Raw genomic sequence first — 51,943 nt, 5'->3', positions numbered from 1 at the left:
ATCATCAAGTGCAATTGTGTTAGTTACAAATTCATAACGCTCAATCAACATTAATCACAAAACTTTGCGTATGAAATGCCAACAATACTAACCTCAACCAAATTTGCATATACTCACCTTTAGTAATCTTACAAAAATATTCATTACCAAATTCATATTCTTTATAAATTTCAAATCATTCTAGGGGCATGACTTTCAAAACCCATTCAAATAAGTTATGATGAACAAAAATATTATATACCAACCAGTTATCCATTGAAATCTTTGTTACAAATACTATCTTAGGTATCAACTCACAATCCATTTCATATCCATGATAAAGACCTAAAACTACTAAATATACCTAACAATTGATTACAATATTTACTACTAAATATTCCCAATACATCACAATAGTAATTTAAAAAAAAAAAAAAAAAACTTAGCATATTATCACAATATTTATACTAACAACCAAAACAAATATTCTCATATGTTGTAATAACATAATTAATCACAATATTTTGTACTAAATATTCCCAATAATCACAATATTAATTTTTTTTTTAAAAAAACTTAGCAAATAATTTAATCACAATATTTACACTAACAAAAACAAATTCCCAATATGTTGTAATATCACAATATTTAGTTCTAAAAATTCTCCATAATCATCATAATATAATGTGTGTATTAAAGTATATAATGTATTCATGATCTTAAAGTATTCATGATTTTATAAATGTGTGTATAATGTGTCCAAAAAAAACTAGCAAATAACAAAAAAAAAAATTACAATATATTAACAATTTAATCACAATATCACTAACAAATAACAAAAACAAAACTTTTCCTAATATGTTTTAAAATTTTTCTTCAAAAAAAAAAAAACTAGCAAATCACATTACCTGAGATGAAGAGTGTTGTGTGAGCAAGTGAGGGAGAAGAGCTGTGAGATGATGAGTGTTGTTTGTTTTAAGAAGAGCTGAATGTAGTGTTGTGTGAGTGCAAGTGAGGGAGAAGAGCTGTGAGATGATGAGTGTTGTTTGTTTTAAGAAGAGTTGATATGTTCAAAAAGTGCTGAAGGGTGACCCGGGTAAGAAGGAAAAAGGTCCCCAGTTAGGACCCATGGCAACACGTGGAGAAGGTAGGATTATTCTTAGAAATCGAGTCCAGAGGAGACGATTTCACTGTGCACGTGACCTCTGCCATGGATGAGACTGGGATGGGACGTCTGAAAAGGGGGTACAGGATGTACAGAAGTCGACTCCAGAGGAGACGACTTCTATACATAGAAATCGTTTTCTCTGAAGTCGATTTCTGGCCTACGTGTCCACTTTCCTCCACCTCAGCTGCTGACGAAACAGGGAATATGCACAGGAAAATCGACTATGAAGTACTCGAATTGTTAAAAATGAAAATAGTTTGAAAGTTTGCCTAACTAATGATATAGTTTGGGATTGATGGTTAATTTCTTAAAAATCCCCAAGGATAAGAGGGGATCAGTTTCCAAACGCACTTTTGTTTTTTAAACATTTGAGTCTTTGTAATTCCAACTTAGTTGTTGTCTTACCTTCTCAAGAATTAATAAGTTTATGGGTTCCGATTCTTCACCTGTTATTGTTTGTTGATTTCCCAATCTTTAGAGCTAAGCTTCTAGATTTTTAACGGATAGGATTGAATATATTGGATTTGGATCTTTAATCATGGAAGAACTTTGGTAGATGCGCAAGGTAAAAGAAATAACTTGTAGCCAATGAAAAAACAAGGAAGTCATTTAATAGTTCCAAACAAATGAAACCCTTTGCATGCTTTAAATTAAACCATACCAAATTATATGGGAAGGACATCTAAAGGAAAAATATGAAATTTTGAATAGTTTACTTGCTTTCAAGCAGATGAGTTCTTCTACTTTTTAAAACACCAACAAAACTTTTTTTTTTTTTTAATACCCATTATTCATCCTTTCAAGTCAAAGTGAGGTGGAAATTTATGTTTGTGGGTGATGAGGTAAAGGTATTTGAATACATAATTCAACCCTAACTAGAGACGGAACTGTGTGTGGACTAGGGTGAACCTTGTCCCCGTTCCTCCTCACTCCCAATTTAAAAAATATATATATATATATATTATATATATTCACAACNTAAAAAGTATATATATATATATATATTCACTACTTTATATAAATACAAACACAAAAGTTTTGCAATTGAGTAGAAAATTTTATTTTGGACCCCTGCCCCCAAAAAATTTATAAATTGAACTGAGAGTGAGAAACACCAATACAAAATTATGATATCCCTTTTGCTTTCTGGATCTGTGATTTTTGTTTGTTTATTATTATTTTGGTTTGTCTAATGGATTCTCTAATTCTTGGGGCTTTAAACAAACCAAAAGGCCAACATAACAAATCAAAAATCCGGTCTAAACAAAATTGATACCAAGAAAACAATCATAAATCATAAATAATTAAATGTAAAGGGCAATGTGGTTGGGTACTGTAATTGATTAATATTGAAATCATTGATATTTTCATTAAAAACACCAGAAAATACCAATTATTTGAGCTATAAGACCTTGGCTGAGCCTGAGAGGACCTAGACTAGTTACTTTTGAATGCCTTTCCTCTGACTTTGCTGTTTTAGGTTTTTTAACGTGGCACATGGGATGAACTTACGCAAGTAATTTACTCCTCATTAAGAAAAGAAAAGAGAAGAAAGAGTAAAGTTCCTTTTTAAAAACTTTTTATTTCTTTGAGAATAAGTACTTTAGTTAAAGTTTGATGACAATTATACTTTACACATTCAGCGTTGAGGAAAAGAAAATAAAGATTAACTTCTTGATGGCCAGCTATAGGTCCTTTTTTTATTTTTAAATGCATGTTTATATTGCTTTTTGAGAGATTATAAAGTTCTATTTGTATTGCTTTTTTTTTTTTTGTCTATTCAAAATACAGATGTCACCGTGACTATGGTTTTGAAATCCAGACCGAACCGTATGGTCCGATCAGGAAAACCTTGAACCTCTCAGCTTTGCAATTTTTTTAGCTACAAGAACCGCTTATCGGAAAAAAAATAGGGACCTGTGCAAACCGTGGTCGGACCATACGGTTCTGACAACCGTGAACGGTTTCAGCGGTTCTCACGGACCTTAAAAATAAAAAAATAAAAAACTTAAACGGCATCACGATCTATTTTTTTCCCCTATACAACGTCGTTTAGGATGCTCAAAGAGTCAAAATTAGAAACCAAACCAGGTCTCCATCATTCGGTCCTCAAGCTCAAGAAAAATCGCCTCCTTTCGGACCCTCCTCACCTCAGATGGCCTCTCTCCTTCGTCGGCCACCGCACTCCTCAGCTCAGTCAAATCTCTGATAATATCCTCCACAACTCTCTAGATGCCAGCTAATGAGCTAAAGCTTCTGTCCTTGTTGGCGTTGTCGTTTGCTGCTGCCTTCAGTTGATGACCAGCGATCGGATCTCTCTAAACCAGTGAAAGACTCGCTTTTCTCACTGTGTTGCTTTCTCTTTTTTTACTGAGATGATCTCTCTTTTGTTTGAATTTTATTGAAGTCTTTCTCTGCTGCTGTTGGGTAAAGATGTAAAGTAGTATATACTTTGTAAAAAACGCCGGACCTCGTGTATCACCACAAACCACATAAATTGATGTATTTATTATTATTATATTTAGTTTTTTATCTTTGCTAATATTATATAAGTGTATTACAGTACCACACTGCGGCACAGTACTACGGCTTTAAGCTTTTTAAGCTTTCCTATTTTAATAATATTTTAACGTTAGATTTAAATTTGATAGTGGGTTTTTTTATACGAAAACATTGATAGTGGTAGTTTACTGGTTTTTTCTTTTCTTTTTTTTTTTTTTTTTTGAGAAACTGGTAGTTTGCTAGTTGGTTACTACAACAGTGGTGTTATTCTTGTTATATCATCTGCTATAATATGGTTACATACTTATTTGTTTGTTTATTTATTAAGTTTGCTTAAGATTTAATATTTTTTATTGTCTTATGAAAATTATGATATGAAAAATATATTTGAAAGATAAATCTTATATATTATTTGGAGACTATTTTATTTAATTTTTTTTTAATTTTTACAAATTTAATGTATTTATTTATATTTAAAAAAATTATTAAATTAATTATGACGTCATTACAGTTCGACCTCGGTCCGACCTCGGTCTGACCTTAAAAACCTTGAACCTCTCTCTTTTACGGTTCAATGAACGGTCCGGGTTTCAAACCATGACTGTGATGTGTCATGCATAAATGCTTATTAGTTGAATATGCAAACTTTATGAGTAATTCATCTTCTAATTAATTTTGTTTAAGCAGTGTGCAAATTAGCTGAAGAAAGGGTTCAAGCAGTACATAATTACTCAAAAGCAACTTGAAACAACGCGGCATTCTAATATGTTATTTTTCTCTTACAAGACTGGCTATTTATTTTCCCACTAACAATAGAACCCCTTTTTATTTTGAACAAGTTTACTGCCTCAACTCACCCATGTGGCGAGTTGTGATTGGTAGAAGGGTGATAGTGGATCTATGTGAAGACACTCTTTCACCAACCACAACTTGTCATATGGGCGATTCTGACACAAGACTTATTATTTTATTTTCCTTTAAATAGAAGTAGGTGTGCAAGTCACCCATTTTTTTTCTTACAGGAATTGTCTTAGCAAAAGCAAAACAACGACAACAATTATTTTTAAATGGTAACATCTTATAGCCAAGTAATTTACTAAACTTTCTAAAAAAAAAAAAAAGTAATTTACTAAAATATAAAAGAAAAAGAAAAAAGAGAAAGTTCCTGCTAACCGGTATAAAGTTTTTTATTTATTTTTAATTATTATTATTATTATTTTTTGGAGGAAAAGTACTTTGGTGGAAATTAGATGGAAATCAAAATAACACTTGACACATTCTGCGTTCAGGAAAAGAGAAAGAAAGGTTACTTCTTGGCAGTGGCCAGCTGTAAAGTTTCGTTGATATTGCTTTTTGACAGACTTAAAAGTTGTATTCATATCTTATCCAAAAAAAAAAAGTTGTATTCATAATTGGATTAATTTTTATTTTTAAAAAAAAAAAATTTTGAAGATTGAAAAAATGTTGACAATTTTTTAATTGAATTGAACTTATTGTTGCTGAAACTGAAAACTGAAAAACAATATAATAAAATAATTTTTAAATGTGTGAATAGTATCGTGAGACCCATTTTAATATTTTTTATTACGTAAATAGTGTATAAATAGTACGTGAACAATGCTAGCACTGTTTATGCACAATATTTTTTTTCTCTCAGGGAGTCAAATAATGCGGCAAATAAAAAAAAAAAAAAAAACGCGGATTGAGAAAACGTGGATGCGCAACGCGCAATCCAAACGCCCTCAAAAATTTAATGTGTGCCCTTTATGTTTATTCAGAAATCAGAAAAGAGACAAGTCATCGTGATCTGCACGGATATCCACAAAACGCCAAACCCATGTAAATTAATTCTAAAGTTTCTAACATTTTCTTCAGATCATAGCAGGTGGGCTGGATATGTGTCACTGGGTCAACACTGAATAGGCCACCAAAGTGGCACATGGGATGAACTTACGCAAGAAATTTACTCCTCTTTAAGAAATGAAAAGAGAAGAAAGAGTAAGTTCCTTTGTAAAAAACTTTTTATTACTTTGAGGATAAGTACCTTTCTGGAAGTTTGATGACAATTACACACTTAACGCATTCTGCGTTGAGGAAAAGAAAATAAAGATGAACTTCTTGGTAGCCAGCTGTAAGTCTTGTTTATATTATTTTTTTACAAACTATAAATTTTTATACTAATTGCTTTCTTTATGTCTATTCAAAATAGAGATGTCTTCCCATCAAAGAAATAGAATAAAATAAAATAGAGATGTCATCTTAATGTGTCACGCATAAATGCTTATTAGTGGAATCTACAAACTTTATGTGTAATTCATCCTCTAATTAATTTTGTTTAAGCAGTGTGTAAATTAGCTGAAGAAAGGGTACAAGCAGTACATAATTAATTACTCAAAAGCAGCTTGAAATAACGCGGCATTCCAATTTGTTCTTTTTCTCTTACAATAGAACCCTTTATTATTTTCCTTTCAACAGAAGTGGGTGTGCAATTCACCCTTGTCTTCTAGGAATTGTCCTAGCAAAAGCAAAACAACGACAACAATTATTTTAAATGGTAACAATTTTTTTTAATATACATAGAGGAAATTATTTATAACTGAAAAGATAAACCCATCCCCGGTAATTGGTTGATTAAAGGGTTAAGGATTCACGAATCATACCCTCTAACTGTTATAGGTCAAGTCAACAATAAACTTTCCTATTTTGATGTTTACTTGCTTTTAAGCAGATGAATTCTTCTGCATTTAAAAATTTCCAACAAAAAGCTATTCCATTCTAGTCAAATTGCTAGGAGTGTCATTGACAACTCTAATCAAATATATGGTGGGCAATCCATTTATAAATGTACACTGAAGAAACAAAGATAATGCAGTAACCAACAGAACTTGAATTATGAAGAAAGACAATGACAGTGACTTACATGTAATTGCTTAGCTCTATACCACATTCCTTGTACTGACTTGGCTCAGAATATTTACCATGGGCCATAAATTCAGGGTCTCTTCAAAACTCATAAGGAATGATGCTGCTGTTGCTACACTGAACCATAGAACCATTGAAATCTTTAATGTCTTTCTTGTATACCACACGCAGCCCGCATTTCTTCACCAAGCTTGAACCTTCGTTATCAATTTTAACTACAATATTCCGGAATCCTTTTGCATCACATTCCCACAATGATTTTCTGTTGTTTTGTATCCATATCTCGAAGTTTTGAGGAAGAAAATACCACAACCAAATATGATCTGATAAAGCAACATATTATTGGAAACTTCTAGGGTAAAATACATAGGATTTCCATTGGTTATCAAGCGGAAACAAATTGGATAGTCACTTTGAATTTGGTAACGTGGAAGAGAACAAAGTACAAGGCAAACAGCAATCCCAATCCAGTCATTACACAAATGAGAAAAAGGTTCCATTATATTCACTTCATGCCCCATACATTGATGGCTAAACCACTCCGGAATTTCACTTCCAGGAAAAAGCAAACCATATCCCTTATCGCCATAGTTAGGAGAAAGCCCCTGAAATATACAAAACATGATGCTTAGAACTATGAGAGAGAGAGAGAGAGAGAGAGAGAGACCTGAGGGGACTTTTTTATAGTTGCAAAAAACAAGTCAATGAATCCTTGATTGTCACTTAGTTTGCTGCAATTTGAAAGTGCGAGAAATGGCTCAAATGAAGAATTTGGTCTCAACAGATCTGGTAAGGTTTCCAATGAGGAGCAACCAAATCCATCAATATAACCTAGATTTAAAGGAAGCTTTGGAAAGGATTGAAGACTTGTGCAATTATCCACGATCAATTCATTCAGATTAGATAGTTGAGCCATGCTTTCCGGAAGGCAACCAAATTATTTCCACTTAGATCTAAACGTTTTAAAGAGAATAAGCAGCCAATATCATTGAGGATTTCCTTGAGATTGCAATTACTTAAATTCAATTTGACCAAAGAAGACAAACCAAATAGAGAAGACAATAGTAGGCCCATGGATTTGGAACTTGGATAAAAAGGGAGAAGCTGAAATCTACAAAAAGCTATTGTTTAGAAGTTTCAAAAATATCATTAGAAGAAGCTACTTGTCCTTTCAGGTCAACACTTACAGCGCTCCCAAGTTCTTTAGTAGTTTTGAGCATCCGCAAAGATTGAGATTTTTAAGCCATGTCATATTAAAAAATGTGCTAGGAAGAGTCATAAGATTTTTACAATCCCTTACATTCAACAAAGCAAGGCCACTCAAATTCCCAATTGATGTGGGTAGTTTCGTAATAGCAGTGCCATCCAAGTAAAGCTTTGTTACATGTCCCATATTCTCCCCAAATTCTGGAATTGTTTTAATTTTTGAGCAATTGGAAAGAATAAGGATCTTTAAAGACTCTATCTCAAATTTTCTTGGAAGACTTTTGAGATTTTTACAACCTTTTAGATTAAGAACAGTAAGCTTTTCAACATCTCCAAGACTGTAAAAAGCCAAAAAAAAAAAAAAAAAAAAAAAAAGCTTCAAAACCTCATAATTTAATGAAACTATTGAAAGAAAAAGTTGTAGAAGGGTATTTATTACCTTTGTTCTTGCCCAAAGTCGTTCAATGTTGCTAAAACACATATGAAGTTCAATCGACTCATTTGGTTGGAAATTTTTCGGCAAAGATCTTGAAGTGTACCCACTTCAATCAAGAAATCTTAAGTCATTAGGAAGATGTTTGGGATCATGGTTGAGGCGAATATTTCCAATTATGAGGAACTTCAGATGATGCATCTTTGAAAAGGATTCAGGATCCCAATGTGCCACTTTTGGTTCGGGCAAGTTTAAGACTATGCCTTGAATTGTTTCCGTCCCCTAATAATCATAACAAAAGGGATTAGTGAATTGCAAAATGCATAATTACCGAAATTACTTTATGTTAAACTATGTTGAATGATATAATTAATAAGGTATATTCTTGGGTTTATTCAATAACCCTTACCGTATTTTTGTTAACACATTGTCAATATCTTTTACAACCATAATCTACTACGCTTTCCAGGGTCTTTGTGGCACTCTTTACGAACTATATCTCGACCATTTCTTGGAGTAAATCATGCATCCACAATTGATCATCTTTCAATTTGATGAGAGATTTATTAATAAGAACCCTTAATCCAATTTTAGGGTAAAGCTCAAGACGATCTAAGATTGCTGTAATAGTTTCTTGATTTATATAATTCAAGAAAAATGCAATATGCAGGAAAATTTCCTTCTCAGTTTCTTGTAGTTTGTCAAAACTTATTTGAAGCACTTCAAGAATTTTTCTTTTAGGAAATTCTTTAAGCCTATTTAATTCACTTTCCCATTCACGTGTACTTCTATCGTACAAAAACGAACCCAAAACCTCAATGGCTAAAGGAAGACCATTAGCATAATCTACAAAGGCTTGGCAGAGCTCTAGATAATCTTTAGGTGGATGCTCTTCATCAAATGCTTTCGAATTAAAAAGATGAAAGAGCTTCCTCTTTACTTAATCCTTCAGCGTTATATATATCATCTACTTTATATGACATTAGCAAATGTGTTATGATAACTCTACTACCAAGGCCTAACCAATCATGCTTCGCAACTAATTTATTCAACTGGTCTAATTCATTTACATCATCAAGAACAAGAAGAATCTTTTTTGACGTAACCTATTCTTGATCATGAAAACTCCATCATCAACATCTTTACTTTTATGTCTCCAAGAATCAAAAGATCATTCAAAAGTGTTTGTTGTAATTGAAGTATGCCATATTTTTCATAAACTTCCCTGACATTAGAAATAAAACTACATGCTTCAAATTGATTGGAAATCATTTTGTAAACAACTCTTGCTAGAGTTGTTTTACCCATTCCTCCCATCCCCAAATTCCTATAAGGCGAACACCATTTGATTCTATAGCTAAATGTGACATTAATTTCTCAACTCTGGAAGTTATTCCTACTAGTTCCTTGGTATCTATGAAAAGTGTATGCCTTAGTTTATTTAATATCACTTTTACAATGTCTTCAATAACTTCTGCCTCAGGCCTGCAATGAGGAGAGAATAACAAGTAGTGAGTTTGAACCTTCCATGAAGGGATCCAAAGTAGAAAGTTTTATAGATATATAGCATTTTAGTTGATTAAAATCCCAACAAATAAATGTATATACAACCAATAATATAAAATCTGAATTTATCATTTAGTTTTGTTTCATTCCTTAATAAACCTAGGTTTAATTTGAGATATATAAAATATATACTCTATATTAAAAATCTGAATATTAGCTGGATTAAATAAAATTAATCTATTTCATGCTACCTATGTTTCCATGTTCGTTTGGGTTTTGAATATGATAAGTTTTCGACCAGGATAGTATAAGCAAGTAGCAACACCATGATTCTTTCCCCTTCTATTAACAAAAAAATAACGATATTTTGAATGCAAGATTTGCTTTTATAGCACAATATGTTATCTTAAAACAAAAGTTACTTGGAGTTCTACTTAACTTAATTGGTAAAATCTTTATCGTAGAAAAAGAGATTTAAAGCTCGATCTCCATCTACCCCAAAACCAATTTTTTTTAGAAGATACTCTAAAAACCAATTGATGTCTTGGTTTGATGATATTTAAAAAAAAAAAAAAAAAAAAAAATCATTAATAGCAGACGTCATATGTTAAAACTGTATAAAAATAAATAAATAAAAAACAAAGGTCACTTTGTGTCCCATTGCATTTAATTGAGTTAAATATTGTCCATATGGAAATAAGAAATGTCTTATAAAATGATGAGAAGTCAAACCCGCGAATAGTTTAAAGGTTCCTAGTTTAACGTGATTACTTATTTGAATTTTATTGGGATAGAATAAAAGTTTATTATTTGTCAACACGAAAAATTTATGTTTTTCTTTCACCAAAGAATATTCTTTGGTGAAGAAAAACAAAAAATTTGAACCGTATAAAATTTTGAACTGTATAAATTAATAGGTATTAAAGTTTTATATAGCAGCACTGCAAAGATTTTGAACATATAATTTTTGGTGAATTTGAGAGTCAACTGACAAATTTTGTCTAATTTGTCTATTGTGTTATTGTAAGAATACTTTGGCTGAATGATAAATTGTATTGCAGTTGGGAGTGCAGTTATTTTTTCTCATAATTAATGTTTCTGAGTTCTTTTTTGTAAGTAATGTTCATAATATTTTTACAACAATTTAAGTGAGAGATGATTACTAGTTCCAATTTGCTTCATCACTAAAATAAGGCAACCAATTACAACTTGTTACCTAGAATTTATTGTAAAATTGTCGTTGTGGATGTAGATTGTTATTATGGATGTAGCCTTTCTTTCTTTCTTTCTTTATTTATTTATTTATTTATTTATTTATTTATTTATTTTGTTAGTGTTGCCCTTGAATGTAAGCTTAGTTTGTCAAATTATGTTAACATTTGTGTCTAGTATTGCTTTCCTTTTTCTAGAGCGGCCATATGAATTTGTAATTGCTTGAGCTAATGTACATTTCAAATTAATCATGCGATAAAAAATTGTACATGAAGCAAGTATTTTGGTTGATCTTTTCATGGTTAATCTTTTCAGGGCTCCACAAAGTCCAAGTGCATCTCAAACTATTGATGCATAAAAGATGTTCTATTTTATATGTACAGCGTGTATAACACAACTTCTTTTTCTTTTTCTTTTTTAATAAATCTCAGTGGCTATTTTCTTTTTTAAAAGAATTTTATTTGGCTAAATTAAGGCCTCACCACTATGTTTGTAATTTTACATAATTCAGTTTTAAAGCTCTTTTTAAATAGAATTTTATTTTGCCTAATTATAATAACGGTCTTTAATTCTATTGCTACTTTATTTGTAATTGTTAGGTTTTACATTTGTGTGGCTAATTCGTGTGTTAAGTTTAATAAGTGTTAGAGAGGGTTGTATTTAAATAGTTTTCTTAATATCAAGTCAAGGAGTAATATTGAAGAAATCAAGTTTGAGAGACTCGTTTGAGCGAACTCCATACAAAGGTTTACGAACTCTCGCTTGACATTCTATTGACCCAAACTTAAATAAATTTGCTGAATTGTGATGTCAGTAAGAAGTTAACTTTCTTTTCTAGTCTAGCTAACAACTTAAAATTTTCAATGTTACTCCTTGACTTGATACTGGGCAAACTATTTAAAGAGAGCCTTCTTTCATTAATTGAGCCTAAATAAATAAATAAAAAAAAAAAAAATCCTTCCCTATGCTTTTACAATTATCTTGAGCCTAATTTGATTTATTGCAAAACCACAAAAGTTGTTAACCAAACTAGTGTGTTCATTAGTTTTTCCATCAAAGTTCTGATAATTTGAAACAAGTTAAGCTTGTTGAATTGGCTGGTTTTATTTTATTTTATTTTTCCTTTATTTTTTGACCAAATTTGATTTTTAACCGTTTTCATTGCTTTTAGATTTTGGTTATACTTGTAGTGGTTGTACGATATATCAAATTTTAACTCTGGACTTATATGAAATTTCATTACGGTCAACATGTTAATCCATTGTTTACGCTATTGGGTTCTAAATTATATTTTTTTAGCAATTATGTTTGGTATTATTACTGTATTATTCTAAATTTTTAAAAAAATTAAAAAAATAAAACCTCTATATCATTTTATTTTTTCTCCCCTTTCCAAAACTTGAGATTTATTCTAAATCTTCTTATTTAACAATTTTAACCTTATCAAATTTTATACTTCAAATTCTATCATTTTATTTTAAATTATGTAATGAGGTATTTCTTGGTAAAGTAAGGATGAAACTATCGAATCTTACTCTATTTATACTTTATAGTAATAAAATTAACTATCATGTATTGTGAGGGTGGATTTAACACAACATATATTATAGTCAAAATATTGTATTGTTGATGATGTAATTCATGGTATATATAGCAAGAGTCATTTGAACATTAAAATTTTCAAATTCAATTACCTATCTTGTAAATGCATCCAGAGAGGTCGGCCACTTCACTCAATGTAGCCTCCAAGTTTGCACCTTTTCTGTGTTGTGCTTCAAACGTTCTTCATGCTCAGCAAAGCTTGTGCAAAAGCTCCCTTTTATTTGCGTACATCGGATGGGTCCACATCATAAAATATAGGTAGAACTGTCATTCCATCACTTTCATGCACTGAGTAATCTTTGCAAGTTCATCCAAGCACCATGTCGAAGATGCATAGTTTTTTGAGAGAATAACAATAGAAATTCTTGATTCTTCTATTGCTTTTAAGAGCTCCGGTCAAATAGATTTTCCTCTCAAGCCTTTCATTATCTCTAAAGGTGAAAATACCCGAGCGTTGCAAAGCAACATATAGATGATTTGTAAAATTATTGCGTGTGTCAATTAATAATAATTAACAAAATTTTTATTAATTATAATTTAAAAAAAAAAAAAAAAGAAGAAGAAGAAGAAGAAGAAGAATCATGGTTGCTACTATATGAATACAATCTTTCAGACTTGTCATGAGAGTTTAATAATGACCGTAGTTTACTTCCTTCGTATCTTTCACATTCCTAGCCATCCGAAAATAATTAATTATTCATTTGACTTGGTACACTATGTAGAACCATCTTTTATATGTTTAATCTAAGCCACTCGAGCATCGATCCAAGTAATGGTAATGAATTTTGAAGTCCATGTTTTAGACTTTTAGTAGCTATATATAGGTGACTGAGGAAATTTGCAGGTACCAAAAGGGTTAGTGAGCCAGACAGGAGAAGCACTCAACAAATAATAAAAATAAAGGTTTTAAAACTCGAGCCGGACCGTATGGTTTGACCAGAAAAACCTCGAACTCCTTATTTTTGCGATTTTTTTAACTTCAACAACCGCTCATTAGAAGAAAAGTAGAAATTCGTGTGAACCGTACGATTCTGAGAACCGTGAACGGTTTCAGCGGTTCTCACGGACCCTTTAAAAAAAAAAAGGTGGTTCTCACGGACCCTTTAAAAAATAAAATAAAAAAGCCTTAAACGGCATCACTGTCTATTTTTCCCCTATACAGCGTCGTTTAGGATGCTCAAAGAGTCAAAATTAGAAACCAAACCAGGTCTCCATCATTCGGTCCTCAAGCTCAAGAAAAATCGCCTCCCTTCAGACCCTCCCTCGCCTCAAATCGCCTCTCTCCCTCGTCAGCCACCGCACTCCTCAGCTCAGTCAAATCTCTGATAATATCCTCCACAACTCTCCAGATGCCAGCTAAAGCTTTTGCCCTTGTTGGCGCTATCGTTTGCTGCTGCCTCCAGTTGATGACCAGCGATCGGATCTCTCTAAACCAGTGAAAGACTCGCTTTTTCTCACTGTGTTGCTTTCTCTTTTTTTGCTGAGATGATCTCTCTTTTGTTTGAATTTTATTGAAGTCTTTCTCTGTTGCTGTTGGGTAAAGATGTAAAGTAGTATATGCTTTGTAAAAAACGCCGGACCTCGTGTATCACCACAGACCACATAAATGATGTATTTATTAATTATTATATTTAGTTTTTATCTTTGTTGATATTATATTAGTGTATTACAGTACCACCACTGCTACTACAGTATTACGGCTTTAAGCTTTTTAAGCTCTTCTGTTTTAATAATATTTTAATGTTAGATTTAAATTTGATAGTGGGTTTTTTTATACGAAAACATTGATAGTGGTAGTTTACTGGTTTTTTTCTTTTCTTTTTTTTTTTTTTTTTTGAGAAACTGGTAGTTTGCTAGTTGGTTACTACAACAGTGGTGTTATTCTTGTTATATCATCTGCTATAATATGGTTACATACTTATTTGTTTGTTTATTTATTAAGTTTGCTTAAGATTTAATATTTTTTATTTGTCTTATGAAAATTATGATATGAAAAATATATTTGAAAGATAAATCTTATATTTATTTGGAGACTATTTTATTTAATTTTTTTTTAATTTTTACAAATTTAATGTATTTATTTATATTTAAAAAAATTATTAAATTAATTATGACGTCATTACAGTTCGACCTCGGTCCGACCTCGGTCTGACCTTAAAAACCTTGAACCTCTCTCTTTTACGGTTCAATGAACGGTCCGGGTTTCAAAACCATGACTGTGATGTGTCATGCATAAATGCTTATTAGTTGAATATGCAAACTTTATGAGTAATTCATCTTCTAATTAATTTTGTTTAAGCAGTGTGCAAATTAGCTGAAGAAAGGGTTCAAGCAGTACATAATTACTCAAAAGCAACTTGAAACAACGCGGCATTCTAATATGTTATTTTTCTCTTACAAGACTGGCTATTTATTTTCCCACTAACAATAGAACCCCTTTTTATTTTGAACAAGTTTACTGCCTCAACTCACCCATGTGGCGAGTTGTGATTGGTAGAAGGGTGATAGTGGATCTATGTGAAGACACTCTTTCACCAACCACAACTTGTCATATGGGCGAGTTCTGACACAAGACTTATTATTTTATTTTCCTTTAAATAGAAGTAGGTGTGCAAGTCACCCATTTTTTTTCTTACAGGAATTGTCTTAGCAAAAGCAAAACAACGACAACAATTATTTTTAAATGGTAACATCTTATAGCCAAGTAATTTACTAAACTTTCTAAAAAAAAAAAAAAAGTAATTTACTAAAATATAAAAGAAAAAGAAAAAAGAGAAAGTTCCTGCTAACCGGTATAAAGTTTTTATTTATTTTTAATTATTATTATTATTATTTTTTGGAGGAAAAGTACTTTGGTGGAAATTAGATGGAAATCAAAATAACACTTGACACATTCTGCGTTCAGGAAAAGAGAAAGAAAGGTTACTTCTTGGCAGTGGCCAGCTGTAAAGTTTCGTTGATATTGCTTTTTGACAGACTTAAAAGTTGTATTCATATCTTATCCAAAAAAAAAAAGTTGTATTCATAATTGGATTAATTTTTATTTTTAAAAAAAAAAAAATTTTGAAGATTGAAAAAATGTTGACAATTTTTTTAATTGAATTGAACTTATTGTTGCTGAAACTGAAAACTGAAAAACAATATAATAAAATAATTTTTAAATGTGTGAATAGTATCGTGAGACCCATTTTAATATTTTTTTATTACGTAAATAGTGTATAAATAGTACGTGAACAATGCTAGCACTGTTTATGCACAATATTTTTTTTCTCTCAGGGAGTCAAATAATGCGGCAAATAAAAAAAAAAAAAAAAACGCGGATTGAGAAAACGTGGATGCGCAACGCGCAATCCAAACGCCCTCAAAAAATTTAATGTGTGCCCTTTATGTTTATTCAGAAATCAGAAAAGAGACAAGTCATCGTGATCTGCACGGATATCCACAAAACGCCAAACCCATGTAAATTAATTCTAAAGTTTCTAACATTTTCTTCAGATCATAGCAGGTGGGCTGGATATGTGTCACTGGGTCAACACTGAATAGGCCCACCAAAGTGGCACATGGGATGAACTTACGCAAGAAATTTACTCCTCTTTAAGAAATGAAAAGAGAAGAAAGAGTAAGTTCCTTTGTAAAAAACTTTTTATTACTTTGAGGATAAGTACCTTTCTGGAAGTTTGATGACAATTACACACTTAACGCATTCTGCGTTGAGGAAAAGAAAATAAAGATGAACTTCTTGGTAGCCAGCTGTAAGTCTTGTTTATATTATTTTTTTACAAACTATAAATTTTTATACTAATTGCTTTCTTTATGTCTATTCAAAATAGAGATGTCTTCCCATCAAAGAAATAGAATAAAATAAAATAGAGATGTCATCTTAATGTGTCACGCATAAATGCTTATTAGTGGAATCTACAAACTTTATGTGTAATTCATCCTCTAATTAATTTTGTTTAAGCAGTGTGTAAATTAGCTGAAGAAAGGGTACAAGCAGTACATAATTAATTACTCAAAAGCAGCTTGAAATAACGCGGCATTCCAATTTGTTCTTTTTCTCTTACAATAGAACCCTTTATTATTTTCCTTTCAACAGAAGTGGGTGTGCAATTCACCCTTGTCTTCTAGGAATTGTCCTAGCAAAAGCAAAACAACGACAACAATTATTTTAAATGGTAACAATTTTTTTTAATATACATAGAGGAAATTATTTATAACTGAAAAGATAAACCCATCCCCGGGTAATTGGTTGATTAAAGGGTTAAGGATTCACGAATCATACCCTCTAACTGTTATAGGTCAAGTCAACAATAAACTTTCCTATTTTGATGTTTACTTGCTTTTAAGCAGATGAATTCTTCTGCATTTAAAAATTTCCAACAAAAAGCTATTCCATTCTAGTCAAATTGCTAGGAGTGTCATTGACAACTCTAATCAAATATATGGTGGGCAATCCATTTATAAATGTACACTGAAGAAACAAAGATAATGCAGTAACCAACAGAACTTGAATTATGAAGAAAGACAATGACAGTGACTTACATGTAATTGCTTAGCTCTATACCACATTCCTTGTACTAACTTGGCTCAGAATATTTACCATGGGCCATAAATTCAGGGTCTCTTTCAAAACTCATAAGGAATGATGCTGCTGTTGCTACACTGAACCATAGAACCATTGAAATCTTCAATGTCTTTCTTGTATACCACACGCAGCCCGCATTTCTTCACCAAGCTTGAACCTTCGTTATCAATTTTAACTACAATATTCCGGAATCCTTTTGCATCACATTCCCACAATGATTTTCTGTTGTTTTGTATCCATATCTCGAAGTTTTGAGGAAGAAAATACCACAACCAAATATGATCTGATAAAGCAACCATATTATTGGAAACTTCTAGGGTAAAATACATAGGATTTCCATTGGTTATCAAGCGGAAACAAATTGGATAGTCACTTTGAATTTGGTAACGTGGAAGAGAACAAAGTACAAGGCAAACAGCAATCCCAATCCAGTCATTACACAAATGAGAAAAAGGTTCCATTATATTCACTTCATGCCCCATACATTGATGGCTAAACCACTCCGGAATTTCACTTCCAGGAAAAAGCAAACCATATCCCTTATCGCCATAGTTAGGAGAAAGCCCCTGAAATATACAAAACATGATGCTTAGAACTATGAGAGAGAGAGAGAGAGAGAGAGAGAGACCTGAGGGGACTTTTTTATAGTTGCAAAAAACAAGTCAATGAATCCTTGATTGTCACTTAGTTTGCTGCAATTTGAAAGTGCGAGAAATGGCTCAAATGAAGAATTTGGTCTCAACAGATCTGGTAAGGTTTCCAATGAGGAGCAACCAAATCCATCAATATAACCTAGATTTAAAGGAAGCTTTGGAAAGGATTGAAGACTTGTGCAATTATCCACGATCAATTCATTCAGATTAGATAGTTGAGCCATGCTTTCCGGAAGGCAACCAAAATTATTTCCACTTAGATCTAAACGTTTTAAAGAGAATAAGCAGCCAATATCATTGAGGATTTCCTTGAGATTGCAATTACTTAAATTCAATTTGACCAAAGAAGACAAACCAAATAGAGAAGACAATAGTAGGCCCATGGATTTGGAACTTGGATAAAAAGGGAGAAGCTGAAATCTACAAAAAGCTATTGTTTTAGAAGTTTCAAAAATATCATTAGAAGAAGCTACTTGTCCTTTCAGGTCAACACTTACAGCGCTCCCCAAGTTCTTTAGTAGTTTTGAGCATCCGCAAAGATTGAGATTTTTAAGCCATGTCATATTAAAAAATGTGCTAGGAAGAGTCATAAGATTTTTACAATCCCTTACATTCAACAAAGCAAGGCCACTCAAATTCCCAATTGATGTGGGTAGTTTCGTAATAGCAGTGCCATCCAAGTAAAGCTTTGTTACATGTCCCATATTCTCCCCAAATTCTGGAATTGTTTTAATTTTTGAGCAATTGGAAAGAATAAGGATCTTTAAAGACTCTATCTCAAATTTTCTTGGAAGACTTTTGAGATTTTTACAACCTTTTAGATTAAGAACAGTAAGCTTTTTCAACATCTCCCAAGACTGTAAAAAGCCAAAAAAAAAAAAAAAAAAAAAAAAAAGCTTCAAAAACCTCATAATTTAATGAAACTATTGAAAGAAAAAGTTGTAGAAGGGTATTTATTACCTTTGTTCTTGCCCAAAGTCGTTCAATGTTGCTAAAACACATATGAAGTTCAATCGACTCATTTGGTTGGAAATTTTTCGGCAAAGATCTTGAAGTGTACCCACTTCAATCAAGAAATCTTAAGTCATTAGGAAGATGTTTGGGATCATGGTTGAGGCGAATATTTCCAATTATGAGGAACTTCAGATGATGCATCTTTGAAAAGGATTCAGGATCCCAATGTGCCACTTTTGGTTCGGGCAAGTTTAAGACTATGCCTTGAATTGTTTCCGTCCCCTAATAATCATAACAAAAGGGATTAGTGAATTGCAAAATGCATAATTACCGAAATTACTTTATGTTAAACTATGTTGAATGATATAATTAATAAGGTATATTCTTGGGTTTATTCAATAACCCCTTACCGTATTTTTTGTTAACACATTGTCAATATCTTTATACAACCATAATCTACTACGCTTTCCAGGGTCTTTGTGGCACTCTTTACGAACTATATCTCGACCCATTTCTTGGAGTAAATCATGCATCCACAATTGATCATCTTTCAATTTGATGAGAGATTTATTAATAAGAACCCTTAATCCAATTTTAGGGTAAAGCTCAAGACGATCTAAGATTGCTGTAATAGTTTCTTGATTTATATAATTCAAGAAAAATGCAATATGCAGGAAAATTTCCTTCTCAGTTTCTTGTAGTTTGTCAAAACTTATTTGAAGCACTTCAAGAATTTTTCTTTTAGGAAATTCTTTAAGCCTATTTAATTCACTTTCCCATTCACGTGTACTTCTATCGTACAAAAACGAACCCAAAACCTCAATGGCTAAAGGAAGACCATTAGCATAATCTACAAAGGCTTGGCAGAGCTCTAGATAATCTTTAGGTGGATGCTCTTCATCAAATGCTTTCGAATTAAAAAGATGAAGAGCTTCCTCTTTACTTAATCCTTCAGCGTTATATATATCATCTACTTTATATGACATTAGCAAATGTGTTATGATAACTCTACTACCAAGGCCTAACCAATCATGCTTCGCAACTAATTTATTCAACTGGTCTAATTCATTTACATCATCAAGAACAAGAAGAATCTTTTTTTGACGTAACCTATTCTTGATCATGAAAACTCCATCATCAACATCTTTTACTTTTATGTCTCCAAGAATCAAAAGATCATTCAAAAGTGTTTGTTGTAATTGAAGTATGCCATATTTTTCATAAACTTCCCTGACATTAGAAATAAAACTACATGCTTCAAATTGATTGGAAATCATTTTGTAAACAACTCTTGCTAGAGTTGTTTTACCCATTCCTCCCATCCCCCAAATTCCTATAAGGCGAACACCATTTGATTCTATAGCTAAATGTGACATTAATTTCTCAACTCTGGAAGTTATTCCTACTAGTTCCTTGGTATCTATGAAAAGTGTATGCCTTAGTTTATTTAATATCACTTTTACAATGTCTTCAATAACTTCTGCCTCAGGCCTGCAATGAGGAGAGAATAACAAGTAGTGAGTTTGAACCTTCCATGAAGGGATCCAAAGTAGAAAGTTTTATAGATATATAGCATTTTAGTTGATTAAAATCCCAACAAATAAATGTATATACAACCAATAATATAAAATCTGAATTTATCATTTAGTTTTGTTTCATTCCTTAATAAACCTAGGTTTAATTTGAGATATATAAAATATATACTCTATATTAAAATCTGAATATTAGCTGGATTAAAATAAAATTAATCTAATTTCATGCTACCTATGTTTCCATGTTCGTTTGGGTTTTGAATATGATAAGTTTTCGACCAGGATAGTATAAGCAAGTAGCAACACCATGATTCTTTCCCCTTCTATTAACAAAAAAATAACGATATTTTGAATGCAAGATTTGCTTTTATAGCACAATATGTTATCTTAAAACAAAAGTTACTTGGAGTTCTACTTAACTTAATTGGTAAAATCTTTTATCGTAGAAAAAGAGATTTAAAGCTCGATCTCCATCTACCCCAAAAACCAATTTTTTTTAGAAGATACTCTAAAAACCAATTGATGTCTTGGTTTGATGATATTTATAAAAAAAAAAAAAAAAAAAAAATCATTAATAGCAGACGTCATATGTTAAAACTGTATAAAAATAAATAAATAAAAAACAAAGGTCACTTTGTGTCCCATTGCATTTAATTGAGTTAAATATTGTCCATATGGAAATAAGAAATGTCTTATAAAATGATGAGAAGTCAAACCCGCGAATAGTTTAAAGGTTCCTAGTTTAACGTGATTACTTATTTGAATTTTATTGGGATAGAATAAAAGTTTATTATTTGTCAACACGAAAAATTTTATGTTTTTCTTTCACCAAAGAATATTCTTTGGTGAAAGAAAAACAAAAAAATTTGAACCGTATAAAATTTTGAACTGTATAAATTAATAGGTATTAAAGTTTTATATATAAGCAGCACTGCAAAGATTTTGAACATATAATTTTTGGTGAATTTGAGAGTCAACTGACAAATTTTGTCTAATTTGTCTATTGTGTTATTGTAAGAATACCTTTGGCTGAAATGATAAATTGTATTGCAGTTGGGAGTGCAGTTATTTTTTTCTCATAATTAATGTTTCTGAGTTCTTTTTTTGTAAGTAATGTTCATAATATTTTTACAACAAATTTAAGTGAGAGATGATTACTAGTTCCAATTTGCTTCCATCACTAAAATAAGGCAACCAATTACAACTTGTTACCTAGAATTTATTGTAAAATTGTCGTTGTGGATGTAGATTGTTATTATGGATGTAGCCTTTCTTTCTTTCTTTCTTTATTTATTTATTTATTTATTTATTTATTTATTTATTTTGTTAGTGTTGCCCTTGAATGTAAGCTTAGAGTTTGTCAAATTATGTTAACATTTGTGTCTAGTATTGCTTTCCTTTTTCTAGAGCGGCCATATGAATTTGTAATTGCTTGAGCTAATGTACATTTCAAATTAATCATGCGATAAAAAATTGTACATGAAGCAAGTATTTTGGTTGATCTTTTCATGGTTAATCTTTTCAGGGCTCCACAAAGTCCAAGTGCATCTCAAACTATTGATGCATAAAAGATGTTCTATTTTATATGTACAGCGTGTATAACACAACTTCTTTTTTCTTTTTCTTTTTTAATAAATCTCAGTGGCTATTTTCTTTTTTAAAAAGAAATTTTATTTGGCTAAATTAAGGCCCTCACCACTATGTTTGTAATTTTACATAATTCAGTTTTAAAGCTCTTTTTTAAATAGAATTTTATTTTGCCTAATTATAATAACGGTCTTTAATTCTATTGCTACTTTATTTGTAATTGTTAGGTTTTACATTTGTGTTGGCTAATTCGTGTGTTAAGTTTAATAAGTGTTAGAGAGGGTTGTATTTAAATAGTTTTCTTAATATCAAGTCAAGGAGTAATATTGAAGAAATCAAGTTTGAGAGACTCGTTTGAGCGAACTCCATACAAAAGGTTTACGAACTCTCGCTTGACATTCTATTGACCCAAACTTAAATAAATTTGCTGAATTGTGATGTCAGTAAGAAGTTAACTTTCTTTTCTAGTCTAGCTAACAACTTAAAATTTTCAATGTTACTCCTTGACTTGATACTGGGCAAACTATTTAAAGAGAGCCTTCTTTCATTAATTGAGCCTAAATAAATAAATTAAAAAAAAAAAAAATCCTTCCCTATGCTTTTACAATTATCTTGAGCCTAATTTGATTTATTGCAAAACCACAAAAGTTGTTAACCAAACTAGTGTGTTCATTAGTTTTTCCATCAAAGTTCTGATAATTTGAAACAAGTTAAGCTTGTTGAATTGGCTGGTTTTATTTTATTTTATTTTTCCTTTATTTTTTGACCAAATTTGATTTTTTAACCGTTTTCATTGCTTTTAGATTTTGGTTATACTTGTAGTGGTTGTACGATATATCAAATTTTTAACTCTGGACTTATATGAAATTTCATTACGGTCAACATGTTAATCCATTGTTTACGCTATTGGGTTCTAAATTATATTTTTTTAGCAATTATGTTTGGTATTATTACTGTATTATTCTAAATTTTTAAAAAAATTAAAAAAATAAAACCCTCTATATCATTTTTATTTTTTTCTCCCACTTTCCAAAACTTGAGATTTATTCTAAATCTTCTTATTTAACAATTTTAACCTTATCAAATTTTATACTTCAAATTCTATCATTTTATTTTAAATTATGTAATGAGGTATTTCTTGGTAAAGTAAGGATGAAACTATCGAATCTTACTCTATTTATACTTTATAGTAATATAAATTAACTATCATGTATTGTGAGGGTGGATTTAACACAACATATATTATAGTCAAAATATTGTATTGTTGATGATGTAATTCATGGTATATATAGCAAGAGTCATTTGAAACATTCCAAAATTTTCAAATTCAATTACCTATCTTGTAAATGCCATCCAGAGAGGTCGGCCACTTCACTCAATGTAGCCCTCCAAGTTTGCACCTTTTCTGTGTTGTGCTTCAAACGTTCTTCATGCTCAGCAAAGGCTTGTGCAAAAGCTCCCTTTTATTTGCGTACATCGGATGGGTCCACATCATAAAATATAGGTAGAACTGTCATTCCCATCACTTTCATGCACTGAGTAATCTTTGCAAGTTCATCCAAGCACCATGTCGAAGATGCATAGTTTTTTGAGAGAATAACAATAGAAATTCTTGATTCTTCTATTGCTTTTAAGAGCTCCGGTCAAATAGATTTTCCTCTCTCAAGCCTTTCATTATCTCTAAAGGTGAAAATACCCGAGCGTTGCAAAGCAACATATAGATGATTTGTAAAATTATTGCGTGTGTCAATGCCTCTAAAACTAAGGAAAACTTCATATATCCACCGTCTTGAAGAAGAAGATGATGATGTCAACGGTGAGGCTCCTTGAGTACTCATTGAAGCTAATAGAAATATGTTGGTAAATCTTGAACCACAATAAGGATAAAGAAAAATTAGTTAACGAAACAATTTGAAGGATGTGTGCGGAAAGTAAAATAACTAGGGAAGAAGAATATAATTTAACGTGGATTTTTTGAGAAAAGAGAAATAAAAGAGATAAGATGTGTCTGAAAGGTGAATACTTACAGATTTAAAGAATTGCAATAGTGGTTCTAAAGCTCAAAAGCAGCTTGAAACAACGCGGCCTTATCCAACCTTTTCTTTTTGCCTTACTAACTAAACTTATTGTTCTTGAAAGCAAGTATTTATTTCCCACTAACAAGTAACAATTGAACCCCATTTCATTTTCCTTTAAACAAAGTAGGTACGCAAGTGGTCCTTTTCTTCTAGGAGTCTTCTTGGCAAAACAACAATAAAATTTTTAATAAAAGTAATGACTTTTTTTTAATATAAATATATACACAGGATAAACTCGGTTATTTTTAACTGAAATGATAAATAGTTTTCCATGTAATTGGTTAATTAAAGGGCTAAGCATTCACATCCTCTAATTGTTATGGCTCAAGTCAATAAATTTTGAATTTTTTTTTTTTAGTGGTTCTAAAGCTCAAAAGCAGCTTGAAACAACGCGGCCTTATCCAACCTTTTCTTTTTGCCTTACTAACTAAACTTATTGTTCTTGAAAGCAAGTATTTATTTCCCACTAACAAGTAACAATTGAACCCCATTTCATTTTCCTTTAAACAAAGTAGGTACGCAAGTGGTCCTTTTCTTCTAGGAGTCTTCTTGGCAAAACAACAATAAAATTTTTAATAAAAGTAATGACTTTTTTTTAATATAAATATATACACAGGATAAACTCGGTTATTTTTAACTGAAATGATAAATAGTTTTCCATGTAATTGGTTAATTAAAGGGCTAAGCATTCACATCCTCTAATTGTTATGGCTCAAGTCAATAAATTTTGAATTTTTTTTTTTTTTTGTCAAAAGTCTTGTAATTCAATTGATTAACATTTCTTGATATTTTCAATTGAAATATTATGGATTAAGATCCTTCCTCTGTCAATTATTGTTTTATGAAAAGAAAAATTAAAAAGAAATCATTTTTCATCCGCTTTATCCTCTATCAAAAGCAAGACCAAAAGTTATCAAATTGATTAATATAAATATATCTATATATATATATATATATTATTAAATAAAAGAGAGACCCACGAAGACTTTTTGTCTTTTGGCAAAAATAGGATATGCAAGTGGCCATTCATCTCTTCTTGGCATTTTCTAGGAAAAATCATTGAAACTTTTTTTAAAAAAATTTTATGAAAATTACCAATTTCATTAAGCACAAACAAAGACTACATCCAGGTAGAATAAGGTAAGGAGTTCTTATTATTACAACAGACAAAGGATCTGAGAGGCGCAACAAATTTAGCTAAAGAATTTGCTTCCCTAAAAATGAGATCTAGGAGAAAAGAGCATTCATAAAAAGAAGCTTTGACATCAATTATACAATGTTTTTACCAATTCAAAAGGAGGGCATGGAGACTGATCCCCTAATGCTTGATCTAGTTCCTAAGTTAAAGAGACATGGTAGTTAGTTGAGAAACTAACTACCATGTCTCTTGATACAGTTACTGTGGAGCTCTATAAACCTTTTTCAACAACACTTCTTGATACAGTTCTAATATATAGAACAACTTTTTATTTTATAGTATTTGTTTTTGTTCTTAGGCAATGCTCTCAAAAATGATTTCAACCTTATCTTTTTTATCCAGAATGGTTATTTATTTTAAATATCCAGAATGGTTATTTATTTTAAATAATTTAATAATTGCAATGAAAGAGAAGATTTAAATCATTAATGCTTTCATTAAAAACAACAAAAAATGTCAACTAATTAAATTACAAAACTCTTAATCTAACGTGTGTAAATAGTTATTCTTGAATGCCTTTGCTCTTGACTTTGCATTTTTAGGTTCTTTTAAGCGTGGCATATGGGATGAATTTACTTCCCATTTAGAAGACACAAAGGATCTCATCAAAAAAAAAAGAAAAAAAGAAAAGAAAAGAAGACACAAAGGAGAAAGTTCCTGGCAACTAGTATAAAGTTTTGTGTACACCTTATCTTGCTTTTTTCTTTTTCTTTTTTTTTTTCTTTTTTATTTTTTGGTTGAAAACTTTTTTTTTCTTTGGGTAGAAGTAGTTTAGTGGAAATTTGATGACAATCTTATTTTATTTTTAGTTAAAAAGAATTTGATAACGATTACACTTTACACGAGTGGGAATAGAGAAGAAAGATTAGGACTTGTTTGGTTTGTAGTTGTATTTGATGATGCTACAAAATTATACTACCTCAAATTGTCCATATGGCTCGCCTATAGAAAGAGAAGAAAGATAAGAAGAGTGAGCACAGCTAAGGTTGTGTCGTCCTTTCTTTGGGAATGGACGAGTAATGTCTCGTCCGTGTTTCCTTTGGAGGCGGACGAGTATGGTCTCGTCCGCCACAAAGGACGGACGAGTAACGCTTCCTCGTCCGCCACAAAGGACGGACGAGTAACGCTTCCTCGTCCGCCACAAAGGACGGACGAGCAAAGCATGGCCGTGTCATGGCTCGACTACCCTTAAATTAGGGATAGACGAGCCAAGCGCCCTTAAATTAGGGATAGACGAGCCAAGCGCCCTTAACCAAAAAGGATGGAAACCTCCATTGCTCGTAAAGAGGCATCGGTTCAGGTGAAACGACGTCTAAAAGAAGTTACCTCCGATTTTGATGAACTCCTTAACAATAGGAGCGGTTATCAGAGCCAATAACCGTTCCACGCACTATATAAATGTAATCCTGCGTAAAAGGTAAGGGCATTCAGACACTTTCTGGACTTTTGATCTAGAGAAGGAAGAAAAACTTACATATTTTCCTCTCCATTCCAGCCTTCTAACTTCATCATCGGAGGGTTATAGGCCGGCCTCCACCGGTCTTCGCTCTGATTGGTTTTGGTTTTACAGGACCCAGTTCTCAGAATCGACGAAGTCTGAAGATTTCTAACCCACTGATCTTCCAGAAACATCAGTTGGCGCCGTCTGTGGGAACTCGTAGTGGTCACTCTTGAACTTTTTTAGTTCTGCGAGTTCTTTCTCACAAGGAAGGGTTTGAGATGGTTCGGACTAGATCAAGGGCAACTAGCCCGGGTCCTCAACAGAGTAGGGATGCGTCGAGTAATCCCATCGCGATCGACAATCTGCACCCAACCTGCAGGCCTCGTCTGTTCAGCATATGCAGTCGATGGCGGCTGCGATGGCGGAGTTAACTCGCCAGAATCAGGAGTTACGGAAAGAAGTTAACTTAAGAAGGCAGACACATCAAGAGCAAGATGAAGAAGGGCCAACCCAAGACCAAGAGGGCAGGGAGAACTTTCATCGTGGGAGCCCATCAAGGGATACCACTTCACGAAGGGCATCTGACTTGAAGAGAGAAATGGATCAGATGAAGAAGGCTATGGACGAGATGAAGGAGAATATGAGGAGGGTAAATCCAGTGGAAGATTTGGTACATAGAACTGACTCTCCTTTTACGGCCTCCATCAACGGCCATCCCCTACCACCGAAATTTAAAATGCCTTCTTTGGATTCATACGATGGGAATCGGGATCCTTTCGATCACATTGCCACCTTCAAGACCACTATGCATCTACAAGGTGTTCCGGATGAAATAATGTGCAGAGCCTTTCCACCACTCTCAAGGGTCCGGCCAGAGTATGGTTCAGCAAACTACCCCCGAATTCGGTGAGTTCCTTCGGAGAATTAAGCAAGTTGTTTGTTAATAACTTTATAGGGGGTCAGCGTCATAGACGATCCACTTCCAGTTTGTTAACAATAGAACAGGGGAGAATGAAAGCTTGCGTTCCTTTATTACACGCTTCAATAGGGAAGCCCTGACCGTGGACGAGGTAGATGATAAGCTACTGCTGGCAGCCTTTCATAACGGAGTCAATTCAGATTTGTTCATACATAAACTCTATGAGAAGGAACCTCAGTCTATGGCAGAACTCGTCCATTCAGCCCAGAACTTTATGAATGCAGAAGATGCTATTATAGCAAAGAAGAGGAAGAGGGCTGAGAGGGTAGAGTCAAATCCTTCTCGTCAGTCCGACCAAGGCCCTCGTCCAAAGAAGGGACGAACGGAGGATAAGAAAGATCGTGAAAAGAGGGCAGGTCCGTCAACAAGGAATCAGCACTACACTCCTTTAAGTGTGCCACTTGAGCAGGTCCTCATGCAAATCAAAGACGAGCCTTCCTTAAAGTGGCCGGAGAAGATGAAGGGAGATCCCAATAAGCGCAATAGGAACAAATACTGTCGCTTTCACAGGATCATGGGCACGACACGGACGAATGTTTTGATCTGAAACAGCAGATTGAGAATCTCATCAGGCAAGGGAAGTTGAAAAATTTCCTAGGACGAGATCACAGAGACGAGAAACTAAAAGCCAAAGTAGAAGAACCGTCGCGGCCACCGCTTGGAGAAATAAGAATCATTCTGGGGGAAGTTCTGCAGGACAGTCGTCTAAGTCAAAGAAAGCCTACCTGAAAGCAGTGCAGAGTGTGCAGCTTTCTGGACGATCGCCAAATGCAGGGACCATGGACGAGCAAGCAATTACCTTCACGGACGAGATGCAAAGAAAGTCCATCACCCTCATGACGACGCTATTGTTATCACTCTCCTTATTGCAGATTACAAGACAAGAAGGGTGTTGATTGATAATGGAAGTTCAGCTGATATCTTGTACTTTCCAGCTTTTCAGCAGATGAGACTGGGACGAGACTTACTCCGTCCAACAAGCTCCCCCCAGTTGGTTTTGGTGGAATGAAGGTGCAGCCAGTAGGTAGTATTTCATTACCAGTGACGGTGGGGGCGTATCCGCAGCAAGTTACCATGGAAGTGAGTTTCCTCGTGGTTGATTGTTCGTCTTCCTACAATGCAATAATAGGGAGACCAACCTTGAACAGATGGAAGGCAGTTACATCTACTTATCATTTGTCGGTCAAGTTCCCAACGGAACATGGGTAGGCCAAGTACAAGGAGACCAATTAGCTGCAAGAGAGTGTTATCTGGCTATGCTGGCTGCGGACGAAGAGATTCAAGCAATGAATATCGAAGAAAGGAGGTGACGGCAGAACCCATTGAGGCTTTGGAAAATGTTCCTTTAGATGATGATGACCCTGAGAGGTGTACCAGGTTGGAGCAGATCTGGAAGCAACAATTAAGAAAGATCTAATTGTTTTTTGAAAAGAAATAAGGATGTATTTGCTTGGAGTCAGAAGATATGCCGGGCATAGATCCCAGTGTTATTACCCACCATCTGAGTGTAAGCCCTTCCTCCAAGCCAGTGCGGCAAAAGAAAAGGGTGTTTGCTCCAGAGAGAGATAATGCCGTCAAGGAAGAAGTTCAGAAGCTGATTGTGGCAAAGTTCATTCGAGAGTATATTATCCTGAGTGGCTGCCAACGTGGTAATGGTCAAAAAAGCGAATGGCAAGTGGAGGATGTGCGTTGATTTCACTGACCTGAACAAGGCTTGCCCAAAGGACAGTTATCCACTACCACGCATTGATCAATTGGTAGACTCCACCGCCGGCCATAAGTTGCTCAGTTTCCTCGATGCCTTCTCTGGTTACAATCAAATTAGAATGGACGAGGCGGACCAAGAGAAGACGTCCTTTATCACCAGTCAGGGACTGTTCTGTTATGAAGTAATGCCATTCGGCCTAAAGAATGCTGGGGCGACATACCAACGCCTGGTCAACCACATGTTCCGCCCGCAGATCGGGAGAATATGGAAGTGTACATAGATGATATGTTAGTGAAAACCCAAGACGAGGAGAAACACTTGATCGATCTGCAGGAAACATTTGACACGTTGAGGCAATATCACATGAAGTTGAATCCTAGCAAGTGTGCATTTGGGGTATCGTCGGGGAAGTTCCTAGGGTTTATGGTTTCCTATAGAGGAATTGAAGCAAACCCTGACAAATTCAAGCAATATTGACTATGAGCCCCCTAGCAATGTGAAAGAAGTCAGTCCCTCACCGGACGAGTTGCCGCCCTCAACAGGTTTGTCTCTAAAGCTACAGATAAGTGTTTGCCATTTTAAAGTTCTCAAAAAAGCATTTGAATGGACCGATGAGTACCAAAAAGAGAAACATCAGTATTCATTTTCTATTTTTTTTTTTTGGTAATCATTTAATGTAAGAAATAATATATTCACGTCATTTTCAAAATATTTTTACAACAAATCTTAAGTAGTAGAATTTTTACAACAAATTTTTAGTGATAAATTATTACGGATTGTTATTATTAAGACAAAAAAATAATCATAATATTAAGTTCAAATTAAATTAGTAACAATTAACTATCTATAATTTATTGTAAAAATATTATGAGAGCATGTCTCATTTACTATACTCCCCTCAAATATTGTACTCATTTATTGTCTAGCCCCAATCAAAGCAGATATACCTAAAACAAACAACACACTGCCATGAATCCAAGATCAGATTTCAATAAACTCAACCCCTAAACAAATTTTGGTAAACTCACCCCTAAACACCTCAAATCCTCAATCATATATGCCTTAGAACCAAACATCCACCATAAACATTTCAATCAAACTAACCCACAAACAAACCCCAAAGCAAACATTACACCCAGAAGGAATCCGCTAGCAATTGGAGCATCAGCCACGGTTTTATCTGATTTTGCTCAAGAAATAGCGAGATCCGTTGAACTGAGAGTGAGCATCGACCATGGGTCCGACCAAGAGAGAGAGAGAGAGAGAGGGCGACACATGCACGCCGATCAGCAACCGACATGGCGCCGATTGGCCACCCATTCTTGTCGATCTACCCTTTCACACGCCGATCTGCTAGAGAGAGAAAGAGAGAGAACGAGACAGAGTCACGGAGAGAGTAGGATGCAGAAGAGAGAGAGAGAGAGAGTGTTCCCTTCGTGGCGGAGCCGCCACCGCCACCCCCTCGCCGATTTCCCCTTTCCCACGCCAATCAGAGAGAAAAGAAGGCTGGAGAGAGAGATACGAGAGTCTGAGACACGAGAGACAGACAGAAAGAGAGGGAGACTTTTTTGATGTGACAAGTCAGTGAGATCCATATATTTGATTAAAAAAAACTATTTTACAAAATTTAAATACAGAATTTTAGATAATCCTCTTTAGCTTCTCCGCATAAAATTCAGCCTACTAAACAATTAAAAAATATACTTTCGTCTTTTGAGGAAAGGATACTGTTACTATACAAATTATTTTTTATCATTTTTATAAATAATTGATGTGACAAATTTTTTATTGTTTTGCATTTAGTTTCACTATTAACATTATATTTTTATTTTTTAATAATTATTCATCACATTAGTAATTTGTATCTTTAACATTGTTTATAAGAAAAAAATCTATATGACAAAATCTTAAAAAGAAAACTTAAGGAGCAGTACTTAAGTACTGTACTTAAGTCTTGCTTATTTATCTATATCATAAACTATATAATAAAAGTTAGGTTTAAAAGTTATTGTTGGTGTCTCATATACTATATACTATATTGCAAAAAAATTATTAAATTTCTTTTAAAAAAATTAAATTTTTAATTGATTGGTGTCATACAATCACTGTACTCAAGGTACCATATTTTTGTAACTTAATGCAAATTTAAGGGCCCATTGGGTAGAGCATTTTAAACATATGTTTTCAATTTTTAAACAATATTATATGCATTTTTACATATTTTTTTACTTACATATATTTCAAAAAAATACTAATAACATTACTCAAACTCCTCTATCAAACAGACTCTAAATTTTGCTACCCACACTGTGCTAACAAAAGTTTACTTTCTCTTTAAAAAACCATATTATTTCACTGGATACATGTACCATATTTGTGTAACTTTATGTATTTTTTTGATTGTTCATATATAATTTTGATTCAAGTCTCAACCCAATAAATCCTGATTTAAAGAGAGGGGGAGAGAATGAAATATAATTGCATAGAGAAAAGACACAGAGAATACATAAGAAAAAAAAAAAAAAAAAAAAGCTCAAGTCTAATTCTATTTTGTATATAAGTCAAGTATTTTACTTGTATTACAAGTCTATTAACTATAATTAGTGTCAGTGGTGTCTCAAGGAATTTTTTTTAGAGTAATCAGTAAAACAATAACTTGAATATTGTGTAAAATTGTTGCGTTTGCAAAGTTAAAAAGAGTATAATTGTTGTCATTATCAAAAACTCACAACCACAATATTTTTCTTAGTATAATTTTTTAAGAAAAAATGAAATTAGAAATCATTTTTATTAAATAAGTTGAATGAGCTACAAATTTGAATGATTAGAGATTTTTATGTTATATATATATATATATATAATAGGTTTTTAGTTAAACAATTTGTTCATATGTTGTTGTTTGGTCTTGTTTTGTTTTTGTTTGTTGTTATTTAAGCTTTTTTTTTTTTTTTAATAAAAAGGATTAAGGATTATGTCAGTTTGGGGAGAATTAATTTTGAAGTAACCTTATGTCCACAACATTTTTATAATAAATTTTATGTAAAAAAATGTTATTGGTTGGTAAAAAAATAATATTAGTATTGGGCATAAATTAAAATTAGTAACAACTTACCAATATTGGATTTGTTGTGAAATTATTGTGAACATGTTGTAAATGTAATATTACTGTTATTTTTGTTGAATCCAAATTTTTGTAATTCCCTAATCAGCATGTTCAATATTTTTATTAGGGTGGTCACAATAGGTTAGTTTAACCTATGACATTTTTTTGGCAAGTGTATATATACATTTTTTTGCAAGTTAGGGTGGTCTTATGACCACCTTGACTTACATGTGAAGCCGTCAGTGGTTAGTGTATGGTTAGTTTAGGGTTNAAAAAAAAGGCCAAAAAAAATAGAACCTCATTTCACGATCTGATGCATCTCTCTCTCAATTAACGTTTTCCTTTTTCAATTTTATAGGTCCAATCTCCACCAAATCCAGCCTCTCCCTCTCTTTTTTCAACTTTTATAACGTTTGACAGAAGAAGATGAGAAGAAAGATAGTGATGTTCCTGGCAAAGTATATATAAAGAGAGTGTTACGCCACAAAATTTCATAATATTTCTACAATAAATATAGTTTTTTTTGAGATAATTACAACATACTGCAAATTCTGCATTCGAACCCTTTCTTCCCTATACCCCTAAGCACTTTGTACATAGTTGGTTAGTTGTTATTGGTTTTAATTTGAACTTACCACTAAATTACTTTTTACCCCACTAATAACAACTTGTAGTTTTCCTGACCTAGGGTAGCGGTCTCCTTCCAAAACCCTAGTATCAGTGAAACGCCGTGCCTGCCCTTGGGTGAGGCAACTGCAGTCTTTTTTCATTTTTCTCTTTCTCGGAGTATTAGTACTGATCTTCTTGGTACTCACTGGAGATGGAGAATCTGTCAGCTATGTGGGGGAAGTTTTCACTGTCTGAGAGTGAGGAAAGTAAGTTTCAAGTGCAAGATGATGTATTGGGAGAGGAGTTCTTTTTAGCAGCACGTTTTTTCACAGTAAGGGCAATCAATATCGAGGCTATTGCTAGAACCCTCAAACTGTTGTGAAGAACAAAAAAAGTTTTGAGGTCAGAGATTTGGGCAACCATAGGGTATTATTTATCTTCTCGGATGAGTCCGATTTAGATTGGGTTTTGAAGGGTGAACCTTGGACCTTTGATAAGCATCTGGTAGCCTTGAAGCGAGTGGAGAAAACTATGAATATACAGGATGTGCTCTTCGACAGAACAAGGTTTTGGATTCAGGTCCACGACCTTCCTATTCGCAGCTCTTCAATGGGCGTAGCAAAAGATATAGTCTCTCTTGCTGGAGTTGTGGATGAAGTAGAAACCGAAGCGGAGGACCCTGAAAGCTATAACTTTATGGAGTTTCGGGTAGCGATGATTTTTTTTTTTTTTAATAAAAAGGATTAAGGATTATGTCAGTTTGGGGAGAATTAATTTTGAAGTAACCTTATGTCCACAACATTTTTATAATAAATTTTATGTAAAAAAATGTTATTGGTTGGTAAAAAAATAATATTAGTATTGGGCATAAATTAAAATTAGTAACAACTTACCAATATTGGATTTGTTGTGAAATTATTGTGAACATGTTGTAAATGTAATATTACTGTTATTTTTGTTGAATCCAAATTTTTGTAATTCCCTAATCAGCATGTTCAATATTTTTATTAGGGTGGTCACAATAGGTTAGTTTAACCTATGACATTTTTTTGGCAAGTGTATATATACATTTTTTTGCAAGTTAGGGTGGTCTTATGACCACCTTGACTTACATGTGAAGCCGTCAGTGGTTAGTGTATGGTTAGTTTAGGGTTAAGCATATTATATATATACACCCATGTTTGGTGGTTGTAGTTGGGGTTGAGAACTAATGCTGACTTGGCTCCATTCATCCATAGGTTGGAGATATGACGATAAAAATTCAACGAGTTATGAAGTTTTTTTGCTGTTTGATTTTCGTTCTTGAAGAACGTGAAATCATAAAAATATCATCTATGAATAGGAGGTGGGAAATGGGAGGTCCCCCCCTGCTAAGTGCAACCCCTCTCAATGTCCTTTGTTGTTCCATGTGCATCAATGCACATGACAGCACATTAGCACAAAGGATTAGTAAGGATTAGAATAGTGGATCACCCCGTTTCTGGAGAAATTATAGAGTCCTCTGGTGGACCACGTCACTTGTCCATCATTCCACTATAAAACTTCCCCTTATTTAAAATTGCTGAGTCAGTAATTAATTTTTGTCTAATAAAATTTTCTAACAAACAATTTTAAATAAGTGGCAGTTTTTTAGTAGAATGGTGGATCACATCACTTGTCCATCATGTGAATCTTATAATTTCTCCTGTCTCTGAGACCACATTGGGGTAGAAGGAGGCAAATAGGGTTCTATTGACTTTGATACCATAGAAAATAGTTCATACACATTACATGAATAAGTATCCTATGTCCCATTGATCATGTTCCAATTCATGTACCACTAATGAACTTATGACACACGTCTCTTTAGTTTCTTAACACTACTAGCTAACATCTCTCTTATTGGTTGACTAAGGTTGCATTTGGATAGCTTATTTTTTGCTAACTTATTTTACTATTCAGCTTATTTTTACTACAATTTATGATCTCACTGTACTTTTTGGTACTATTTATGGGTTATATTATACTATTTCAACTAACTTTACTTTCAATAAAAAGTTTTCAATTTTAGCAAAATAAGCGAATCCCAAACAGACGTTACACTTCGTAATGTTAACGTTACTTTAGTTTGCTAAAGAAATCATCTCGTCTTTTCGTTTTCATACTTCTTTCGTGAACTAAAGTGACGATAACATTGCGAAGTTTAGTTAGTCAATAAGAGAGATGTTAGCTAGCATTGCTAAAAATTATATATATATATATATGAAGTTTAGTTAGTCAATAAGAGAGATGTTAGCTAGCATTGCTAAAAATTATATATATATATATATATATATATAAAGAGACGCATGTCATAACTTCACTGGTAGTATATGAATTGGGACAGAGGATGCTCATTCACATTACATAACTAATTGTATCCGCAATGGACTAAAACCCGTCTGGAATAGAACTGTTTCAGTGAAATATCAGCTTAATTTGTCATAGGTTTTGCTTAGATCAAACTTTAGTGCAACTTGTCTTAATTGCCAACCCTTCTCTTTTTGATGATGGAGATGAATTTGTGCGCTAAAATGAGGTTGTCTAAGATGAATTCGCCTTTTTTGTTTTTCTTTTTTTAATTATTTTATACAAAATAAAAATTATACTTTAATTTAATTTAAGTGTATATGTGTGTGAAGCTTCTTTTTAGAAACTTGAATTCCAGCCTTTGCCTTCTCATACTCCATAAATACTTATATTTATAAAGTGACCATTATACTAAAGGTGCGCGGTGATAAAATGAATTGGCTTTTGACGAATGCATTTTAGTATAAGGTGATCAAAATATTTAATAGGAGCTTGCCACGGTTTCGTTAGGACCTTTGAAGCTATTTTATATGCCACATTGCAAAGGCTATAGCTTTGTATGAGAATTGAATTAGCATTCTAAACCTTTTGGTGGTCAAACTGTTAGATTCCGAAAGACATGAATTTCCAAGCCATTACCAAAGGAAAAAAAATTTGTGACGTGGGTTAAAAAATCATTCGGTCCCGAATGAAATGAACAATTTAAGCCTAAGCCATACACACGTAAAGTAAATGAACAATGCTGACAAAAACTGCCGGTGAGTGCGTCCACGAGATATTAAAAGATGACATGTAATCCCATTATCCACAGAAGTGGGATATGGTGCATAGGTGGCAGCACCCTAGTGGAGGAAACGATTTGTCCAACTTTCAAAAGATCAGATAATTCTCCCCGAAAGCACATAATTTTTAGTTCATTCAAAGCCTCTCGATCTTTGATCCTTTTTCCTCACACGATTATTTTTAAGCTTTATTCAATTTTCACAGAGAGAGAGAGAGAGAGAGAGAGAGAGAGGCACAACATGGCAAGCTGTAACATGGCATCAGCTGCTTCTGGGTTTGGGCTAACACCAAATGTTACAAGCAACACAACTTCAGGTGCAAGGAGTTACATGTTATCTTTCCCTTTCAAGAACAACAATTCATCAAGGCTGGTTGTAAGGGCAGCTGAGGAGGGTGCTCCACCAGCAACCGCTACAGCACCAGTTGAAGGTGAAGCTCCTAAGCCTAAGCCTCCACCAATTGGACCCAAGAGAGGCACTAAGGTCAGCACCCAATCCTCAGTTTCATTTCACTGTTCATACGAGTTTTTTGCCAATCAAATTGGAATGTGAAAGTGTGTCATATATCCAAACCAACCTTATTTAAAAAACCTAATTGATAAAAAAAAAAAAAAAAAAAACTGTGAAAGTGCCTTTCATAGCACTTATTGCAAGGGGTAGATTATACATGCTTATGAACTTTACATGAACTTCTTCAGTGGGATAGCAAATTGTTCCTTTCTAGTAATTTTAATTTTTGTAGCAAATTACATGAACTTTAACCTACAAATTATTTGCAACCACTTTAATTTTTTTACTAGTAACTATGTACAAACACAGGAGATCACAAATCAAATAAAACACGAGATTTTAACCAAAAGAGGGGATGAAAAAAACGGCAGTTTGGAGCCCCATTGAGTATTATTGGAGTCTTTAGTCTCTTTGTTGATAAAATTAATCTATTCATAGCCATAGTAAGAGGGTCATTCTTGTTTAGTGTTTATTCTTAAATAACATTTTGTTTATTCCATGCTAGCAAAGAAATTGAGAGATGGTGAGGAGGGATCCCTAAGGATCATTATTTTAGATATGGTCAAAAGCTTTTGGTTTCCATTTTACCAGTTTTCTGTTCTATCCTTGCTAGCTTAATTCTTAATCATCTACCCTATTTCACTAACATATACTAATATCACATTCATTTAGTATTCTTTGAGTTTGGGGCCGAAGAAAAAAAACCAATGGCCAAATGATTTTTTTTTTTTTTTGGATTTTGCCTAAACAGCATTGGTCAAATTATTATTATTATTTTTCTTCATGTACTTTCCTTCTGCAGGTTAAGATTCTTAGGAGGGAGTCCTACTGGTACAATGGCACTGGATCTGTTGTAGCTGTTGACCAGGTCTGTGCTCTCTCTCCCTTCCAATGTTCCAACTTTTTTTTTTTTTTTTTGGAAAAGTAAAGTGTTTGATTCTTTGTTTTAAATCCATTTGACAGGACCCAAGGACTCGCTACCCAGTAGTGGTCCGATTCAACAAAGTTAACTATGCAAATGTATCTACAAATAACTATGCTTTGGATGAGATTGAAGAAGTTAAATGAGTGATGATTAGTATTGTAATTGTAATTGTAATTTTCCTACTATTCTAGTCTCTAGTTTTAGTTTGTCTGTGTGACGAATATATACTCTTTCTGTGATTTCTTGTTTCTTCTTCCTTATTATGTTATGACAAATGCTGCCAAGAGCCAAATTGATATTGTCCATAACATATACTACACTAGCTGTGATTTGAACCAGTTTTAAAATCAAGGCCATCATTAATTCTTTATGCACAGTGACAGCACAATTTGAACAACAGATAAGAAATTCCAAAAAGTGAAAGCAAAAAATAAGTTCCTTTTATACAGGTTTAAGTATACCGAAGCCATAGTTATACCTTTATCCAAAAACAAAAGTATACTGAAGCCATACTTAGACAGTTACATTTATTACACCTCATATTTTAGTGAACTTCCTTCAGATTCTAATTTGTGGTTGCTTGTTCATCCTCCTTCTATAAATCAAGAGCTGGCAAATAACATAAACAAAATGTTAATAAGGAAGCATACACTGGTTGACATACATTTTTTAGATCGGAATATTTCACCAAATTCACTAAGTAAAACATTTGATAGAATCTAACCCCATCAAAGCCTAAAATCCCCGTACCCACCCCTATTAGAATGATGAGTGCTGTTTGGTGTCACCCTTTTCAGAATACATGCTGCACAGCAAACCTTGTCAAATGTATAAGGTGTAAACAAAGAGCCAAGCCTGTTTGGTGGGGAAGCAAAAGCATGATTCAATGAATGTGGAAATAATTCTTATGTACCTATGTACGAATTGGGTTCAATTTATGGGCTTGTATCTTGAATGGAGCAACAAAATTTATTTTAAGGCAGTTTCAAAGCTATCCTGCAAGCGGTTTATGAAACTGGCTCATCAAATGAATTTTCCGTGTCATAGTTTCAGAGCAGAAAATAATTTGGAATTCACAATGAATTCCCAAGTATGTTTTAAACGCACATGTTCCTTTCCCATTAGAATTTTGATGGCCTCAAGAGGAGGAAGAAGGGGAGATTTGAACTAGTAACTTCCACATCTTGAGGCACAGCTCCCAACTTTCCTACTAAATAAATGTGTTAACTGAGAAAATATGCCTCTAATATTCTCTTTCTTATTCATTCTCACTCTCTCCCTCTCTGCCTTGTTTTTTTCCCCCTGTGCAGACAAAGCTGTAATTCCTAAATTAATTGCAAATTGTTTCGTGAATAAAAACTGTGGTTTTCTTCCATTGTAACGTAAGCAAAAAAAAGCCCTTGCAGATCTTACTACAGACATAACTTAACAAAGAATGAGTCTATACAGGAACTACAACTGCATTTAAAGAGTAGTATGGACTCAACAAAAGCTGTTTATGTTCCAAGACACAAAAATCATATTGATCTAAGAAGAAAAAAAGCTTCCTGGTCACATAATCCTAAAAGTAGCAAATTTGTTTGTCCATTATAATATCCATCCTGGCACATAGTTTTGGTAGAAGTCGCATGTAATGATGAACCGCATACAAGGAAAGTGAATGATAAAATTGAGGCATAACAAAATTGTCCTGTACCTAAATAGAAGCAATGCCAAGACAGATTCATTATATAGCCTTTCTAAAACAAAAAATGAAATGGTCGAACCTTGTATGACCATAAGGTTGCAGGCAGAAACTTGAAAATTCTGCAGTGGAAGAGCAAGAGAATTGGCAGAGGATCCAAATATACAAATTAAATGAAGAAATGGCCAATGCCTCCTCACCATGATTGGCACCGTTGCCTACATCCAAAAGCTTCTGCCTGAATGGTGGAAGCATGTCAGAATCTATTCAACAAACTGCAAGAAATATTGAACTAGTTACACAAGATTAAAAAGATTTGTTGGCCTGAGTGAATAACAAACCTAATGGTCCACTGTAAGAATGGGTGGGGAAAGAATTAATATTCAATATTGAGCATTCTATTGGTATCATTATCTTTAATTTGCAGCAAATAGTTATAAAGAAAGAGTCTTATGGCTTTTTATCACAAACGTGTTAACCATGGCACTCGCAATTTCACCTATTCATCCCCTTAGTGGTCCCCAAGGTTCAATGTGTTGTGAACAATCATGATTCAGCAAAGAATGATTGTTGGGACATTTAACAGGATCTTAAACTATATAAGTTTTCGTAGTCAAGATTTACATTGTTCAATTGAAATATTTTCCAAACATTCTGGAAAGGAAATAGTTCCACCAATTTTATATTTTTGCAGCCAGCATGATGTCCTAAGAAGCACATGCAACAGCACACCATTGACTTTAACGATCAATCTCTAATTGTTCTCAAAGGAGAAAAAAGGAACTTTCCCAAGAAACAAATTTGGCCTAAATGTTAAATGCAAGAATGGAAGTGCCTATTCTAACAGAATGATGTTATGGACAAGAACTCAAGGAGAGCATAGGAAAAAGAATACAGAATTGATGAATAAATAACCACAAAAAATCCCAAGTTCTCAACAAGGAGGCATTTTAACTTCCATCGGAATCAAGGACTAAAGTGAGCTATCATAATTAAATCAATTTGAAGAGAAATTAACCTTCATAAATGGAAACAGATTCTTCAAAGAACTCTTCCATCCATGCCATCCAGAATGCCTGACCATATTCCCTTTACAGGTGGTAATTGTGCAACAAAAGCATTCCAAGGAGGGTAACCAACACCACTTCCACGAACACGACCATCCAATCGTAGTGATAGATACCTGCACAACAAATACAATTAAACAAAATTTCTTAATGAAAGCATTCTATAGTTAACTTCTCAAAGATCCCAGAAGCACAACTTTTACAGCCCACTATATGGATTGAAGGACATAAATAAACTCTTTGCTGCAAATGTCTACTGATGTATGATGATCTTAAAGTGCTGTATTTGATCACTAACTCGTCAAATACAAAAGAAAGAATGAAATTAGAAAATAAGAAAAGAATGTGGGCGGGTTGGAATTCTTATGCCGGGTGTGAACTGGAATAAGGTGTGTCTATATGCAATTTGAACAAATGAATTTCCTAGTCCAAATTTTTTTTTAATCATTATTGGTAAGGTAGACATGCACCATTGGATTTTAGACCCAAGACCTCATCCTCTATTCCATTATAATGGGAGGAGAGTGTCATTTGAACTTCTTATTCAAGGTATAAGTAACAGGATAGAAAAACTTACACTGGAGACTCAGAGGGGACACCAGCCAGCTTCTTCTGTTCAGCTAACCACCTATTGCTTATAACAACCAACTTAGAAGAGAATAAATAGCAAAAACTTGAAATTCACTATGGTTGTGTTTGGATTTCAGGATTTAAAATGAAGGGATTTGAAGAACAATTGCTAGTATAAACGGCTAGATATATATTTAACGAAACATGATGATTTGAACTTAGGAGATTTTTCTCAAACAAAAATACTTGTGATGGTTTGGATTTGAAATGAAATATTAATCCTCATTTCAAATCCATATTAATAAAGCTCAAATCTATCCATAAATTTCATCAATAGAAACATATTTCCACAAAGTTGAAATCCAAATCCTTCTCTTTGAAAACCTCAATCCAAATGAACATAACCATTGATCACTGACCATTGTCACTTACTTGGACCACTCAGAAGTATAAACAGGAGCCAGTTGCCAGAGTCTCTTTCTTTTGGTGGTAATCTCCTTTGTCTCTTCATTTTCTTCAATTTCAAAACCAGGCAAACTGCCATCCGTAGGAAAGGGTACTACAAGCACCCCTCTGTCCAAAAGGCTTTCAGTGAAAGGTTCACTTAGTCTAAAAGACTCCAAAATGAAGGATGCAGGGCCAGCACAAATTACAAGCCGAGCAATCCCTCTCAAAGAGCTGACTGGGATAATCCTCTTTTGGTCCACACGGAGCTTAAGATTTGAAAGGCTTTCCTCTCTTGAGAGCCTAGCCATTTGCAAATTCTTAGCATTGTTCTCCCTATAATAAAGGAATGCAAAAAGAGATACTGCTCCAATGTCTATGCCAAGACCTTTCAACATCTCAGGGATATCAGCTGTTTTTGATGAATTTGTTAATGCAGCAATCAATTGTGTGGTTGCTATAAATCCTCCAAGAGCACCGCTTGCTATGAAAGCAAGATAAAAGAACATCCGAACAGACCGAAAGGGAGTAAGAACTTCACTCCGTATCCTGGTGGTAGAACTGAAGAACAAATAAAATTATGATTACAGGAGGCCTCACATGTTAAAGAGAACCTTATAGCAGAAGCATTGGATAAAAAGAAATCAAGTTAGAGAAGATATTTGAACATGCAACCAACCTCATTTTCTAAGATATAAATAAATATGTATATTAATTACTTCTATTTAAAAAAGCATGTCCTCTGCACACACAATTAAGTTAATTAGTACACAAAATTGCTGTAAAGTTGCATTGTACGATATGCCAAAGCGTATGAGGCCTGTAATTTCATGACAAATAAGTATGACAAATTGGGAGAATAAAGTTTGTCTCAGCTATTACAACTAACAGTTAGGCAGAATGTCGAATCTAGGAGAACAGTCATATAAGATATAGATGACAATGATTATTCTTGTAGTCTGATCTGCACCACTTACCAGGTCCCATAATTTTGACAACATGCATTGTCCAGTTATATAAATTAAATAAGAGAGCTGACAACAGAAATGTAATCAAATTTATGGCTGCTTATACATAGAAAAGCTTATTTTAAGAGCAGGCAGCAACACAAGACCAACTAGTCAGCACAATACCATGTTAAAGAACATTTCATTTGCATCAGTACAAGTGTAAAGATCCTAAGCTGATGCATTAGTAAACAAACCTTATCTTAGTGTGCAAAATTAAGTATTCAACATAAAGATAAACTGAATTAACACCAGAATGTAAAATAACATTTAGAAAGGGGACCCATACTTAAATTTGTGCAAGTATCTTCATGTTAACAAGGAAATAAAGGGTTAGACAACACATTCTCGCAAATCATAATTTAATTCTACTATTAGATGGGAGCACACACAATGCGTGTAGAATTTTTTTAACAATTTTTTTAACTATCTAAAAATAGTTGAGAATGTAGTACAATTACAAGCATATGAGATAAAAGACATTGTAAATAGAATTCAGAAGTTATTTAGTTACAGGATAGAGAGAGGCTGAAAATGAAAGAAAGAAGGAAATAGAAACTAAATGAGACATTAGGGGGAACATTGTTGGAAGTTGAGTGACAGTAGTTTACTAAAAATGGGATTATTGAATTTTTCTTTGACTACTTTAACCTTAGTTTTTCATCTTTGATCTTCTATTAAGTATGGAATTTTTTCTAAGGTTATTTTCAGTATTCAAAATATGACACCAAATGAGGGTTATTCCCTTTCTATTAGTATAGGTAATCAGGGCATAAAAATATAGGGGACTGAACTCAACTTGATAAATGGATTTGAAATGGAGAAAATATTTTTTTATTAATAATTTAATAGTTACAACAGAGGTGGGGGGATCTGAACTCTGAATGTCTCTGTTGAAAATACTAGGAGATGCCAGTTAAGCTACAAAGATCTTGGTAGGTAAAACTAAATTCTAATAGAATCCCTACTCATGTCCAATGGAAATAGAAGTTCCCAAGATGTCATCAACACATGGTAACAGAGTTCAGCTCAACAGGTTAATTCACCATTTTTAGTCTTTCATACATCTTATCTAATAATTCTCAATTCTCACCAAGCAAAGTATTAGACCAATAAAAGTTTTCAAGATAAAAATATAAGAGAAAAGAAAACCAAGAAATAAAAAGAAGAAACCCAATAGGGTATTATTCCACCTCTTTTGAGTACAACTGTAACATATCCTTGGCATAAACTCCACTAATCATAATCCAAACTAATTTTCTTCATTCCCTTCTATTTTTTGTGTTCTTTGCCAACCACAATGCTTCAATGCTGCATGTCACTCCGCTTAAACAATTAACAAATGATGTCAACTAACTCATTTTAGCTGTAGAAACTACAAGTTCTTATGAGCATGTTATTTTCTTGATTCCCTTTATTATTACTCATCCAACTCATTATCCTCAAAACTATTCCAAATCTTTGGGTGTTCCACAGACATCCTGGGCTTACACACAACAAACCATCATCTTACAAACTATTTAAAATCAATTAGATGCATCAATTGCAAAATGCACCAAAAGGATCCATATTCATAAGATGTGACGAAGAAGTGACTGTTATACAGGTAACTGAGGACAGGCCTCCAATTAATTATAATTAACACTTAGTTGAGTATTCAGATTTCAGAATAAAATAAAAATAAATACAAACACACCAAAAAAGGCCACTTCTCCAATCCAGCTAAATTTCTATGAAAAACATCCGCTTCAACCTTTCACTGCCCATGATAATCAACTATGCATTGTTACTATAATCCCTTGTCACAAGGAAGGTGCTAGTATCATCTGGGCAATACCTTAAAAAAGATTAGTCACAATTGAGGTTCTTTGTAATCACTTATATAGACCAATTTGATCTAGTACACACCTAATGTAGAACTTAGTGCATGCCTATGTAACACAGATTTATGCAATCCATTCTGATACAATCTACATAATATCAGGTATCACATTCTCAACTACTTAATACATAGAAATCACACTCCCATCGGTTTCATCATTCCACAAATAATTCTCTCTGAGTCCACGTCCAAAAAAACTCTCCACAATTTCAAATTAGTATATGACCTCCCTTGAATCTTGTTGATCAAAATTACATATATATTATGTTACCTCATCATATACAAGGTAATCATGTCTCTCCCTCATATATCTCATACCCAAATCCTCATACATTTCATACTTCAAAAAATTAAAAGCATCCCATTATATGATAGAAGAACCCTTAATATCTTTCATGTACAAGGGTCCATTTGAATGCCAATTAGACACTTAAGTATCCATATTCAATCATACACCATAGAAAAAACAATGAATATTCGAATAAATTTTGAGATTCAAACAAACAGAAACAACCATGGCTATAACTCCCAAATTTAAATTCAGTAAAAAGAAATATGAGAGAGAACCTGATTTCAGTGGATGAGGATGGCTTATTAGCAGCAAAGCAGGTGATAGTTGAAGAATTTCGTTTAGGTGTGACAGTGGTAGCCGAGACCCACCAGATGTTCCTATGAAATGGAAAATGGTGGCAGAGAGATTTGAAGTTGTTGTTGTTGTTGTTGTTGTTAATATTGTTGTGGGGTTTGTGATGAGTATTTGGGGGTCCGAGAATGTAGGGGACGTTTGCCAAGGAAGCCATAGTTGTTGGTGGAAGTTTGGCACTTACTCTCAGTTGTTGTTAACTTAACTGCTTTAGAGTCAGTGCTTAGTGCAAAGAAAAAGAAAAGTGCTTTCTGTTGTTGTTGTGTGGACTGGACTATGGAATTTGGATGACCACAGTAGTGCCACGCACGCTTGACCGTTAACCACCTCCCTAGTCCCCAACTCCACCCTCACTTAACACAATAAGTCTTGATTTGCACTAATTTTCACACCAACAAAAAATAAAAACCCACAAAGGTCATATCCATGGGGTAAGTTCCAACCTGTACAAAACAGTAATGATTTGGGCATTGTCTTAAAGAGAGAGACTCAAGGTAGTAAAGTAAGTTTATGATAAATAATAAAGTAATATTAGTAGTGAGTTCTAATGATAATTTATAAAATAAATTATCAAATCATTTATTGTAAATAATATTATAAAAATTGTTGTGTCTATAACATTAGTCCAATTTAAATTAGACGGGATTGTAAGCTTAATATATGTATTGATTAATTACATAAAATTAAATATTTATAAATTAAATTAAATATCAAATTGTCTATTAAAAAAATAAGGAAATTATCATAATAATTAGTGAGTTTCTTAAAATTTTAATAGAGTTTAACAAATAAATTGATAATGTTGATAAATTAGTGAGTCATATGACAAAAATACTTAAATTTTAGACATGTGACACATGTTAAATTATTCGAGTAAATACACTCCCTCATTTGAGGTTTGAAAAATGACACTCCATCTAAAATTTGAAAGAAATAAACATTTTTCCTCTTGATATCTGATTGACAAAATTTGTCAAATTAATATTAAAAAATGTTGTATATTAACCTGCCCTTTGCTTAAGGGATAGATTTCTAAAATGATCTTATTTCATAATTAAAAATCTTTATTTTAAATTTTTAATTAATGTGTATTTTAAAATATTAAGTGTGAATTTGCATATTATTATTATTATTATTTCTTTTTTCAACAAGTTATGTAGAGATTTGTCATTGCAAACTTGCAAATGTTTGAGTGCTTGATAAATTTTACATTTTTATTCTAAATTTATTAGTTATTTTTTTACTAACAATGTTTAAATTTTGTAAAAAGATTCTTATAAAAATTTAGAATATTTCATTATTAATATAAATAAAAAGGGGGAACATTAGCTTCTTCAAAGCTGAAGGGAGGAGATTGTTTGTTTTGTTTTGTTTTGTTTTTTTTTTTTGGTTTAGGTTTGGAATGGAGTGTCATTCTCCCAAACCTCAAACCTCAAGTGAGAGAGTGTAACTACTCCTAAATTGTTTAGTGCAAACAAGTGCAGAATCAAGAATACAATTTTATTATATTATTAAAATATTACTAAAATACAAAATTATAATAAATGATCAAAATAATTTTAAAGTAAACAATATTAACAACTTTAATGTACTTCCATTAAGTCACATGGCAAAATTATATTGTACAACTTGTAATATTTAATTTGTGCTAAAAATATAATGTACACAACCTAATTTTTGTAAATAAATTAAAAAAAATTATGTTTGATTATTAAAATTTCTAAAAAGGGTGACTATTTTACAAAGAAAGATTAAGGAATTAATTATATTTTCAATTGCAAAGAGGAAGTTAACCGAACTTGAATTTAAAAAAAAAAAAAAAAACTTTAATTATTTATTGATGAATTGACTTCACACCCACAGCTTGGATCCAAGACCATCTACGCAATTGGAAGATCGGAAAACTCAAGAGTCAAGATAGGCAACGGTGCGACATCGGTGATGCATAGGTTATTTTTCACAATATTTTCTTATATTGTGAATTTGTAACTTCTTTAATCTTTATACCTCTAAGGCTTTTGAGAATTAATGGTTATACCATTAAACTCAACAGTTTGCCACAAGATTCAGGCATGTCCGCCATGGAAGCATACACCATGGCCTAGGCAAATCAAAATTCTTTTGCACATCAATCGGTGGTATTTATGGACGATAATACATGGGATTAGGATTCGGTGCAATACCCTAGGTGCAATTCATCTTTCTCTCTCTCACAATTTTTTTTTACATTTTACTTTTTAACTTTAACTTTTTACTTTTGTTAACTTTTTTTAATTAATGGTTAAAATTGAAAGTTGATTTTTGTAACTATTAATATCAACCATTGTTAGCAATTGCATCTGGTGCAATACCCCAGGTATTGCACCGGATTCAAATCCTAATACATGACAAATACATTCCTATCATTAATTTTGCATCTCAATAAGTGAGAAGATGGAGGGTCTAAATAGATAAGTTATAAAATGTAAGTTATATATATATATATATATATATATATATATATATATATGCTATAAGGCCTTGCTAACTGCATTAATCAACCTAAGAATGCCTAATTCGTATTATTTATTCTTCTGGATTAATGCTTGTCAGTTTTCTTGTTTGTGTATCTGCCTATTTGGATTTTGGATGAGTTTTGATTTAAACAGACTTGTGTTTTGTGCATGTGTGATTTGTTTATTTTAATTTTTTTAATTTTATTTTTAAAAGGTTGTGGTTTGGCAATCTATATATTTGCTTGTTCTATACAAATTAATACTTTTAATTCATTATTAAAAAAAAAAAAAAAAACTACTTTCAGTTTTGGTTTCTGATAGAATTCACCACAGTTTAATTTGTTGGGTTAACGATCTTCAGTAAAATCTATCCATTGATATTTATGATTTATAATAATATGTGGGGGAGTTTTTAATTTTTTTTGCTCTTTTGTTTTTAACTGTTTATTGTGGTATTTTTTTCAAGTAAAATTTTGACCAAAATCTGAAAAATTAGCCATGACAGTTGCACGTGTATATATTGTTGCAGATTCCCTTTATATTTCAGTGTTTTATATTATAGTTACTACTTACTACTGCTATTATTGTTAATACTGTAACTTTTTTGTGCGTCTTGATTTATAGGGTACTGTGTTTTGTGCGAACGTGGGATTTTTTTTTTTTTTTGGGGTTAAAGATTAGAGTTTGGTAATCTATATATTTGCTCGCTCATTAAAATATTTACTACTTTAAGTCATCAAAAAAAGAAAAGAAAAACTACTTTAAGTTTTAGTTTCGGATGGAATTCATCACTGATTTTCCTTTATATTTGGTTTTGTTGTTGGAATTTATCTTCAGTAAAATCTATATATTTAAATAAGATATTATAATTTTAGATGGGGTATTTTCCTCCTTTTGTGTATAATTTTGTATTTTGTTCAATATATTTTTGAATGAAATCTGATTTCCGAGAATTTATGAATCCTAACGGGCTATAATCACACGAGGATATATACTTTCTAGATTGATTTGTGGAGAGTAAAATTGACTAGCATTTATTCAACTATACACTAATTAAAATTTATGAATTTTAATTCCTAAATATATCTAGGCTTGAAGCACAAAAAATGGCTAAAAATAAGAAATCTCGTATTTTCTTTTTTAAGAAAGTCATAAAACATTGTGTCAATATGGTGTTTGCTAAATACTAGTTATGGTTTGACATAATTGTTATTAGTATTTTGTAAAATACTTTGCTGTTTGTTTGTTTAGGAAGGCGATGGACTGAAGAGGAGCACAAACTATTTCTTATTGGTTTGGAGAAGCTTGGAAGAGGTGATTGGAAAGGAATTTCACGTGATTTTGTGACTACTAGGTCCCCAGCCCAGGTTGCTAGTCATGCTCAGAAACATTATATGCGACAAGTTGCAATTGATGATAAGAAGAAAAATAGGCCAAGTGTGTTTGACCTATCCCTAAATGAAGATGTAATAGATTTCTTGCTCTCTCTCTCTCTCTCTCACACACACACACACCCACACACAGACACACACACATTTCATAGATGTGACCATGATCATGCACTTATAGGAACTAGCTCCAAAGGATTCATCAGTTTCACATACAGAGAAAAGTGGTATTGAAAAGGCTTTAAAGGTAAGTCCGTCCATCCATCCCAAATTATTCATTTATTGCGTAAAATAGTATGTTAAAATAGAACGTGGTTGTTAACATTGTTATGGCTTCTACTCTTTTAGGCTAGTAACTCCCAAGCTTTGGCATTGGTGAACAATAATGAGAACCCAATAGAGGTAAAGCTCATATATCAACAACCATTCTTGTATCTAAATGCGGTTGAAATTTGTCAGTCTTTAATGCCTTCCTCCAATGATATAGGCTACTACAGCATATCAACATAATGTGAATCAATCCCCACATGTTGCCTTGGATATTCCACCAATTGCTCAAATGCCACCCCCAGTATTTGGTGCTCCAAATTATTGTAGGAGTCCTTCCACGGTAAGAAACAATTTGATTTTTGCCACATTTTATTTGCTGAATTGAAATTTATATTTTGTATAGTAGTAAAATAAAAATTGATTTAAACCAAGACTAAATTCACAGCGCGCATTGTACGTGTTTTATCTATAGTATTGGATAATTGGATGATAACTACCCAAACTTCTAAGATGAAAACCTTGATTAACTATCTTTAGATGCAACTTGTACTTACATTATTGTACCTTGTGAGGAAATAGACCATTGTTTGCACTCTGTTTGTAACAGCCGAAATTTTAACATCTTGAAGTGCTTTTCTTTATTTATTTTAATTATGAGATTTTGGGTGAGGGATTAATATGAAGAATTCTCAATGAAACAAGATTACTTAATAATGGGGTTGGTGGAATCTACATTCTTGACTAATCAATGTTCTCTAATTTTCCAGGGTTGGTGAATTAATCTAGGGGTTCCCTATGGGGCTCTTGTCCCACATCGTTTAATTTCAGTTGTGTGTGTGAGTTTAAAAAGCCTTACTTAAGCTTTCAAGAGTTAGGCCCTTTTGAAGTTTTGAAGGTTTAAGTATTGTAAGTCTTTATAATAAAAAAAAATGTTCTCTAATTTTCCGCAAACAGCATGTTGAATTCTATTGTGAATAGGACAATTATTCTTGACCTCTATCATGATTAATTTCAACCTCGGATGATTCTAATAGCCACATATGGCTTGTTACCAATTTCATCTATTTAAGCATGGAATTTAATTTGCAAATTCTCATTCACCACTAAATGTGAATATAATAACATCTCTTAGTATAAATGTAGTATGAATTTCCATCTGTTTCTTAGATTTATCAAACACTGTTTTCATTTGAATATTACTCCTTGCCAAATTGTTAAACCAACTGTTGCATGATGATCTTGCTGGTTTAACAGGTGAATTCCGCCAGTCAAAGTTATTCATCTTGGTTGCCTGGAACATTGCAGAATTCGGTATTCCATCACCACAGGCATTCCTCGCACATAGTCGTTCTTGATTAGGTCTTGCTAGGCCTTCAATGATTGCAAAAAGCATACAATTGGACTACTCAACCTACAACAAAGTTATCCTCTCAGACATCTACAACCATTAGAGTGACATGAAAATTTTGATGCAGTGAAACTCTTTTTTTTTTTTTTTTGATTTATCAATTGATGGCTATAATTCTTTTCTTTTTATTTTCTTTTTTTCAATTTTTTTTCGGAGATATGATAGAAATCTTATTTAAGAATCAAATAAGCAGATAGCTGTACTGAGTATCGACCACATCTCCAATTTATGAACTTTTAGATGTTTTACACTATCTACCTTTTTGTGATCAATAATCCTGTGGCAAAAGCACTATTTTTTTTTTTTTGAATCTATTGCTAATTATATCAGTCTACAAGGTAATATAAACACCATCTTCTCTAAGTAGTTGTCAATCTTAGTGATTGTATTCTGTGTCTTATTCATCTCATAAACTCAATTCATATTATTTTTCTCGTCCAACCTTTTTTAAAAGCAAAAAAGTACTTTCACTTTTCATAGAACACACCATCTATTTGATATAAAGCTTCCAAAGTATTTTGACGACTAGACAAAATTAATGCCAAATCAAGTAATTTGGTTTTATTTTATTTTAAAGTAAATAGGATATTTTCTTAATGAGTTCATGTAGAGTGTTAGATCAATTAATTAAATTACAATTAAATTCTGGTATTGACTAATTTTAAACTTAGCCACGGATCTATATCTTAAATAAAAAAATTGAATACAATTTTAAACTTTAGTTACTATTGCAAATTTGCATAAGCATGTGCTAGAAGAAGTTTATGGTGCTCTTCACGATCTATCAAGGTAAGTTCTCATTTAGTCATAAAAAAAAAAAAAATAAATAAATAAAGAAGAAGAAGAAGAAGAAGAAGAAGAAGCCATATATAGGACACAAAATTTTCTGTTTCTCTATGTGTTTAGTATAATATGGGTGAATGGTGATTGAAATGTAATGTTGTATTTACTTACAAGGAAAAAACAAGGGTGAAATTTCTTTCATTTGAACCTAAAATGAATGAGTTTAACTTTCCTGACATATCTATGATATGGAATATGGCATTTTAGTGCATGATAAAAGAAAAAGAAAAAGAAAAAAAAAAGGTGATATTTCTTTCATTTGGACTGGGAAAAAGAAAAGGAAAAACTACTTTACCGGCTTATCTTCTTCTTCTTTTTTTCTTTCTTTATTTTTTTTTTTTTTTGGGGTTTCCTTTCCTTTTTGGTTAAAGGGTTTCTACTTTCCTTTCTCTTCCATATACTAATTAGTAATTACAAAGCAACCATATGAGAGTTTATGTGTGTCACGATGGTGTACAATGTTGGTGACTGAAATGTCAACCCCTCTCTCTCTCTCTCTCTCTCTCTCGAAAGTCTAGAGACATCGAATTTGACATAATTATTCACATTCTTTTTGCTTATGTGTTGTGGGTTGGTAAATAGAGTGGAATGTGAAGGAGAATGTGAATTTTGTGTGAAAAATCGGTGACCCTATAAATTCTTTATTTATTATTATATATAATAAGAGCATTCACATATAAAACTCTACAACTTTTAGTTAAGGCTTAAGAAGTAATTTTCATTTTTTTTTCACAATGTTT

The 51,943-nt window shown here is 32.8% G+C and overlaps 4 protein-coding genes, 2 long non-coding RNA genes and 1 pseudogene across 9 annotated transcripts; 2 read left to right on the top strand and 5 right to left on the bottom strand.

The window, feature by feature from the left end:
- Nucleotides 1-5,978: 5,978 nt before the first annotated feature.
- Nucleotides 5,979-6,674, bottom strand: LOC136065400 (uncharacterized). Its single transcript, XR_010627026.1, has 2 exons — nucleotides 6,570-6,674; nucleotides 5,979-6,164 (listed from the first exon to the last, which is right to left on the bottom strand). It is a non-coding gene; the product is annotated as an uncharacterized LOC136065400 (long non-coding RNA).
- A 380-nt stretch (nucleotides 6,675-7,054) lies between these two features.
- On the bottom strand, nucleotides 7,055-7,694 carry LOC136065399 (uncharacterized). Its single transcript, XR_010627025.1, has 2 exons — nucleotides 7,239-7,694; nucleotides 7,055-7,176 (listed from the first exon to the last, which is right to left on the bottom strand). It is a non-coding gene; the product is annotated as an uncharacterized LOC136065399 (long non-coding RNA).
- An 8,786-nt stretch (nucleotides 7,695-16,480) lies between these two features.
- On the bottom strand, nucleotides 16,481-19,449 carry LOC111997785 (disease resistance-like protein DSC1). Of its 2 annotated transcripts, XR_010627027.1 has the most exons (5): nucleotides 19,133-19,449; nucleotides 18,729-19,004; nucleotides 17,744-18,625; nucleotides 17,073-17,681; nucleotides 16,481-16,666 (listed from the first exon to the last, which is right to left on the bottom strand). XR_010627027.1 is itself a non-coding variant. In XM_065768547.1 (4 exons), the coding sequence occupies exons 2-4, from the start codon at nucleotides 18,768-18,770 to the stop codon at nucleotides 17,157-17,159; spliced, it is 1,449 nt and encodes a 482-aa protein (XP_065624619.1). In that variant the 5' UTR covers nucleotides 18,771-19,004; nucleotides 19,133-19,449; the 3' UTR covers nucleotides 16,926-17,156. The 2 variants fall into 2 exon arrangements, 1 of the variants encoding a protein (XP_065624619.1); XM_065768547.1 differs by lacking the exon at nucleotides 16,481-16,666 and having other exon boundaries at nucleotides 16,926-17,681.
- On the bottom strand, nucleotides 18,834-23,879 carry LOC111986217 (disease resistance protein RUN1-like; annotated as a pseudogene).
- Nucleotides 23,880-36,191: 12,312 nt separating this feature from the next.
- Nucleotides 36,192-37,794, top strand: LOC112008241 (photosystem I reaction center subunit IV A, chloroplastic). Its single transcript, XM_024040577.2, has 3 exons — nucleotides 36,192-36,550; nucleotides 37,380-37,445; nucleotides 37,541-37,794. Exons 1-3 carry the CDS (start codon nucleotides 36,308-36,310, stop codon nucleotides 37,643-37,645), a joined length of 414 nt encoding a protein of 137 aa, XP_023896345.1. The 5' UTR covers nucleotides 36,192-36,307; the 3' UTR covers nucleotides 37,646-37,794.
- A 126-nt stretch (nucleotides 37,795-37,920) lies between these two features.
- On the bottom strand, nucleotides 37,921-45,085 carry LOC112008240 (protein LOW PSII ACCUMULATION 1, chloroplastic). 3 transcript variants are annotated; one of them, XM_065768546.1, is made up of 7 exons: nucleotides 44,724-45,085; nucleotides 41,256-41,828; nucleotides 40,831-40,881; nucleotides 40,205-40,369; nucleotides 39,387-39,461; nucleotides 39,269-39,308; nucleotides 37,921-38,111 (listed from the first exon to the last, which is right to left on the bottom strand). In XM_065768546.1, the coding sequence occupies exons 1-4, from the start codon at nucleotides 44,954-44,956 to the stop codon at nucleotides 40,228-40,230; spliced, it is 999 nt and encodes a 332-aa protein (XP_065624618.1). In that variant the 5' UTR covers nucleotides 44,957-45,085; the 3' UTR covers nucleotides 37,921-38,111; nucleotides 39,269-39,308; nucleotides 39,387-39,461; nucleotides 40,205-40,227. The 3 variants fall into 3 exon arrangements, with proteins under 3 accessions (XP_065624618.1, XP_065624617.1, XP_065624616.1); XM_065768545.1 differs by having other exon boundaries at nucleotides 39,199-39,308; nucleotides 39,387-39,424; nucleotides 44,724-45,081; XM_065768544.1 differs by having other exon boundaries at nucleotides 39,387-39,424; nucleotides 44,724-45,081.
- A 3,315-nt stretch (nucleotides 45,086-48,400) lies between these two features.
- LOC112008243 (probable transcription factor At5g61620) lies at nucleotides 48,401-50,392 on the top strand. The gene is made up of 6 exons (XM_065768541.1): nucleotides 48,401-48,422; nucleotides 48,546-48,760; nucleotides 48,864-48,929; nucleotides 49,031-49,084; nucleotides 49,170-49,292; nucleotides 50,207-50,392. The coding sequence occupies exons 1-6, from the start codon at nucleotides 48,401-48,403 to the stop codon at nucleotides 50,309-50,311; spliced, it is 585 nt and encodes a 194-aa protein (XP_065624613.1). The 3' UTR covers nucleotides 50,312-50,392.
- The last annotated feature ends 1,551 nt before the right edge of the window (nucleotides 50,393-51,943 follow it).

The sequence above is a fragment of the Quercus suber genome, unplaced genomic scaffold, assembly GCF_002906115.3.
Source record: "Quercus suber isolate HL8 unplaced genomic scaffold, Cork oak 2.0 scaffold_956, whole genome shotgun sequence".
Classification (NCBI taxonomy): Eukaryota; Viridiplantae; Streptophyta; class Magnoliopsida; order Fagales; family Fagaceae; genus Quercus; species Quercus suber.
The sequence above is the reverse complement of the archived record's forward strand: the minus strand, read 5'-3'. Positions and strand labels throughout refer to the sequence as shown.

Coding starts and splice junctions, on each gene's coding strand:
- LOC111997785 (XM_065768547.1), bottom strand. CDS start 18,770: ATGTGTTTTAGCAACATTGAACGACTTTGGGCAAGAACAAAG. Junction 18,626..18,728: donor GACTTTGGGCAAGAACAAAG/GTAATAAATACC, acceptor GGCTTTTTACAG/TCTTGGGAGATGTTGAAAAA. Junction 17,682..17,743: donor CTATAAAAAAGTCCCCTCAG/GTCTCTCTCTCT, acceptor TGTATATTTCAG/GGGCTTTCTCCTAACTATGG.
- LOC112008243 (XM_065768541.1), top strand. CDS start 48,401: ATGGCTAAAAATAAGAAATCTC. Junction 48,423..48,545: donor GGCTAAAAATAAGAAATCTC/GTATTTTCTTTT, acceptor TTGTTTGTTTAG/GAAGGCGATGGACTGAAGAG. Junction 49,293..50,206: donor ATTGTAGGAGTCCTTCCACG/GTAAGAAACAAT, acceptor CTGGTTTAACAG/GTGAATTCCGCCAGTCAAAG.
- LOC112008241 (XM_024040577.2), top strand. CDS start 36,308: ATGGCAAGCTGTAACATGGCATCAGCTGCTTCTGGGTTTGGGCTAACA. Junction 36,551..37,379: donor GACCCAAGAGAGGCACTAAG/GTCAGCACCCAA, acceptor TTCCTTCTGCAG/GTTAAGATTCTTAGGAGGGA. Junction 37,446..37,540: donor CTGTTGTAGCTGTTGACCAG/GTCTGTGCTCTC, acceptor TCCATTTGACAG/GACCCAAGGACTCGCTACCC.
- LOC112008240 (XM_065768546.1), bottom strand. CDS start 44,956: ATGGCTTCCTTGGCAAACGTCCCCTACATTCTCGGACCCCCAAATACT. Junction 41,829..44,723: donor TCCTCATCCACTGAAATCAG/GTTCTCTCTCAT, acceptor TTTGTTCTTCAG/TTCTACCACCAGGATACGGA. Junction 40,882..41,255: donor TATACTTCTGAGTGGTCCAA/GTAAGTGACAAT, acceptor TATAAGCAATAG/GTGGTTAGCTGAACAGAAGA.